The sequence below is a fragment of the Nuphar pumila genome, chromosome 5 (assembly GCF_984573655.1).
Source record: "Nuphar pumila chromosome 5, dmNupPumi1.hap1.1, whole genome shotgun sequence".
NCBI classification, from domain to species: domain Eukaryota; kingdom Viridiplantae; phylum Streptophyta; class Magnoliopsida; order Nymphaeales; family Nymphaeaceae; genus Nuphar; species Nuphar pumila.
Genome location: NC_143253.1, coordinates 118,133,968 through 118,192,087, shown reverse-complemented (window position 1 = coordinate 118,192,087; position 58,120 = coordinate 118,133,968). Strand labels below are relative to the sequence as shown.

Sequence of the window (58,120 nt, the reverse complement as noted above, 5' to 3'; positions counted from 1 at the left end):
ATGTGTCGTGGTGTATGTTGTTTGCTGATGATATTGTTTTGATTGATGAGTCTAGAGCTGAGGTTAATGCTAAGTTAGAATTATGGAGACAGACATTGGAAGCAAGAGGTTTTAAGTTGAGTAAGAGTAAGATAGAATATATGGAATGTCGGTTTAGTAAGCAACGAAGTAGTGATGGGAGTGTAGTAAAGCTTGGTGAGAAAGAAATACCGGTGGATGACTGTTTCAAATATTTGGGATCTATCATTCAAAAGTATGAAGAAATTGATGAAGATGTAAATCATAGGATAAAGGTTGGGTGGATGAAATGGAAAAGTGCAACTGGAGTATTGTGCGATCGTAGAATGTCATTGCGGTTGAAGAGAAAGTTTTATAGGATGACAATTAGGCCCGCTTTACTATATGATACGGAATGTTGGGCTACCAAGAGACATTATATTCAAAAAATGAGTGTAGCTGAGATGCATATGCTTAGATGGATGTGTGAAAATACAATAAAAGATAAGATTCGAAATAAAGAGATACGTAAGAAGGTAGACATTGCATCAATTGAAAATAAGATGAGAGAGAATCATTTACGGTGGTTTGGACATATTCGGCGAAGGCCTAATGATGCATGCTCCAGTTAGAAGGATGGAGAAATGGGAAAATATATTAGTTAAAAGAGGTCAGGGTAGGCTTAAGAAGACTTGGATGGAGATGATAGGAAAGGATATATGAATGCTTTGAACCTCACCGAGGACATGTCATTGGATAGAAATGATTGGAGGAGAAGGATTCATGTGGAAGATCCAGAATGATTTTCTTTTTTGGTTCATATCGCCGACCCCAATTGTTTTGGGATGAAGGCGTAGTTGTTGTTGGTGGTTATTACAAGGAGGCAACAGTTTGAATGTTTATCGCACTAGTGTTCTAAATTGAAGTTATAGGCCTTCATTTCTTTCCTTGACAATCCCTTCTTTCCCAAATGCAGATGTCTTTGATCCTCTAGACCCAACTGGGAACATCACAATAAAATGGGATATTATGCAATGGACTGTAGATGGATATATATGCAGCAAGTATATGATGAAATGCTACGCAGTAGTTTGCTATATTGGCTACAATTCATGTGTCAAACATCATTCATTTCCTTAAGTTGGCAAAGTTTTTTAGTATTGTATTGTTGTGCATTCTTCATATCCATGAATTACTGTGGATTGTAAAATCCGATCAGATCTTGAGCTCAAGTAGTTTTGGTATAAGATTTCCACTGATTTCTGATGAATGGAGGTGTGTGCCGGCAGTTATTTATGTAAAGAATTTCCAGCTTTATCGCCATATTCAGGCCCCAAGTTGGTCACTTGGGTGGACATGGGCAAAGGAGGAGGTGATATGCTCTATGTTTGGAGCTCAGGTATTCAAGGGGACTGTTCAATATTGAAGGGGAACATCCCATATTCCTGTAAAAAATAACTGATTATCGTTGATTTACCTCCAGAATTTCCTTATAACATGCAAGTTGCAAGCCGAGGAGTAATTGGTTCAGTGGTTCAGGATCAAGTAATAGTCTTAGTGTATTTCAGTTGGCTGTTGGTTCATCCTGGACAACAAATGGACCTGTTAAATTGCCACTGAGTTTTATGCTTAAAGCTCCAGGACCTGGTTATACGTGTGGAAATGCAAAGGTGGTGAGGCCTACTAGATTTATAACTCCAGACGGAAGGTGAGTTTTATAACTCCAGGCCTAATAGAATTAAGTCGATCATTTCAATATCAAACTTGTTTTGCTTCTCATGTCATATATTTCTTTGATATTTAGCATGTAACCATGAATTTGGAGAGTCATTAGTCATGAGTTGCAACTATCTACCCTCATATTCCAAATGAATAATGCATTTGTGTGCACTGTATCTGTAGGTGTGATATGTTGCAGCTACATGGCTGCATCTATAGGTGGATTTAGAGAATCACGACGTAGAGCAATTTCAATCGAGGTTATCTGAGAGCCTGTTTCTTATGATTTATCTCACAGGGACACTCTAACTTACCTCAGTGTGTTGTCCCTTTATATATTGCTTATCAGCAAAAAATTACACAAGAATGCCATGTCCCATGTCCTTTTTGCCATATCCATGTGATGTAGCTCAGGATATAGCGTTGTAAATTTTTAAAAAAAAAAAAAAAAGAAGTGTGTAAAGAGGTGCCAAAATTTGAAGAGACAAAGCATGATCTACGAAGACTACCAAAGTAAAATTTTGTGACTATAAAGAAAAAGGTAGTTTTTTTATCACTTGTATTGTGTAAGAAATGTGAGAATATCCTAGCTAGTCTATTCCATTATTGACTATGCTAACTTTAGCTTAAACATTTGAGGGTGCATTGCATAAGGTTTTCCTCCCTAACATTGAGCGATATGATAATTTTCTCTGGATCGGCTCCGCCACCAGTTGAGCATGAGCATAGTGACAAGTATCACAGTATTTTTGAAAGATAACATGAAACTATCACACTATTTTGTACCCCATTTTTAATTGTACCCCATTTTTAAATGCTTGTCATGAAATTTTCAAAAACTTGTAATATTTTTCGGTTAAATGAATATGTTGTGTTTCTATTGTGATATTTATATTTTCATCATAAAAACTGAAAAAAAGTGGTGGCAAGCCTACTCTCTCTCTGTATATACATATATATATATACATATATATATATACATATATATATATATATATATGTAAATAGACACTCACACACATTAATTACTGTATATTAATGCTTATAGGAAAATACGTACATCAGCCCCCATGCTTTACTTCAAATGATTTTCGAAACGATGTTGAATGATATTTTGTTATGTTCTTGTTATTGGCATTTAGGGAAAATCTTAAATTTATTTATTCTTGCTGAAATTTCCTTGATGAACACGATGTTTAGGCATAGTAAACTATAAATCGAGTTAACTTCAACGATACATTATAACCACATTCATTTACAAAATATATGAGTGCTGCACATTCTTTGTTTCTCATGCAAATATCCTCAGTTGAACATTATTTGCTTTCAGAGTGTTGCACATTCTTTATTTTCAAAGATCCTCCAATGTTATCACTCCTGGCACGGAGTTCATATTCCAGCTAGCAAGAGCTCTAGAGAGATATATATGCGATTGACACATAGAATCGCTTTGCAGCAAGAAATGAGCGCACTCTTGAAAATATGCTTCACAAACATCAGCACTATGATGGTAAGCACGTTGACTTTATCTCATTTCTTCAGTTAAATGAAATTAAAAAAACTTTAAGATCATATTCGTAAATCAAAAAAAAGAAAAGAGAAGTCCTCATTTCTGCCCTTAACTATGCTTTCTGTCATGAGGCCTACTGCATAACCTGAAATTGATTCACATTGGGATCAAATTTATGGCTACCAACTAATAAAAGAACTCAACCAAAAAAAGAAATATGAAAATGATCTCATTTTGGGTATTCTTCGTAGCATGTACATATGGGAAAATATAGCTGCTTGCTGATAACTTGATGCCTATTTAAGTTATCCAAAGTGATACAGTGGGCAAGGAAACACATGGGGCTTTTTGCCCGGTTCATCTTAAGGAAATGATGATATCTGGTTCTCTTACCCAAGGATAGCCTATAATTTGCAGCAGTCATAATTCTAACCCATGAGTTGTTAGCAAGAAGCCAATACTGGAAGTTCTTCATGCTAGATTCTTAACCTGTTTGGTAAAGCTAAAGCTATGCACTCCCTCTTTAATGATGTACGCAGTCAAGAGACAAGAGTCTATGGGAAGATGTGATCTTGATCCCACAAATCCCTTTGGTGTGTAATTTTCATCTTTTGCTATGGCCAAAGCATGAATAGAGAAAAGGAAGAGGAGAAGAGAGAAATATGTGCATCCAACACCCATCACAATCAAGAGATTAAGGATGAACGTCCTTTGATTATGTATTAAGAGCTTTATAATTGACACTACGTGAGCAGACCTATCTTAATCTAAAAAGACTCCAATGAATGACATAAATGACAGCCATGCGATCAAGAACGCAATTAAAATGCATGGTCTAACAGCCCCTCTAAGCTATACATGGGTAAGAACCATTGTTAGCATAACGTCTAGTTCTAATTGTCTTTCTTTGGCCAAGGGTTTAGTGAATAAATTTACAAAATCCTTTCCGTATATAAAATGAGTTTTTGACTATTCTTCTTCCATCTGTACTTGAACAAGATGCTTATTTGGTTTAATATGCTCATCTTATTCTGCTGAACTAAATTTAAGTTGTTAGCCGTCACACTTGTGCTATCTAAATATAATTTTGATCTTAAAATCTGCAAACAGTAGTAGTAAGTAAATTTCTTATTCACACATTTTTCTGAAGTAATTGCTGCTGTAGCCTTGTATTTGGTTCAGAATTTTTCTCAAATTGTCTTTTTGTTAAATGGAGTTTAGTGGACTTAAAATTTTCAAGTGGTTAACCTAAAAATCTTGATGCTTGCTGCTTCATGCAACTTCTATCAAGAAACTGATTTATTCTTGATGTAACTTCGTTTTCTCCTTCTATTTGTTGAATTTATAAATTATTATGTAAATGATAGTATTATTTATTTTTATTTTTTTGAATCTTATTTATGCTGCTAGTGTTATATATGTTAACAATTTGGATGTGCCTCACTATCTTCAGTTAATCAATTGTTTCATGGTTGAATTGACCAATGAGATTTTATTATGCAGGTTGGGATGCAGAATTCATCCCTTGGTGTTCTTGCAACCTCCCATTTTGAGTCCAAGCTTGTTGTCTTACCTCCCGCTCTCTCTGCTGTCATTATGAACATCATGGGCAGCAGTTTGGGTCTCATTTGGAGATACATCCATCTAGATGATGCAACAAAAGGATTTGCTATTGATTCAGATTAGCTTGTTTCTTTCTAGTCACGAATCCTTCATAAATCTTTGCAGTTTTTTCATTGATTGTGCTAATTATGGTTCCATTTGGCAGATTTTTAGCATTGACATGCCCCAAGACTGCTCGTTTCCTGTTGGCAGAGCGTTGCACTGACTAAATTAACTTGCAAAGTAGAATTCCTGAGATCCATGCTGGTTGCAGGTTTTATCATGCAACAATATTGTCATACCATTAGTATGTTTAGTTCTATGGCATCCCCCGTGGCTGGTCATTTCATGTGGACTAAATGCATTAGTATTGTTGGACAAACCCAAATTCACTGCCCAAATCATAGTCGGAGACCCTGTAAACAGTGTCCCTGGCGAATAATTATGGTCACACTTAGATGATTAGGTGGTAAACTTGATCTAATACTGGGGGAGAATCAAATATATTAAGAAGTTGGGGGACTCCTATCCGTGTTGCCATCTATAGCAAAGCTTGTGTTTTGAGAAATGGATGAAAGGATAGCCTTTTTTTGGAATTGGAACTCTACTTGTAGCTATGCTTCAATATTCAATGGAAAGAATTGATTTAAAACAGCAGAATGTGGTCATGAAATAGTTCTTCATACAAATGATGTGGCCACATTGCTGGCTTATGGTTACAGTGTGTAACGCCCTACTCAGGGTGGGCTCGTGCCCACCCAAATTAAATGAAAGGGTGAGAGGAGTCCCTCCGGTTGGACATAACGGATCTGGGTCCAACCCATTGGGTGACCCGGTTTTGACACCATTAGTGGGCCTCTTAGTGGGTCATATAATGGAGAGTTAGTGGGTGGGAGTTCCGTGAATGTGGAGAGACCACATTCAGGTAATTGCATCTTTTCCCATTATATAAGGAGGTAGGCTTCCATGAAGATGATGAGAGATTCATAGATATTAGTCTACCACAAATTTCACATAAGGTTTGTGGTATAGGGTCCTGCTCACCGTCGACCTAAAGCCTGGGCTCATCGTGGGCATCGACCGGTTGAGGAGAACGTCGAGCACCTGTACTTGCAAACCATGGTGTTTTCAGGTATGCTTTCTGTGTTTGATTCTGCAGATACGCCAACATTGGGTTATGGGCCCACGCCACGCATTTTCGCTGCACGTGCATCAAAAGTTTTTCGGCGTATCATGCAGGCTTGGGCCTGCTGGCGATTTTTTGTGCTGCGAGTCAACTGTAACTGTTGTCATGGGGCAACGTGGATCGCAGATCAAAGCAGGTTATATGTTCCCCCCCCCCCCCGATGATTCACTGAATCCCATGTCTGTGTTCGGGGCTTTGAATGAGCACCACGTATACAAGCACATGGGGCTCGTATTCCCGTGTATGTTGACATAACTTTGCATCGGACTCTGGTGTTGTTGCAAAGACTTAAGTACCCTTTATTGCTATTCTTCTCATAAAGTGATGGTTTGAGAAAATGACAAAAATGCCTTTCATTCAAAAAAGAAAAAACAAATAGTTCAAAAAAAGGACAAACATGTCCTCCATCCAGAAAGTCGAGGATGATGTTGACTCTTCAAAGTCTTCTTCTTTTTCTGTTCAAAAAAAGGACAAACATGTTTTCTTCTTCTTTCTCCGTAAAACACTGTAAAACCCTTTCTCTCTCTAGAGAAGAAATCAAGGGAAACAAAGAGTTCTTCCTGAAGAAGGCCATGAACATCAACCCTCTCACTCTCTCTCCCTTCTCTCTCTACTTCTGTGCACATCTAACAGACGATCCTACATTGCTGCATCGTCATCTTCTTCTTCTTCCTTCTTCGTAAAACACTGTAAAACCCTCTCTCTCTGTAGAGAAGAAATCAAGAGAGGTAAAGGGTTCCTCCTGGAGAAGGCCATGAACACCAACCCTCTCACTCTCTCTCCCTTCTCTCTCTACTTGTGTGTCTGATTTAGAGTTTTTGCCTTTACAGGAGGGGGGTCCGGGGGCTCCCCCCCGGCGCGGGGGTCCAGGGGAGGCCGCCCCTGGCGGGGGGCTCGGGGGGCAGCGCCCTCCGGACCAAAAATTTTTTGGGCCTTCCAACAATGATTTGTAGTATTATCGGGCTTTCCTACAACAATTTGTAGCAGTTGTAGTGTCTTCCGTAAATCGCGAAACGCTATAGCGATTTGTAGTGTCTTCCGCAAATCGCTATAGCGATTTGTAGTGTCTTCCGCAAATTAGGATCAACTTGTCAGAGTCATATCTCCCTAACCGGAGGTCATATTCCAAATCCGCGATTTGTAGTGTCTTCCGCAAATTAGGACCAACTTGTCAGAGTCATATCTCCCTAACTGGAGGTCATATTCCAAATCCGTAAAAAGTGGTGTCTTCGTTATTGAGTCTAGTTTATTTCTGTAAATTTTCAGCAATTTCTATTGTCATTTCATTCCCATTTTAACTTCAACGATACATTACAACCACAATCATCAAAAGAAAGATTGCCCAAGCTAAGAGTCACCGTTCTCGCCCTCCTCCTCGACAGCAACCCAGTCGGTGCAGTCGCGCTGAGGATGACCAGCAAAAGCTCCACCACGTCGTCTTCTTCTCCCTAGCGAGGAGGTCTCAGCGGAGCCGTCGTTCCGGTGACGGGTGTTCATCTCGTTCCCTGGAGTTGAAGAGTTGTGGAGTCTGATTTAGAGTTTTTACCCTTACAGAAAGGGGGGTCTGAGAGCTCCTCCCAGTGTGGGTAGCATCATTCAACTTGAAGAGTTATGGAGTCTGATTCAGAGCTTTTACCTTTACAGAAGGGGGGGTCTGAGGGCTCCTCCCAACGTGTTCATGGCCTTTTGCCCTTACAGTAGGGAGGATTTACATTTCGTAGAACACCCGTCACCGGAACGAGATGAACATGTTTCTTCTCTAGAGAGAGAAAGGGTTTTACAGTGTTTTACGGAGAAAGAAGAAGAAAACATGTTTGTCCTTTTTTTGAACAGAAAAAGAAGAAGACTTTGAAGAGTCAACATCATCCTCGACTTTCTGGATGGAGGACATGTTTGTCCTTTTTTTGAACTATTTGTTTTTTCTTTTTTGAATGAAAGGCATTTTTGTCATTTTCTCAAACCATCACTTTATGAGAAAAATAGCAATAAAGGGTACTTAAGTCTTTGCAACAACACCAGAGTCCGATGCAAAGTTATGTCAACATACACGAGAATACGAGCCCCATGTGCTTGTATACGTGGCGCTCATTCAAAGCCCCAAACACAGACGTGGGATTCAGTGAATCATCGGGGGCGAACATACACAACCCTCTCATCGAAGATCGATGACGACAGTCACCGTGAGGCGACTGCTACAGATTGAAATTGTCACTGTGGGCCAACAATGTCATTCCTGATAGACTATCATTGTGGGGCGACAGAAAAAACAGAGGATTGCTCTTTTTCCTGTGGTTGGCGGGTTGCAGGGGGGTTTGCCGGTGTCGGGGTCACTGCAAATCGTTGCCAGGGAGGGAAGGGCATTTTTTTTACGTATGTTCCCTTTATCCAGCCGACCGTCGGTGACAGACGTCGTTGGGGAAACTAAAGCCCTTGTCGGATCATTCGCCAAAGGCCAAAACCCCGAAAATGGGTTTTCTTTTAGAGGGGTTCCCGCCATGGGTTGTCCCCAGCTGCCATCGTCGGTCCACTCTGATGCTGTCGTTGCCGGGCTGCTGATGGTTTCATCGTCGGAGGTCGTCCGACGATGTATGCATCCAAGGAGTCAAAGCCCCTTTTTCCATTCTTTGTTTCATCTGTCGTCGGGCAGTGGGGTTTTTTCGTTGCTGATGACTACAGAACGTCGTCGGTGCATAACCGGGAAGAGGCAGCCTTCGGCGGCCGTTTCACCGGTGCCGTCAGCGTCATGCGACATCCAGGGCGATGAGCCTCTTTTCTTATTCCCCTCTACCATGGGGCGGGGTGGGAGTAGTCATTGTCAGAGACCGTCGGGAGCGGTGAGGGCTAATGCTGCTAGCACCTTTTCGGCCAGCCATCGGCATCTGTCGTCGAAAGGCGACGTGGGTTGCCGTCGCGTGAAAGCTCTGTCGTTCAGTTTCTGAGAAACCGAATGCGCATCTTTTGGTTTTCTTAAGTGGAAACCTAGGTTGGACCGGGTTGCAGATCTGATCCAAACCCAGATCCTGGGTGGATCGGATCTGCTCTGATCCATTTTTTTATGGCGAGTCCCAAGATCGAACCCAGACCCATTCGGTATTCAAGTCTGGGTTTGATCTGTATTTGGGATCGGATCCTCCTATAAAATCCAGATCCACTTGGGACTAGGTCTAGATATGGGCCTGGATCTAATTCAGTCGATCCAGATCCAATTTTGGATCGGGTCAGATTCAGTTCCTATTTGGATCAGGTCTGATCCAGATCATATTTTGATTGGGTCAGATTTGAATCATGTTTGGATCGGGTCAGATTCAGATACAGTTATGGATCAGATTTGGATCCGAATTGAATTAGATTGGATCTGTAATAGGGTTCAGATACTGTTTACTCCTGAACCAAACTAAGGACTGATACGACCCTTTTCGAGACCGGTTAAGAGCCATATTTTACTGGTTCCTTTCGGTTTTTCATTGGTTCTGAAAGGTAGAGACCCTATTTTTCATAATTTCATGAAGATACAATAATTTTCTCATTTGGTTATAGGGTTGTATGAACTTTTGTTCATACTTGGTACCAGTTCATAAGGTTCAGAACCGGTTTGGATCCTGTGATGACCGTTTTGGGCTCATTTCAGACCAGTTTGGGGTGTTTTTAAACTGGTTCCCACTTGAGGACCCCGAGTTTTACCCTTATGAGCTTGCTTTTGTTATTTTTCATGCCTTATAAGTGTTCATTCTACAGAATGCATGACTTATGCATGTTAATTCATGTATTTTATGTTGGTTAAGTCATGCATAATGTTTTAGGCATGAATTGACTAAATTCATGATATTTTATTATCAAAATTAGTTTATATATATAAGTTGAAGCATGAACTGGTATTTTGATGATATAAAGTATATTTTGTCATAAATATACATGCATTAAAATATGTGTATGGGCATACTCCATAATACGAATATATTTTCGGTAAAAGATCTTGATTGACCGATTCATGCAATCACCAAAGTGATATGAGTTATGTTGATTGAGGATTTTTTTGGACCGTATTAAGATTCATTATTATGATTGTGTGCGACTTTATGAAACAACGATTCTATCCAAAGGTAGGTTGTTGTGTTTCAAATTTACACATTGTGTAATAGTAGATATGTTTTTTAACCCATGAAGCATGTTTGTACCCAAAGGTACAGTGCTGAATTACCTCATGGTTACATGATCTGCTAGTTTCACCAACTAAAGTCAATTCCTTATTAATTGAAGAGACAGAACAACTGTGAGTATTGTTGTTTCTAGCAAAGTGGAATGATAATGGCTCAATTGTGCTTGTCTTAAAAAAGGTAAAAATAAAGGGTCTCACTTTTACCTTTTCAACATGAGTCTCGTCTAAGCAATAATAGTAATATCTTTTTATTTTTGTTTCTTGTTGTATCATGTTCCTTCCTTATTGATTGTTCTAGTAATATCCCCATTTTAAACGAATCAAATTTTTTTGATTGGAAAGAAATTGTGTTATTCACTTTGAGCTATATGGATTTAGATCTGACCCTTAGAATTGACGAATCTCATGCTCTTACATAGCAGAGTACAGCCGATCAGAAGGCTGCATCTGAGAAGTGAAAGTGCTCGAACAGACTTAGCATGTTGCATTTGTAATTTCAAGTGGCTAAGAATATTCAATATGTTATTCCTCATTGCAGGACAATAAAGGAATTTCTGGGATCCGTTGAGGCTCACTTTGTTAGTTCTAATAAGGCAAGGGCCAGTACGCTCATCTGACAGCACATTTTGGTAGTTCTAATATACTGGTGGCAGTCACATCTGACAACACATTTTGAAAATAAGGAATATTGCATCTCAACTGAATGACATGAAGTTCGCCATCTCTGACTCCTTAGTCCAACTGATCTTAACCTCGTTACCTACTGAGTATGAACCCTTCAAAATCTTCTACAATACACATAATGATAAGAGGTCTTTTAATGACCTCTTGGTCAAGTATGTTGAAGAAGATGAGAGATTAAAGGGTGAGAGGGTGTCAAGTGTACATATGACCTCTCATAAGAATAAACAGAGGTCGAGGCCAAAGAAAAGCTCATTCAAGATGAAGAATCAAAAGAGAGTCGTTGGAGAGAGTTCAAACTCTTAGGCGAAAGCTAAATCCCAGTCAGAAAGCTCTTCCATAAAGTGTTTCTTCTGCAAGAAAAAGGAACATAAGAAGATAAACTGTTTGAAGTATAAGAAGTGACTCAAAAATAAAGGTAATGAGTCATTTGTTTCTCATGAGTGTAATTTAATTTCTATTCTATTGCATAGTTGATGGATTGATTCTAGCACCACGGTACACATTACCAACTCTTTGCAGGCATTTCTGAACAAGAGGGAACCAAAAGAGCATGAAAGAAGCATCTTCTTAGGAAATAGAATGTGTTCCCACGTACTTGGTGGAGAAAGAAGGAGAAAACTCTCTATTATTTTGCATTAAGGGAGAAGCCTTTCCCTTTCCCCCATGATTTCAATGGTGGGGAGATGGAGAGGCCTCCATTAATGAGGAAGGGGGGTGGGGTTATAGGTGGGCCTCTATATAAGAGGCTCACAAGCCCATCACCCCTCCAGATATCCGTGTGAAAGAGAGAGGGTGTTAGGAAGAAGGAAAGAGAAGGAGAGAGGGTGATCGAGCACCATCCAACCTAGGTGGTATCGCCAAGACGTAAGCCTCCCTTCCTCTCACGTTATTCTTTTTTTTTTCTTCTTTCATTTGGTTTTCATGAGTTGAGATTCATGGCACCGACAACCATGGTGGTTATCGACGTCGGTGATGTCTTTGATAAGGCCAGCAACCATGTTGCGAAATCGAGCCTAACTCGGTCTGGGCATGCCCAGATCAGGCCAAACCAAAACTGAAGCAGCCTTGTCTCAGTGTGCATTTGCGACCGACTCGATTTGGGTTTCCCAAATGGAGCCTGATTGTTGTCGGGCTATGTCTCAACCCTAGGATGGATTGACTCGGTGCCCAGACCAAGCCAGATCACCTTTGCAAGGACAAGATAAAGAGCACGACCTGAGGCATACAAACGAGGCGGGTCCGTTATGGCAAAGCAGAGAGCACTTGCTCTTTGTCTTTACATTTTAATTTCTTAGTCCGACTCAGTTTGGGCATATGCTCAGACTCTGTCAGGCATAAGGGAAACGAGACAGAGAGCGCGATTTGTTTGAAGGACCAACTAGGTTCAAGATCACCCAAACCGAGTCAGATTAAGAAAGAGGTTGTATAGTGAGCTTAGGGATAAATGTCTTGGCCTGAGGCAGACTCACTCAGAGTTCACCCAGACCGAGTCGGATCACAAGAGAGATGACTCTATCTCGGGTAGTGGGACAGACCGAGTTTGGTCAACAGAATGGACATTACAAAGTTTGGCTTTGTCTCGGTTTTTGGGCTTTTGGATCAACTCGGTCTCTGTTTGATCAGGCCAAGTCAGCATGGACCCTGGCCTAAGAGCAATCCAGACTGGATTAGATGAGTTCACACCCAGACCAACTCTATCTAGGTGAGTTTTTGGACCATTCAAAGTATAAGCATAATATATATAGTTAGTTAGTTAGTTAGTTAGTTTTGGAGGAAACATAGACAATGATTGTCTCCATTTTCTACCATAAACTAGATCCAGACTAAGTTTGGATCCTATTAAACTAAATTGAGACTGGGTCGGGTTTGGATCTAATTATCAGATTTTTGATCCAATTATCATATTTTGGATCCAATAGGACCAAACAAGAATAAAGCAGGTTTGGATTTAGTTTGGACCCAAACTCAATTCAGATTGGTCGTATCAGATCTAGATTCAGTATATGAAATAGAGAGTTGATCCTTTCCAGTTTGAGATCCGCAGTAGAGTGGATTTGGATATGGATCTAAGTTGAGAAATCTGAAACTGAATTAAAAAAGGTTCAGTTTTGATTAAACTTAGATCAGACTAGTGTTGGGTTAGGTTAGTGAGAAGTTTATATTTAGAGGATACAAACTCTTTCAAGAGGCAAAATGACCATTTTGCCTTTGTTCTACCTACTTTGGTAAAATGGGGATAAACTTTCACTCAAAGCTTAGAATCAAATGAATTTTGGTGTGATGGATTTAGGACATAGAGAGGAATCTGATTGTCCAGTTTTCATAGTCAAACATATACCACATAATGACAAGTATTGGTAGACTATTCTTGGGAAGGGTAGTTCGGTAATTTTATAAAGTATAAGAAATGTCAATTTAGCAATTAAGTTTTATATATTGAACAAAACCTTATACCACAATGAGTGACTTGACTGCATGTTAGAAATTCAGTACTTGCATACGTGGTAATGGATATTATTAACATGTTTAGTTATTGCATGTTAAAGAGCTATGGTATTTTAGACAAAAATACATAAAGATTGTAGAACTACATGCATGAGAATAGAATTGAGTACTTAAGTAAAGTCCTTTGAGTTGCTTCTTTTAGTTTGTTTATTGAAAGTTTAAGTGAACTTAGCACGCTAGACTTAATCCCATAAATCCTGAAAGAGGCGACGGATGGAAAGGGATACCTGATGGTCGTCAGAGTGAGAGTCATTATAAGAGTGGGCCACTACATCTTCTGCATGCTTAGACATTTTGGTAAATATCAGAACCTTAAAAAGAACTTGAAAAACTTAGCTAAGTTATAAAGAAAATAGTGAACTTGAGGTAGTTCGTGTGAAAAAACAATGATTTGTTTAATACATCCTAGGGATTATGTTTCACACAACAATTGAGACTCTTGGTAGATCAGGATATAGCATGAACCACGAACCTTGGAGAGCGGATATAACTCTCTAGTTTGACTCTCTGGCTAGCTACCTATTTGTCCTCTTTCACTGCAGTGTCTCGTGACTCCCGTGAAATCATAAAGAGTAGTTCATAGTTTGACCAACGTCGTAGAATTTTGAAAATTCTACAAGGTTTGCTACATCCAAGGTAGGTTATTATTTGTATATCCAATTTAGTACAATGGTTAGCATCAAGTGGGTGCTAGCTTATGAGTTTTGAGAAGATTAATGAAAGAATTTAAAAGAAACAAACATGTGTGTTATGTGGTGTAAAAACTAAATTACAATTCGGAGCTTAGAGTCTACTAAAGTTATAAGTCAAATTCTTCAATTGTTTATAAATATTTCTTACAAAGTTGTAGATTCATCTCTCATTTTACTAATTACAATTGTAGGTTTTAAGTAATTGACTAGAGACTGATCGAAGTTGCCACTGTTCCAGCAGGTGTCCTCAGGCAGTTAGATCGATATGAGACTTTTATTTATGTTTTCATTTTATTGAACTATTGATATGTATGAATGGTGTAGCTTGAGACGGCTTGTGATTATGAAACTTTAATGTGATTTTGAAAAAAAAGGATTTTATGCCATAGTTTTCTCACTTAATACCTATGAACCCGAACTTGAGAGGTCTCGAATTGAGATATTACATAATGGTGCTCACTATACACTAATTGAATATCAAGAGTAGGAAGTTGTATTAAAATCTGTGTGTTGATGACCAAAAACATGTCAGGTTGACTGCTTGTAGATGGTTATCTCAACAGTTCATGCCACAACTTGATAATTTGTCTTTTGCTTGTTCCATCTATTCTAAAGGATGTATGGGTTGGAATCCATGAGATTTCAGAAGATGGTTCTTCTTTCTTTATGCATTACTCTTCATTGTGAGTTGAAATCTGTCTCATGGATAATGAATAAGGATACGGGTGGGCGATATGGATTGGATTTGGAGGTACGAATATGTGATTTTTTTGAAATTTCTCCCTCATGTTCATTGTGAGTGGATCACAACCAGATTATAATTAGCATTGGATAGTTTGTTTATAAAATATATATGTCTATCTAAACATGAAACACACATAAAATATGTAATTAGCATTTGACAGTTTATTTGCGAAAATGTAAATCTGAACATGAAACACAAAATCTGGCAAGTTAAAGTTATAATGATTCATGTTAAGATCAGCTAAATCTTATGTAGCCACATGAAGAGCAACCATAGTATCATGGAGAAATCTTTTGTGAAGGCGAAAAATTAGAACAGGAGGACGTGTTTTTTTAATATTCAAATATAAATTTATATATTTGATATTCTAGTGTAAGGCTATATTATTATTACTAATAGAGTAGAAAACTTGATTGAAAATTTATAACTGCTGTCAAGCACATATTATGGACGGGGTGGGGTCCTAGCCTTGAAGTTTTATGTTGCCAGCATGACAACTGTAGGTATGGCAGGTTTTCGTGCCATGTGCGGTTTCTTTGAGTTATAAAAACAAACACACACACATATTATAGCACGTCGTAGTGTGTCCACGTGTTATGTCATCTTCCATTAGCCCCAACTAGTGTGTCCGTGTGACAACTTTTCATTTGTATCACGTTCATGTAGGAGATTCACTGATTTTTTTTTTTTTTAGTTCTCTCATATTTATTTATTGGAAAATTTTCTTGTAGATGTTATAAGCCTTGCACTTGCAAAGCTTTTTGGCAATTCCATGAGTGTCATTGCTGATTCATCGCAGCTAGGGATGGCAGTGGACTAGGGCGAAATGGGGACCCACCCTGCCTCGCCCTGTTTGAACCGGGGATTGAGGACATGAAATAGGGATGGATGCGAGGATGGAGGTTAAAATCAAAACCTATGCGGGGATGGAGGCGGGAATGGACTTACGCTTTCCCATGCCCCGCCCCGCTCCATCCTCGATTCTTCTTTAGGGATGGCAATGAACCAAGGGGAAACAAGGCCCCACCCCGCCTCACCCTATTTGGACTCGAGATGGAGGACATGAAATGGGGCTGTAGGTTAAAATCAAAACTTGTACGGGGATGGAAGTGGGGATAGAGGGCAGGATTTTGAGACGGGATGGGGGTGGAGACCTTGTCCCCCACCCCCACCACCACCTTGGTCCATGAATTGCCATCCCTAATAGCAGCTTAGAAGATGTTTTTCTTTCAGTGAAGTGGGTGGTTTGATCGTAATCTGATCTTATGATCACCACTTTGTTTTGAAGATCAACACAAAAACCCTTCTATTTCATCTTCTCACTTTTTCTCAACTTTCATGTAGGATTTGTCAAAGTCGATGTCATGAATCACATTATCTGGAGAAGTGTTGCGATATTTTTGAAATTTTTGTTTTTTGCATAAATATTGAGAAAATATTGGCATATATGAAAATATAAAAGGTAAATATAAGATACATAAAAGTAAATGAAAATATAAAAAATACCATGTTTTTGGTATTATATCGGCCCTTGATATGACATTTTAAGAATATCAGTGATATCCTTGCAATACTCAAAGTCTCCTCTCAATATGTTGTTTGCAGTCTATGAGAATTTGAGTGCAGGTCGAGTCAAGTCTCTCACATCTCAAAATTGCAAGTGTATCCAGTAAAAGTGTAGTGAGAATAGAGACAACCTGCAAAAAGTTTTATAGAATTAGGGTTAGGTTTTGTTTTAGGATATTTTGGCCAATTATGCCTATTATTCAAGGGAGAACCTAAGTCATAATATTTGGCTGAGATACATGAACCAACCCCAAGAGTTTGTCAACAACCAATATCCACATCATGTGTGTCACCTTCAAAAAGCATTACATGGGTTAAAACAAGCTTCTTGGGCTTGGTTTCATTGGCTAAGTGCATTTTTGGAGCATCTTGGAATTTTTGGGTCTCGTACTGAACCAACATTATTCATCCATAAACATGGATCCCTGTCAACCTGTTTTTTGATATATGTAGATGACATCATTATTACCAGCAGCTCCTCCTCTCAAATTACAAATCTAATCACAATCATGGGTAGAGAATTTGCACTTAAGAATCTTGGGCCTTTATATATTTTTTTTTTGGAATAGAGGTCATCTACACACCAACATGGATTATCCTAAGTCAAAGGAAATATATCTTGGATCTCTTACACAAGGCCGACATGGATGGAGCTAAACCAGTTTCTTCCCCTATCTCAATGTCAACCAAGTTATTTGTGTTGGATGGTGATCATCTACCAGATCCAACTAAGTATAGACAGATTGTGGGCTCTCTGACTAGCCAGAACTGGCCTTCTCCGTCAACAAAATTTGTCAGTTCATGCACTGCTCAACCACTAGTCATTGGGACACCGTTAAGTGTATCCTACGCGATAGACCTAAGGCTCTATATATCCAGATCTAAGGACTTTGGTATCTCCACCTATTCGGATTTTGACTGGGCAGGTGTGTGGATGATTGAAAATTCATAAGTGGTTTTATAGTCTTCATTGGATCAAATTTAGTTTCTTGGAGTGCTCGCAAGCAACACTGTATCCAGATCCAACACATAGGCAGAGTATTAAGCCCTTGCAAATGCTACTATCGAAACTACATGTCTTCGATTTTTTGTTATTTAAACTTAAAATTCAGCTCCCTCAACCACCAGTCTTATGGTGTGATAACATCAGAGCAACATATATATATATGTCTGCCAATCCCATAGTTCACAACTGAAATAAGCACATATATAGAGATTGATTTTCATTTCGATCATGATTGTGTTCGCAGGAACTTCAAGTTCACCATATCAACACTTACGATATCAGATAGCATACATTATGATTAAAGCTGTTGGGACAACATGATTTATTCTTCTTCGCAACAAGCTCAAGCTTCGTAACCGACCCTTAAGTTTGAGGGAGCATATTGAGGATCAAGATAGGCTTAAGGATCACATCAATTTCAAGGATAAAGATGACCACAAAGATAGTCCATATCAAGGATCAAGATGACCTCAAAATCAAGGAAACCAAAATACGTGATTCTTGTAAATTTATTGATAAGGCAAATGATAGGATTGCCATCTATGTTGGAATATTGGAGCCTCCTACATTTTCTCATGTGAATTATAAATAATATTTAAATAAGTTGAATGAAAAAGGGAGAGCCTGATCGAGTGTGTAAGGTCTCCCTACATTCGTGAATGTAGATTCCTATTGGAATCAAACCACGTTAATTTTGATGTGATAATCTTTCTTTCCTCTCTCCTATCTTCGTTGTTAACTTAATTATGGTTAAGAAACCATTGCTCTAACACGTAAGATGAGACAAAAAGAATAATATATTAGTAGATACCCATAGTTGATTAAGACATGCCACATCAAATTCCTTAATAATCTTAAAAATATAATATTTCTTCAAAGTTTTCTCAACTTCAAGTATCTTAGAAACTTTTTTTTATTGGATTGTTGAAGAGAAAACCAATGATTATTTTTTTCTTCATTGAAAATTACAATAGGTTGAGCAATGATTTTTATGGTGTCTGTGGAGGGAGTATCAGGTGCAATGTAATTGCACACATTTATATATCAAAATGACCGATTGAATTTTATGAAAATAATTAAAGCCCATTTACTTTCATCCCTATGCTAATCTTTTTCTTAAAAAAAAACAAATAAAAACTTTGTTTTGCTCTAGTAATATTTGACACAACAATGGTAAGAAACTATGTCTTTGATCATGGGGGTGGGGGTGGTTTCTCATTGTAAACATCAAAAAATGAAAAGATAAAAAAATAAAAATATTATGACTTAAACGTTAAAAATATGAACACATTGAATATAAATGAAAACTTTGTTTCCATTGCGATATACTAATTTTAATTTTACAATCAACACTGACTGAATATTGAATTAAGTGTTCACATAAAATGCAGTGCAGCTGCATCATTTCATGGCCCACACAGCCACCCATCTTGGCATTTCTTGAGATGGGTGTGATCCCCAACTTTAAGAAATGTTGAGAAAGGTCGCTATCAGTGGTGCGCATATGTAGAGTCGCTGCATTAATAATGCCTTCTTGAATTAAAGATCATAGACAAAGAGAAAATATTGTCTGCACTCATGTCTTTCAAAACCACAAGCTAAAAACCACATCTTTTGTTTTATTGGTCTATCCTTGACACCAACCCTTGTGGATATGCAAGTCTTGGTGTTTTTTTTTTTTTGAAAAAATCAACAGCCTACAATGTATTAAAATTTTACCCTTCAAAAGATTTTTGTTTTTACATCAAATAGAATACAATCCCTACTTAATTGATTATGCTGAACACACCACAGCTGCGGGGTCAGACATGGCCTGCGGTTATGACTTCCAATTAGGGGTTTGAAATCTCTCAGTGTAGATAATAAATACTCCCATAAATAAATGGGGGTATTTGCTTAATTGTGGCAAAACTGTGGTCTTTATTTGAAATATATGAAAACTTTGGTGGTTATACTAGTTTTTGATAAAAAAAAAATTGTGGGGTATCTGAAATTACTCCAAAAATAAGGACTAAAATGAAATAGTTTTTGCATGAATTCAATTGCAGGAGATTGGCCTTCCCAAACTTTTATCTGTTTTTTAGATGACCTGATGTTGTTACCTCTTCTTTTAACCCTTCAAAGTATGATTTGAGCAAAACAAAGAGATAAATGCTGAAATAAAATAAAATATCATCAAACATACTAAAAGAATTGCCAAAGAAGAATGTTGCAAAATCAAAGAAAAACACATCACAATACAAACTGGTTGACGATCTTACTTGAATAAGTTGCCGCTGCTTGCTGCCTCTGGTAGTTAAAGAAAGGATGGTATTGCAAACTCCCGCTACTTATTACAGTACAGGATGGATCACAACAGAATTTATGTCTATACTAGCACCATAATATCAGATTAGGGAGGAAAGATCAGAATTAGAGATTGATAGAAAAGAAAAAATATGGTCCGTGTAAGTAAGAAACAAAAAAAAATTCTATTCTACAAAGAGAAACTCTAGACAAGGTTTGCTACCTGAAATTTTCTTGTCTTTTTCAAAAGAAAAGGAAAAAAAAATGGTTCAAAGAAAAGTGCCATTTTAGAGTTTTATCAAAAATTTGTTTGTGTAGGGGGAGATCATGGTAGAAGGCCATTTCCATCTTCATGTGGATAGTAGTAAAAATTGCTATAAAAATGCAGCAACTGTCAATTAAAAAAATTTGTGAAATTGTCAATAAAAAAGATAAGCCCAACCAAAAATGCCATTTTAAACCTCATGCTGAAAAATTGAAAATGCATTCAATTATGTCTTTCCTCCCCCCTTTTTTTTGGCAAATAGATGAAAATTTGTGCGGCTTTTGGCAAATTACTCAGGAAAAAAAAAAAGAACAGAAACAAAAAAGGGGGCATGAAGTTTCTGAGCAGCTTCCCTGGGAAGGAAAGAATGTGTCAGAGAGCCATGAAACGCCAAAAGGTCCACTGCTTGACTCGACTCTCCACGGTCCTCTTTTTCTGTATACGCGCAGAGATGAGAAAAACCCCAAAACTAGACAACCAAACCAATCCCATCCATGATAGAGAGAGAGACTCCAGAGGCCCAAAAAATGACGAAGAAATCCACCGCCGCAGGTGTCAGCAGCTCCGCCGGCGGTGGTGGCGCTACGACCACCACAAGCGTACCACCACCACAAACAACAACAACAACAACAACAGCTCCTCTGGTCCGCGGCCGCGTCCTTCTCCGGGCGACGGAGAACGTGAGGGACGTGTACACGATAGGGAAGAAGCTAGGGCAAGGGCAGTTCGGGACGACGTACCTGTGCGTTGAGAAGTCGACGGGCGCCGAGTACGCCTGCAAGTCCATCCCCAAGCGCAAGCTCATCTGCGCGGAGGACTACGAGGACGTGAGGCGTGAGATCCAGATAATGCACCACCTCTGCGGCCACCCCAACGTCGTGCAGATCAAGGGCGCCTACGAGGACGCGCTTTTCGTCCACCTCGTCATGGAGCTCTGCGCCGGCGGCGAGCTCTTCGACCGCATCATACAGAAGGGCCACTACAGCGAGAGGAAGGCCGCGGGGCTCATCCGAACCATCGTTGGCGTCGTCGACGCCTGCCACTCCTCCGGCGTCATGCACCGCGATCTCAAGCCGGAGAACTTCCTCTTCGCCGACGCCCGCGAGGAGGCGCCGCTCAAGGCCACCGATTTCGGCCTCTCTGTCTTCTACAGGTCCGGCGACGTCTTCTGCGACGTCGTCGGCAGCCCGTACTACGTCGCGCCGGAGGTCCTGAGGAAGCATTACGGGCCGGAGTCCGATGTGTGGAGCGCGGGCGTCATCCTTTACATCCTGCTCTCTGGAGTCCCGCCTTTCTGGGCAGGTACTTACACAGCATTTTGTGTTTCTTCTTCTAACAAGCAAACAGAAAGAGAGAAGAAAAAATGGGAGTTTTGGTTAGGATTTTCCCTTTGTCCTGTTTTGTTTGGTGATTTTTTAATTGATCAACTTCTAGTCATCTGTTGCTATCGTTTTTTTTACTTGTGTTTGTGTTGTTGTTGGTATCTTAAGATACTGAACAGGGGATATTCAGACAGATTCTGCAAGACCAATTAGATTTCAAGTCCGAGCCATGGCCCGGCATTTCTGAAAGTGCGAAGGATCTAATTCGGAATATGCTTAATAGGAACCCGAGGAAGAGATTCACTGCTCGTCAAGTGCTATGTGAGTAGATTTCCTTTGTTTTTTGGCAGTGCGATGCAACCACCTTAATCCATTTTGGATGACTGCAATTGATGGTTTATAGGATTCTTCTTCTTCTTGTTATGTTGCCTTGTTCTTGTAATAGGCCACCCATGGATCGTTGATGATAATGTTGCTCTGGATAAGCCTCTTGATTCGACAGTGATTTCACGACTCAAGCAATTCTCCGCCATGAACAAACTTAAGAAGATGGCTTTAAGGGTAAGCTTTCCCATCAGCCCCATTCTCCTGCCAAACAGAATATTTGCCTGAATTATTGATAAATGAGCTCTTTTGTGCTTGTGAAATTGAAAAAAACTTGGTATTTGGCCAAATGAGCCAAAACTGAACAAGAACTGTTCGTCTTTGGCTGAGCTCCTGTGGCCTCGGGTAGTCTTATATGGGTAATAAGATATTTTATATTTATCATATATAAAATGTAAATGAATTGGCGCTAGGCATGACTTCAGATACAAGAGGTTGGGAGAATATTTCTTCACCTTATCATTCTTTGCAAAACAAAATATTTTGAAACAAGTCTCGAAGTACATTTCCCTCTTCAAAGAAAGGATTTGTGCTTTTCAAATGAGACAGCTTGAACTCAGCTCGCTCATAGTGAATCAGCTCAAACTCAGCTTGGGCTCGTGGCAGGGTGAGCTAGGGTCCGGGTTCAAGCCTATATTGAAGAAGGAAAAGCCAAGCTTGAACAAGCAAGCTCAGCTTGTTCAACTCCTTTGCCAGCGTGGTTTCACCCTCTAGTAACTAAAGTGAAGAATTAAAGGATTGGAAGCATTAGAACTGTCAAACTGATTTATAATGTTGACTCTTTTGGGACATCTACAATTGTTCATCATGGACCTTGCTGTGAAACATTTCATACTATTGTATATGACAAATTTCTAGAATGGGAGGGGAAGAATTTGAAAGAAGGAATTTGTTATTTATGTTGAGTCGTTAGGATGATTTTCTTTAACATCAATTGAAATAAGATTACCTGAACTGGGTTGTGTTCACAATGAGGCCAAAACCTGTCCTTCCCTAGTAGTTATGAAGATGAAACATATCCAAGGTGTCCATCTTGTATCAGATGACTAATGTCCAAGGATGAATTATGATAATGAGACATACAACCATAAAAATTCAAGTTCTAGATTTATGGGGCAGGGGGACTTGAACAAGGAATTTGTTGAATCAAGTAGTTAATCACCTTACTCTCATTATGTTAGGAGAAACAAATAGAATTCCAATCTCCATGCATGCTCTCTTCCAAGTCTTCTTCTCAACTTGGCATTAATTATCCTATTCTCTGTGCTGCAATCTATAATAAGCAATTCAATTTTCTGGCAGAGATCATGGAAGGTCTATGTATTTAATTTTCAAGTATGCATCATCTGCCAAAAGATGGTATGATAGTTCAATTTTTTTGGGGAATAATTCCTTTTTGAGTTTAATGGTTGGCCTATTGATCAAGCCACAAAGTATGTCTTTGAGTTCCAACTAGCTCATGTCTCAGAGATCCAAATAATTCTCTTCGTTCCCATTTTGGTATGGTGTGAAGGTACTCAATATGACAGAGATGGCACCAACTATAATGATTGCTTGGAGCACAAATTTTGAAAGTTGCGTCATGCGGAACAATATTGTAATTTCTTATTTTAGAAGAGAAACAGTGAAACTTGTAGAAAATTGATGTATTCTATACCCTAGTAAATTTCAAGTTTGCTGCTTTACCTTTTCTTTTCAAGCAGCGAACCAAATTAAAACAAAGCTGGCTAAATTAATGAACTTGGCACCAACAGGCTTTTTCAACTTTTAGTAATTAGGGCTCACGTTTGTTTTCGATTTGGTTTTGAGGCCTACTATTTATTTCATTTATGGAAAAGAATTGAAGAATAAGATGCGATTCACTAATCCAAATTGAAAGGTCCATTATTATTCATGCAGTCTGAGCTTAAGTAAGCTTTGCATTGTTGCAGTTGAGCTTGGTGACAAAAGCAAAACATGTTTGAGCAAACTAATTCTTGGTTTGGTTCATAATAGTTGCCGGAAGTGCTACTATAAGGCGGGAATCGCGATTCCCAGGAAGCAGTAACCAAAAGCGGTGTGGAATTGCGCTTCCTATGCATGAGAATCCTGTTTCTCACCTATGGGAATCCTGATATTACCATGGATGAGTTTTTATTTTCATTGGAGTTATAATTCCCAAGTTGAGAAATTTAATTCCTCACCATTTGTAGTGTGATTTTGTCTAGTGCAGCCACAAGCCTCTCTTTTTCTCTTGTTCATCTCAAATAAATGAACAGATTTACATAATATATAGAATATAAATGCACATGACTTTTGACTTTAGTCTTAGTGTTTTGATTGCAAAAAAAAAAGTTCCTTTTATTTTTTTGAATTACTGTATCTAGTTTGATATGTTTTCTATATGCATGTTGGACTGTTGTGCTCTATCTTAATTGTAGTTGTTTGTTCTTTGTTTCATAATATGACTACATCTGTTTGAAACTTCAAATTGCTAAATTTTTGAACTGAGGATAAATAGCTTATCAGCCTAATTTGTATTACTTTTTGCACAACTCATTAGCTTTTATGTATCTTATATGCATCTTTATTATATTACAATTACTATATTCATACCTACATTAATATGAAATCATTAACAATACATAATTAGTTATATGCTATGGCACATAGGTGTGAGTACGGATACGGGTGCGGTTGCGGTGATGCGGCACTTTAAAAAAACTTGGGTGCGGGGAGGATATATATACTTTAACAGTTTTAAGTTAGCATTACTAATGAAATAAAAATAATTATCATAGCATAAAACAATTATCATATCATCAATTCATCATGCATAAATTCATGCAATAAATCAAATTAAAAATAATTATCATATCATAAATTCATGCAAGCCTGGGTTCATTTCTTCTGAACCCAGGCATGGAAGCTGAACCCAGCAACTCTGGATTTGGTTATGCTGAACTCAGGAGCCCAACCTAGCATGTCTGAGTTCAGCAGAACAGAACCAAGGCCTGGGTTTAGGTTCTTCTGAACCCAGGAGCCAAACTCAACCTTGGGTTCGGCCCTTGCGGCAATGAGAGAGAGAGAGAGAGGCGGTGGAGGGAAGAAGAAGAAAGAGAGGAGAAAGAAGAAGAAGAGAGGAGAGAGAAGCTTACCGGTGTTGTCGCCGCTGCCGTAAGAAAAGGAGGAGGAGTGGGGACGGGAGGTGGAGGAGGGGTCGAGAAAGGGGAGGGGGGTTTACGCAATTGTACCCTAACCCCTCTAAAAAACATGATTTTTTTTAACTTGAACTGAAATGAACTCAGTCATAGCTGACCGAGTCCATTTCTGGACATTTATGCGGTTGACTGCACCCGATGCTGCTGATTCTTATGGTAGCCGCACCGGGTGCCGCACCCGCACCCACGTCGCGTCGCATCGACGCAGGTGCGGCGACCCTTATGAAGACTCCATGTGACATAGGTTATATGTTTGTTTTGTTAAGACACACACACACACACACACACACACATATATATATATATATATATATATATATATATATATATATATATATATATATAACATTGTCCACTCTTGTACATTTCTTGTTGTTTAAAGGTATCATATAACAATTGATTATATTGTTAGGCTTAGTTGAAGTTTCTTAGAATTATAACATGTGTGATGAATTACGCATCAATATCTGCACAATTTTTTTATTATATCAATGTTTTGTATCCAAACTCCGAAATAAACTTATGAACTTGTAGTTTTTAAAGGTTTTGCATTTTTGTTGATTGTATGTGTTATTTAGTTATCCTATTAAATGATCTTATGTAGTTTTTCTAATAAGTATAATTGTCAATTGGAGACTTCATTTCTTAATTATTGGTTTTTGTCACTTCTTCTTTCTTCAAAGAACTTCATTCTTTAAAAGTTGTTTTCTTACATCCAGCATTTTATCATTATTTCTCATAATTTCTTATACCGCTTCATGAATGATTCCCCCCTACGGCTTCCTATTCGCTTCCCGCTTCCCAAATCCTCATTTGGATTGATCGCTTCCTGATTCCGATTCCCATACCGCTTCCCTTTTTCGATTCCTGTTCTGGCAACTATGGTTCATATACACCTGCAGTTGGAGGTGCAAATTAGAGATGATGATGCTAGAAGAGCATATACCTAGCAATTCTGGTTTTCATCATTTACGTTGCTGCAATTGTGTACATGGAATAGCTGGAAGGTTTATGCTTGGTAGTTGTTGATTTGGTTGACTTCCATCTTCCGGTAGTGACAGCCAGTGATTATTGATACCTTGAAAAAGGTGTTAATCCCATCTTTATGGTGGAGTTCAACTTAATGAGTGAACACCTTTCACCAGACATCCCAGCCCATGTATGATCATTGTTTTTGCAGCAAGGGAATAGTAAGTGTATCTCTTTGTGCCTGCAACCATAAGCCAAAGAATCAACCCTAAAAGTTGGCTTCAACCTTTTGCTGACATACACATATGGTTACAACTAAAACTTCTCATTTTCTGTTAGTGTTTTGGCTAGCCGTAAAGTATTTGTTAGGGGAAGCCATTCCAAACTTTGGGAGTTAACTGGTTCATGGTGAGAATGGTGGTTCTATTTGTAATCATTTAGAACTGTTGCTTGCATTGTCTTGCATATAGACATTTTGGGAATGGCCAGCACCTACATGTATCCACACAATTTAATTCCAGTGTGTGAAAGCAACTATCATCAACACTTCAACACTTACCGATACCTCATTTTGTGTATGGAAGCAGCTAACATTGCTTTGAAGAGTAAAGATGGGGCAGTGACTAAGAATTAGAAACTTCAAAAGTTATATTAAACATTGCAATACTTTTATGAAATTAATCTATATGAAATGATACTATAATGATGTATCTAGAGAATGACCTTGGTTCAGTTGGTGGAGAAGTGGAGAATGCCAATATATAGCATGTATAATCTCAAGACCGAGTAGTATACACTTGCTCTCATGTCATATCTGCTTCTACTCAATTTAAAATGTTAGAATCACAGGATTTGCCTATCTCAATAGCATATTGTTGAGTGCCTAACCAATACGCCAAAAAGCCTTAGGGTGATTAAAGTGCATAAAGTCCAGCAAGATCCTAACAATCCGCCATGCTCCACATGCAACATCCTTCGCGGCCCACTCTAAGATGGCTCTCACTCTGGTCTAGGTAGCCCTTTTCCTAGGTTACCTTCCAGGTAGGGATGCAAACAGACCAGATCCAGTATGCCACTTTTATGATTTTTGGCTGTTCTGACCCGATCGGTATCTGACTTTCCTATGTATTTAGCTGATTCGTATCCGATCCGTTTGCATCCCTACTTCCAAGAATCTAACTTGAGACATGGTGGTTACTCTGATATCAAATATTAGGTGCCTAACCAATACACCAAAAAGCCTTAGAGCGATTATGGTATATAAAGTCAAGCCCTTAAGCCAGCAGGTTCTTAACACATTTGACAATATTTACTAACTTGATTCTTAGATACAGATTAGGTTGTGACTTTCACTACCTAGAACTGTTTGTGCATTTCTAAAATTGTTGGATCATGTAGTAAAGAACACTAAGGAGTAAGGACATAAGTCCATGAGGAAGTTGGAGGATGCTTCCATGTAATTGAGAGAGCAACCCATGTCTTTTCAAAATACTTTTTTGGGATTAAACTTTGTACTTGAATAATAAAATTATTTTAGTACATGTTTAATGAACAATATAATATTCTAGTGGCTCTGCCATTTATAGAAGAAAATGGGCAAGAACACCCCCACCTTGCCTAACGATTAGATAAATGAGTTGTGCACTGTTTTTGTTCCTTGATTGAAAAATGGAGATTCCATTGTTTACTATTTTCACAAACACCTCAGTATCATTATCTTTATAAATTGGAAATTGTTGTAGTAGCCTTTGCCTGTTAGAATGTACCTCTTCCCATCTCCATGGCTTACCTCCCTACGAAACATCTGAGTGTGTTCCCCAATGACTTGTTCACAACTTCCATTTGGACATCGAAGGATGATATGCGCTGCTAAAGTGAAACCTCCACTTTTTACAAGTCCTCTTCCTATTTTGGGGATATCTATCTTTTTTTCCTATATTGTGGAAGGTTTGTGAAGAAATTCTTTGTTGATGTGGCTATCAAGTAAACTCCACACTCATTTCTTCTTGTGAGGTCTTAACCTAGATAGCCACTAAAGCAGCTCAATGTTAGCAGCTGTTAAAAGCAGTGCAATTGTGACACTGTGCATCACAAAGTCCAAAATCAGCATTCATGCTTTTGGAAACAATCTTCTAACTGATGTTCATTTTATAATGTGAAGTTAACCATGTTAGTTTAACGCCCTTCAAATGAACACATAAATGCATGTATACATACATATGTTTGTATATATTATGCATGTGTTCTTTGAATTTGCTCTTCCTAGATCTCATGGTTGAATGTTCCACATCCCAACCCTGCTCTTGGTGACTAAAAAAATGCACAATTCTTTGGCATGGGAAATTGCAGGGTATAACACTGGAGTTGTCATTATTAAGGAAACAATTTTGTAGAAAGAAAAGTAAGATAGCCTATTCATTGATGTACAATTTTGGTGATGGACTACAAAATAATGCACAATTAATTCTTTGGCATTACAGGGTACAATGTGGACTTGTTATTGCTATGAAACACTTTTATAGAAAAAAAAACACTAGGGTAACCTAATCATTGATGCACAATTTGGTGATGGCATTATTGAAAAAGTGATCCATGACATTCTTGGATGAGGGTTTGGGATAGCCCATACTTGCCTTGGACTCGTCTTCCAAACAGTCTAGCTAACTATGGTGGTTCCCAATTGCAAATGTCCCATGGCAATCCTTTAAGAAAATATAGGACCGTGTATGTACAATAGGCAGTATTGAAGATCAGGGAATGAAAGCTAGTGATGCGGGATGAATGGAAGAGAAAAAAGTGCCAAGTGGGATTCAGATTGGTGAAGCTTCAACATGACAGAGGGGAGCTATTTTCATATGAATCCAAATGATTCCTTTTCACTAAGGTGCAGAACTAGCTCAATTGCTGTTGTTTCCTGCTACATGACAACACCTATTTTATTGAAAGCATGAGTGTGCAATAATGGTGATCTGAAATTGATGTAGCATCAGGTGGTGGCTGAGGGCTTTGACATCAATATGCAAGATGAACATGGTAGAGGCAATGCAATGCAAATGCTCTTCATGAAACTGGAAAACACAGACACAGTTTGCAGTGGATAAATGTAGAAATCTTGGCTGTTGATAATACAACCATGACAGGAGCCACAATGAGCATGCACAGCTCAAACAATGGCTATAGATTGTTAGATGCTTCATAAGGTTTTGAGGTTCCATGTTCTAGAAGGAACTCAAAAGTCAGGACTTAGGACTAAGGATGGACACAAGTCACACAACTAACATATTAGGTTCAAGTTTGGATCTCTCTCTCTCTGCATTCCAGCAACTTAGCCGGTCTTTTATAATAGACTGACTGCTTCTTGCATTTTTGGATTTATCTCATGATGCATCAGACTTGGAAATAAGGCTTACTGAGTTATTATCTGTAGCTCATAAGTTGTGAATCTGAAATTTATTGGACCTCAGTGTGTAAGGTTTAAGTCATGTGGTTATTATATGTTCACCTTGGGTTATGTATATCAGAACTCTGTCTCTCTCTCTTTTCTAGATATGGATGCAACCTGATGCATGACACTAGTTCGAGGTGCAAGTTCATGAATTTTTTGAAAAATAAGACGAGAGAAAATGTATTCTAATAATTTTTTTATATCTTAATATATATAAATGCATTTCATTGAAATATAGTAAAAATATTAAAAACCTAATAAAAGTATTAAAATAAAGTTCGTCTATGTCACATGGGTGCGGGTGCGGGTGCCACGCAATTTCAAAATTTTTGGACACGGGGACTCGGCTATATATATATATTAAAAATATATATATATAAGACTCGGTCAAAGTTGTGCCCATTAGGGGACAGGTGATTGTGAAGGCATTCTGTACACTTTCTTCATACAGGAATAATTCACTTTTGGGCACTTTCTTCATACACTGTAATAATTCACTTTCTTCATACAGGAAAAAACCACAAAAACTTGAGTTGTGCCCATTCTGTACTTAAAACTTGAAAGTGTACAGGTTTTTTAGTTGTGATGGGTTTTTTTCCTTACAGCTGTAGCCCAGAAAATTTCAAAAAAAAAATTCAAAAAAAAATTCAAAAAATGGACCAAAATGCCCCTGGGTGCGTTGACCACACCCAGGGTCGGGTTGACCGAGTCCGAGCCGCACCCGTGTCCGCACCCATGTCGGTGCGTGTCGACGCGGGTGCGGCGACCTTGGAGCTGAGTTCGTGTGACATAGGTTCGTACATGTCTGGGTTGTGTCAGCATGTCCAAGTCTTGTCCCTGGGCACGAAGCCCAAGTGATGTATCTCTGTGGCATAGTTTAACACTTGCCACAGTAGACATTTGATTGGAAGAGAACCAATGGGGAATCAGAGAAGGATAAACAAGTAGTTCCATGTGATGCCAAATTGCGATTTTTCCCCCCCACGCTAGTTAATTTGTAGATGACTCTCTTTCTTTACGTAATGTCAACATCGATTTCCATTCTACTGTAAAGATCTTCAGTCAGGTTTTTGAAATGCTTTTGAGTATTAGAAACTATTATAGATTCTTTCAATATTTACTTAATGTCACAGTGCTGTTAGTGGTTTGTAACCTCCGGTGGCTTGTGGCTGGTGGCTGGTGGCTTCTGTTCTTATGTAGAGTAGCTTGTTTCTTTTCTTCCCAACTTATTTATGAGCTGCTATATGCCAGGTTATAGCTGAAAGCCTTTCAGAAGAAGAAATTGGTGAATTAAAAGACGTCTTTGAAATGATAGATACTGATCATAGTGGCAGCATCACGTTTGATGAATTGAAGGTGGGCCTTAAAAATGTAGGTTCTGAACTTATGGAATCAGAGATAAAGTCTCTAATGGAAGCGGTGAGCAAAACTGTGAAATGGCAAAATTGCAGCTGTGATATAATTGCCATCAAGCCATATTAACTCTTTTTTGTTGAGTGGCAGGCTGATATTGACAATAATGGTACCATTGATTATGGAGAATTTCTTGCGGCCACTGTGCATTTGAACAAGATGGAGAGAGAAGAAACTTTATTCGCAGCTTTTTCATTCTTCGACAAGGATGGAAGTGGTTACATCACCATCGATGAGCTTCAACAAGCATGTTGTCAATTTGGTTTGACTGATGTTCACCTTGATGAAATGATTAAAGAAATTGACCAAGATAATGTACTCTCTCCCCAAATTATAATTTATGTTTTCTGTCATAATTTTTGTGTCATCATTGCTTTCAGAGTAGTGCTTGATCCATTTTTTTTTTCTGGCATCAACCATTATTTTATCCCTTTAGCGATGTAGAAAATTCGAGTAAAGAATTATGATTCTCGTTGTCTTTTACTTTGGTATGTATGCAGTGAAGTTGCAAGGTTAGGCATCACAGTTCTGCCTTTGTCACTATTCTGTCTATTGTGCACAGATTTGTTCAATCAGTCTTTCAATATCTGCACATAAACAGTTTCCAAAGCCGATGTAAATTGATGATGATTGAAAACCTCATGAATGTGGAATTCTGGGGCACCGAAAGAAAAATTTCTACATTGATTTAAATGTTCCTTTATGATTTTTATGGATGATTTCCAAGTCATGAATTCTACTGGTTTCCAAGTATTTTTCCTTGAATTTGATTTTTTCCTTATTGTTGGCACTTGCAGGATGGTCGTATAGATTATGATGAATTTTCTGCAATGATGAGAAAGGGCAGTGGGGTTGTTGGGAGGAAAACTATGAGAAACAGTTTGCATGTTAGCTTTCGGGATGCACTGAAAATTGCAGAGAAGTGAAAACCCAGCACAACTAAAACGTTTACATTAAAATTGAACTTTAGCCATGGATTGATGACAAGGTAAAACAACAGTTTTCATGAAAACATCCATCTTCATTATTTGAAAGGAGGTAGAATCTTGATTGCAGAATGTATTATATTTCTTGCAGACTTTCTGGTACTAGAGCTCTTTCTTTTCCTATTCTCATTTCTTATTTAACGTTTCTTCCCTTCTGACAAACCTTTTATCTTCACTATTGAAAAGGAGATAAGATCTTAATGGCAGAATGTATTATATGGCTTACAAACAGCTCCGGTACTAAAGCTCTTTCTTTTCCTTTTCTCATTTCTTATTTAATGTGTCTCCCCTTTCTGAACCATTGTGGTGTTAACTATGATTGTTTTAATGGAGAAACGAATTGATCACTGAACCACAACATACTGGTCAAGCCAAGAAAGTTATAAACCGTCCAAACCACCTTCAAAATCAATTCTAGATGTGCTTTTCAGCAAATCTATTCATACAAATATTATCTGTGTTTAAAAACCTGAGACTAGGTACTTAGATCAGATTTTTTTGTCACATAACAAGATTTTTATAATCTAGTAAATTTGAAAATTTTCCAACTGTTTATACTTAAGCACATTATAAAATCCTATTTATGCATAAAAAATTTTTGATCTAAGAGCCTATTTTTATGTTTTTAACCATGGTCACGTCTGTATGGTAAAAAAACTAGAGCAAATTTTTTTCATCTAGGTACTTGGATAAAAAAAAAATTAATAGTTACTTGGATCAAAATTTCGATGCATAATCTTTTTTTTATATATATTTACAGGGAGAAACCACCCACTGGATCAGAGACCTAGCCGCTCTGGCTTTGCCTGCTGTACTTACGATTACTGTCCTGGCAGCATAAAACTTCATGGGCTTCAGCTTGTGCAAGGATTTGAACCTAGACTGCCTGCCTAGGCCCCATCCCACTAGGCCAAACCCCTTTCGGGCTGCATAATAAGCTTTTTATAAACTAGAAAATTTCAAACTGCTGTTTTTAGCATATTATAAAATCCTTTTTTGTTTTTTTTTTGAAAGGCATGGGGTTAGAGAACAACAGCCGCTCCATGTGGTAGAGGTATTGGAACCTGGGCCTTTAGCTTGACACAGGCCGCTGCTTACCACATGTGAAACCATCTGGGTGGTATAAAATCCTATTTATGTATCTAAATGCTTATTCTTAGGTTTTTAACCATGGAGTTCACAAGCCCCAAGGGGTTTGATGCAGTGGGAGGGGGCCTTGGCCGCTAGGTGGGGCGGTCAAGGTTCCATTCCCATGGGCGTCACCCCTTGCATTGCTTTGAACGACTCTTTGGGGGCTAGGGGTGGGTATCTATTTCAGGGAATGGTTTCCCTGTTTCTCTTGAAAAAAAAAACGTGGAGTTCACATCTGAATGGTCAGATTTGTCAGAAAAGACTTCTAAAAATGTTTGACATGGATGGTCCCTCTCTCTCTCTCTCTCTCTCTCTCTCTCTCCCTATCACTATAGACTGTCGAGCAAGATTTGTTTACTAGGAATCGTGCTTTTTTCGTAATAAAATCATGATCTTTTGAGTTGTGAAGTTTTGATACATTGTAGGCAGGCGATTCATTTGGGGCCTGAAAATTCTTATTGCATATAAATGTGAATCCAAAACCATGTAGAATAAAATCTGTTGGGATTTTTGACAATCTAATCATTTGAGTGGATGATTTAGGACGAGTTCCCCATGGGTGGCAAATTTAGAACTCAGTCTTTGATCGGCCGCATGATTCGCACGAGTCACGGTTTTTCATTTAATTTGCCATATGTTAGGTACCTATATGTACCATATTATTTTATATATTTATGATTGTGTTAGACTATTCAATTTTAATACCATATATTAGGTAGCTATATGTATATTGCCCTTTTAATCATTAAAGAATGAGGCATCCGAGAAGCTATGAGATTCTGGGTGGTCTTTGTGGTTGAAATGAGCGAGACCGGTTGATTGTGGTCTTCCCTTTTTGTGAGTTCATGCTCGTTCAGGATTTTAACTTCTCAACACCAACACCTACGTAAATCATTCCACCAAAGCAAACAAAAATGTTTATGGACTTTTGGCGTTTTTCATGTTTGCGTTTGCTTGAGGTACGAAGGGGAAAAAGTGCAAGGTCCAAAGGCCAGAGAGAGAGAGAGAGAGGGGTGGTTGATCCTCTTCCTCTCCAACCACTTAAGCAAGGGCATGACGTTTTGTAGCTCTTTACTAGTAACCTCGCAAAACCTAGTATGATAAAATCTTGTGGGTATGGGTATCTGATCTGGGGCCTATTTAGTTTCGGTTTATAAATTTTTTTGGCAATTTTTTTCCGATACTGAAGGAGACTCGAAAGTAGCCTTTGGTGAAGATGGGAGTATACCTACGATAAGGTCTTAATCAAACCAGAAAGCTACATTTTAGACTTTTTTTGGATAATACAAGGAACAACCCTGCCTTCCCTCCAACCGCACATTGGCTGACCTCCGGTTGGTAAACCCTTGAGGTCCCCTTGCCTATTGGGGTGTGGGTTTCAAATTTGTGACATCTCATCAACTTGGAGACATTTACAAGTCAGGCCCTTTCCATATGAGTGGAGCCCTTGTGGCCTACATCTTAGACTTGGGAAGTTTTTGCAGAGGCTTCTTCAGCTAAAACAGAATTGGACCTGCCTTCCCTAACAGGAAAGCTTTTTTTTGAAATGGGAGGGGGACCGCGAAAAGAGAGGGCCCACGGAAATGAATTCCCACGAAAACCCCCATGTTTCCGTGGCACACAAACGTGCCCTTGGTGGCTGAAGACGAGGGAGGGTGCTTCTGTTAACTGGGGAAAGGTCAGTCGTGGATTCCCGCCACCAAAGCTGATGCACATCGGTAGCTAAGATCTATCTATTTAGATAGCTAAGAGCTGTATAGTGTAGAGCTTGTAACTGATATCAAGCACACAAGATTTTTGACAGATACCATATAGCTCGGGTATGCAAGAATTTTGCCGTTGTTTTTAATAGGCAGATTTTTTAAGCAGACATAGCACACAATGCAAACAAAATTTACAATTGAAAACATCAACTTCCTGAGAAACGTCAAACACACCTGTCGGGTAAGATCGACGATGTAAAGCTTGGATTGGAAACCCACTAAGAATGGGTCCTGTAAGACTTTTCTTATTATTCTTTTATTGAGAACATACGGAAGACAAGACTTTTAAAAAGTAAACAAATGCATCAATCAATATGTATATTTATCTCTGACGGAAAACTATAATCAAATGCAATTCATATCTTATATACAAACAAAGACACGTGACAAGAAAAAGCACAAGGCCACGGGACTTCTATACATGCTGTTAGTCTTGGCGTAGAAGTAAAACGTTCACAGGTCGAATGCAGGCATTGCAAACTGCACTGCAAAATTCTCCACACGCATTCTAAGGTCAAGGGCATCCTTGTTGTGGAGGCCCTTCAAGAAATCCTTCTGTAACTTCCCATGCTCCCTTTGTATTGCGCTTGCAATCTGAGCTGCCTTCAGAAGAAACTCAGCAATCGTCTCAAAATCATTCTCCAAACAACCTCTCGACGTCATTGCAGGGGTTCCTGATCACAGGTGAAGGGAATAAAAATTAAGAAACAGCCAATACTTGGGATGACATAACAAGCATGCAGAGCACATTCATCGTCACAGGACGATAATCTTACCAATCCTCACAGCTGCAGAGGATACAGCACCATTATCACCAAATATAGCGCTTTTGTTTAGGCTAATATGGCAGCTTTCACAAACCTTCTCATAGTTCTTACCTGAAACAGGGTTAAAAAGCAGAAAGGTCAGAACCCGCAACACAGATACAAACCTCCAACAGACAATCAACGTCACAGCTATGGAATAAATTTGATCAAGTACACCATCCACAGTGATACATGCATCTCACAATTGCACAAATAATTAAAGCAAGCAGTGCAACTTCTGTAAACTGAAGACCACAAGAATATTGTTATCTCATTGAGTTGCCACCACATTGGTCACCCAGTAAGCCGAGGACCAAAAGAAGGTGAAGCTTCCTTATGAGGCAAAGCAGAAACTACTTAAAGGGACACCTCAAGGAGAAAATGTGGACACTCCTTAGCGTGAGGGCAATCTTTCAAATACACAAAGTAGAAGTGCATGAAGAAGTTCTAGTTTGTGCGGCCATGCACATACCACTTGGAGAGCTTGTTTGGAAGTTCATATATATATATATATCAAAGAACGCCCCTTGCTAATGTTGGTCAAAAAATAACAATTTATGTTTCAACATCACATGGCATTATGCAGTCTCTGGCACCCTGTATGACATCTTAAGAAGGGGAAATCATTACCTAGCAGCGAAATCCAACAATGATTGGCATCAAAACCGAATTTACTGCAACAGTTCAACATGCACCAAGAAGCACCACAACATTCAAGAAGATAGATGCTAACTAGCAACACAAAAAGAGATGCAAGATTGACTGGAGTTTAACCTTTTTGCACACACACACTGCAACAAAGTAGTCATATAAAAAAAATGTTTAAACCACAGCGGTGCTCGCCCGCATGGCCAGAGAGGTGGTTTTGAAGGTGTTGAGTTGAAGACCCCAGATCAAACCCCGCTGGCACAGGGGTGTGTCCGTAGCTTTCAGAGGTGGCCACGTAAGGCAGGGTGGTCGTGGGGGCCCACCTGGGGTTTTCCCTCGCTTCAGCGAGGGTTCCTCATCATAAAAAAACTGTTTACATGTCTAACTAGCAACCTGCAACTAAGCAATTCAAATATGATCCCTTGAACATCTATCAACCAATTCAATTGAACCTACAAAGCTGAAAAGAACAGAAACAAGAGGAAGCATGCAGTAAAGCAAATAGTATTAGCATAACACAAAGGATTAGATTATCAGGCTGAGTTCAAAACCACTCAATGGAGAGTGGAAACAGAAGAAAATTGATTTATGTTGGTGGTTTTGAATACCTGTTAAACCCAAAGGCCTTAAATCCCATAATATCAAGTGATTGTCTGTGCCTCCAGTAACTAGTCTGCATTTTCTTCTAAGCAAAGCAGCTGCAAAAACCTGAGCATTTTTCTTCACTTGTTGCATGTATGCCTTGTACTCGGGGCTGGCAACTTGCTTCAAGGCTACTGCAAGAGCAGCAATGTGGTTATTATGAGGTCCACCTTGTAAAGATGGGAATACAGCAAAATTTATCCTCTCCTCAAAATCATACTGCTCATTTTCATCCACTTGAAAAGGAGACAACCCTCTTCTCTTTGGTTTCATGCCCTTCCGGTAAAAAATTATTCCTCCTCGTGGACCACGGAGGCTTTTGTGAGTTGTTGAAGTAACAATGTCACAGTAATCAAACGGACTTGAGCATTCCTGCAAGCAATGGAAAACAGGATAAATCAGAAACTATTGAAGCAACTTGCAGGTTGCCAACGCCAATGACAAAAAAAATTGGGCAAAAGAAGTCATCTATAATGTAACATACAAAATCAGATTCTTCAAGTTGTCAACACAGGAGCATACAGTATTATTAAGGGACACAGATAAAGCATACGTGCATATAAACAATAGTCTAGCTTTATATACATTTGAGGTCAATCAATCTGAAAATGCTTGCAAGTAGAACACCAATAAACAAAAACAAGGATGATGCAAAGGTCAAAGCAGGTGAGATAAGATCATTATGACTGGGTTCATCCATTCCATAATTATCACTTTATCACAAACTATTAAAGAACAAGATGTTCAGTTCTAACAAAGCTCGATAGAAAACTCTCAAGCATTTTCAGTGTGCCCTAGCTAACTTCAGCTTCAATAAAATCCTAAATAACCGGTGAAGTACATCGCCAACAGAAGGCCAAAAAAACAAATGGAACAGAGTGGACACTTCCTCAATTTTCCTTCCATTACATAATAAAAGTTCTGCCTCAAGAGGATGATACCGTCCATGCAATTTGACTGGAAAAGCACATTAAAAAACCACATTGACAACTGGTTGCCTGGTTTTCCCAATACCTTTCAGCCATGAAGTAGCTAGATGAGTTCTAGAAAAGCCAAGCTTCAGAACTTTTGGTTTCTTTTTTTCTGTTCTTTTTGTTGATTATGGTGAATCTCACATGTGACCAAGCATGTGGGAGAGCATGCTTGTGCACATGAAAATTTGACATCCTGGACTACGCCTCTGCAGTCAGTGTCATTTAATGGGAAATAACAAGATGACCAATGCCAAGTCACATGCAAACCACTAGAATTATGGTTCGCTAGTGCACATGCAAAGCACTAGCAAAACAATGCCAAAGTTGCCAGTTAATACAAAAAAGTGTCAGGAAAAAGTTGTAACATGCAAATTTGACATATCGGATGACTGATCTGCAGCAAAGCGTCTTTCTGTACAACCGAAATAGAATGACTTTCCTAGATACAGGAAATCAAAGAAAAGAGTTACATATGCTCGGTAGTGATAGAATGCTTGCAGATTATAAAAAAAGTAAGCGTTCATGGAGTTGTTCACATGAGAATTACATATATTACAAAAAACATAATAAAGGGACAAATAAACCTAATGAGAATCAAGAGCTGATCTCTTTGCAGTCGCAATTGCAACCAAAGTTCATAGCCGTTTGGCTTCAAATGACAGATTCATCTAATAAACAATAATCATCAAACAGAAAATATGATCACATTGTTCCTGAATCCCATATCATAGATTGCATAGCTAGAGAAATTGTCAACACATCAAAGAAATGAACCCATGAACAACAGAATGAAAATATGATGGCAGAGATGAATATTCTAACATTTAATTTCATGCAACAAACGCTCGGACTGATACAGTGAGCTAGTCTCAGAAACAGAACAAAGCCAACAGCTTGCATAAGCATTGCAGTTTCTGTTCATACCTTGGCAGCCACAAGACCACTAATATGGGCCATGTCGCACATCAATACAGCTCCGCATTTATCGGCGATTTGCCGGAAACGAGCGTAATCCCATTCTCGTGGGTATGAGCTTCCACCACATATCAGTATCTTGGGACGATAATCGAGCGCCTTCTCTTCCAATTTCTCGTGGTCGATGTATCCTGTATGGGGGTTCACCTTATATGGAAGGCTCTCAAAGAAGATCGATGCTCCCGAGACCTTCTTCCCGCTCGGCGTATAGTAACCGTGACTCAAATGTCCACCAGATGGGGAATCCAAGCCCATGATCCGATCCTTGGGAAGAAGAAGGCCTGTGTAAACCGCGAAATTCGCCGAGGTGCATGAGTACGGCTGGACGTTTACCCCCCACTTCTCAGGATCGAGATGAAACGCCGCCAATGCCCGCTCGTAGCAGAGCAATTCAATCTGGTCGATGAATCGGTTGCCCACGTAGTACCTCGCACCAGGCAAACCTTCCGAATACTTATTCGTCAGGTGGCTCCCGAGTGCCTCCAGCACGCCCCTGCACACGAAGTTCTCCGATGCAATGAGTTCGATCCCCTTGAACTGCCGCTGCTTCTCCTTCTCCATGATTTCCCAGACATCCGGGTCCGCAACCTCCAGCGGCTGGTTCGCCCACGCTCTCACCGCCGCCCGCCTCGCCTCCATCCCGTGCACGCCCGTGGGCGCGGAGTTCGAGCACCCAGAATCCGGCCGCCTCAAGGCCGGAGAGGGCGTGGAAAGGGGCGAGGGCTCGGCCTCCCTGCGGCGCTTCAGGCACATCGGGTACCCAAGGATGCTGAATTCCTCCCCGTCCCGGTCCCGAACGGAATCGGCGTCGCTCCTTGTGTGCTCCGGTTGGTCGAGCAACTGGAGCGGAATCCGGCGAGAGCTGCCGGAATCCAAGACGCTCGAATCGATCTGCAGCGACATCGAGTCGTCGGTGCCCGGCGTCTGCGGCGGCGGGTTCAGCTGCTGGAACCCTAGCGAATGATTCGACTGAGAATCCGAGAGATCCATCGGAAACCCCAACGGAACGGAAGAAAATTTCTCGATCGCGACTGTTGTTTTCTACCCCTCTCCTCCTTCCTCCTACTTCTGAGTCAAGGAGACGGAACGGCGACAACAGCGGGCGAGGCGGCAGTAGGATCGTCGGAGCGTGACGGTGGCGGTGGCTGTGGCGGTGGCGGGGGTGGCTTCCATGAAATTCTAGAAGGTTCTTTAGAACCCTGAGCGAGCGAGCGCGCGCGCGAGAGAGAGAGAGAGAGAGAGAGGTACGTTTGCGGTGGCCTCCACTCCTTTTTAAAGGGGGTGAATCTGATACGAAAAACTTTCAGGATGAACCTGGACGCGATCCAGAACAGGTGACAGGTGCCAGGAGGTCACCAGCCCCTCAGCAAAAATGTTGCATGAGCTCGGACCTACACATCACTCCATGCGACACCATCATCACCGTGCGATGGGGAAAACCCCCAAATGGATGATAAATCTGAACCGTCGGATTTCAAATGTCCAGCAGTCTTTTTGTTTATATTATTTTTGATAATTTCTTGACAAAACCCATCCTTTACCTGATATTCCATGTCGTGCACCATAGTTTCTAAAATTCCGGATGCACTCCAAAATCCAAAGTTTTGGTGAAAACGTATAAACAGGTGATTGCTTTTTAAAGGACAAGTCTCTGGTGTGGATGAGCCAGGTGGCATCACATGGCACAATTTGAGTGTGCCTCTGCACCTGGCTGACAGTCTGTCAGTTGTAGGGCCCAAAAGCAGATGGAGGGCAGCCGCGCCATGATCCTAGCTCGGTGTGAATGTGCATACAGTACGAATTAGTTGAAAGTTGTAAATATGCGATTGTTTTTTTAAGGATAAGTCTCTCGTGTGGATGTGCATATGTAACCCTGTAGTAGGGATGGCAGTGGGGCGGGGCGGGGGACAAGGTCTCCACCCCCGCCCCGCCTCAAGATTTTATCCTCCACCCCCGCCTCCATCCCCGGCCGGGATGGATTTTATCCTCCACCCCCGCCTTCATCTCCGTTTCATGTCCTCCATCCCCAGTTCAGACAAGGATGAGGCAGGGCGGGGCGGGGATATTGCAGGGAAAAGTGGTTGAGGCGGGGATGAGGCGGGGATCGTGGCGGGGATGGGGCGGGGCAGGGAAAAGTGCATGTCCATCCCCACCTCCACCCCCGGACGGGGATGGATTTTAACCTTCGTCTCTGCCTCCATCCCCATTTCATACCCTTCATCCCCGGTCCAAACTGGGCGAGGCTGGGTGGGGCCCCGCTTTCCCCCGGTCCACTGCCATCCCTATCCTGCAGATGTATTCGACATAGTCAATTTGTTAAGGAACACTGCTATCTAAATAGATTATTTTCTAATAATTATAAAAAAATACTTTTTTAATATTATTTTAAATTTATTTTAATGGTTTAACACGTTACACGTTGTGATTGACAAGTTATAAATTTTTATTATTTTTAGAGTTGAGTATCGGTATCGGCCGATACAGCTGAATTGGCGGGCCAACGAATTCAGGGCGGATACCGATACTGACAACATTGGTTAGGGATGAACCCTTGAATCATGTCTTTTCAATATAAAAATGTCTTTTTTAAAGTTATGAAAAAATTCAATGCAATTTAAAAGTTGTTCTAAATCGTGTCCATAACGTTAGATTCGCTTTAAAAAAAAATATGAGCAATATTCAACTCATTGACATATCATATGCACATCCACACCATAGACTTACCTCTTTTTATATATATATAAATAACCAAACTAATCCTACGGCCCTCTCTTTGAGGATGAGCTTATTAACAGATCATAGTTCTCTCTCAGGTTCCAGACAGATCCGACTCATATCCGATTTTAGAATAACGTTGCATTATGATATTGGAACCCGATCCAAAATTTCTGAGTTGCACTATAAGCCTTTATGATATTGAATATGCTTAAAATGAGTTAAAACCATTGATTTTTAATAAAAAATAATGAGTCCAGTTAGAACCGATTTTGACCCAAATCCGACTATAAGGGAAGTTTGTTTCCAACGTAAATCCAGATAAACACAAATATATTTCTTATGGATTTGACCCAAGTTTGTATAGGCATCTAATATGAAGATACGGGTGAGATATAGTTTTGGACCGGGTTTTTGAGGATTGGTTCTTCTTTTAGTTATGGATCCGGCTTAGATCTTAAAATAAAGCTCGGAATCTGGTAAAAAAAAATGAGACCTTGTGAAGTAAAACAAGTTCAACGTATTAATTTTTATGTAAAAATGGGTTGGATCAGTCCCCTTCTAAACCATATTCTAATTTTTATGTAAAAATGACCCATATTGATTTTTATGCAAGAATGTGTTGGTATCCGGTAATGTTTATTCAGTTCCCATCTGGGTCTAAGTAAACCTTGATATATTCGTTCCAAATTTGACCTAAATCCGGATGTAAGCCATTGAGAATCGGAATATGGGTAAGATCCATTTGGGACTCAAGTTGTAACTATGATCCATTCCTAAGATCATCACCAAAGGTTGGGTCAATAGGAGATATGTTTTTCTGCGTTTCAAAAGATGGGTGTTTTTTAGTGAAAAAAGAGAAAAATAGTAAATTTTTATACCGTTAAAGTTTGAACTGCATCAGAAATCTAAAAAAAAGTAGCACTTGACATGGAATATCAGGTAAAATAGGGATCTGAATCAGAAAATAACCCTATTATTTTTCCATCTTGGGTTTAGGGGTTTACCGGTTCAACATTCATTCATTTTTTTATTTTCAGGCTGGCATACGTAAAGGTTATTGTGGCGAGAATTTTCTTTGAGTTTATTTGCAAAATAACACCAAATATTTTTGATAATTCAAATTCTGGCTAACAATTGTTGTAATTCAAAAATACCTGTTTTATTAAGTTTATTCAAGCTATCTGAGTCAATCAGACATTTACCCATCTGAAAAGGAAATACCCTTTATATCTTCATGATCATTTTCTCACAAAAAATTTTTTTTTTTTCATAATAGAGCTTCCTCTTTTTTACAAACAGCATTTACCAGGCAGTTATTCAACCACCCATATACCAGTAGGGTTTGAACTTGCAACATCCCATCACATGGTGACTTGCACAAACTGCTCCTACCAGATAGTCAGAGCTCCCTGTTGGTTCTCTTGCAAAACCTTTCATTCTAACATTCTCATCTCCCTCTGAACATAAATAAAGCAAAATCAATTTTACAAAAAGGCTTATTCGGTTTAATATTTTTAGGGGGTTCTAATTTTTTTAATATTTTTATTTTTTATGCTATTTCAATCTTTTTGCGATTTTTGTACTCCATTGATTTGAAATCTTTCACGTTAATAATCTATACCTTCTTAAAGGGGAAAATAATAAAAATATGAACTGTGAAAGTGAAAATGTTGGTTAAAAAAAATAAAAAAATAAACAGCTTACTAACTGACAAAAGATTGAATTTAGAAGGAATGCATAAGACGTTATCCAAAACAATCTTGTTAGAGATTTTAACAGATCCCTGATGCAAAGCTTGGATTTGGACACTACCCGTATCATAACCCACCTAATTAAACCAACCCAATGTAACCCAAACCCTTATTCAAACCAACCGGATCCTATTTCAACCTGTCCTCCTACTTATCCAAGCCTTGACCCAATGCAAGATCCAAAATTTAGCTCAGACCCAATTCCGAACCCAACAACCTAGTTATCCAAACCCAAACTTGACCCATGATCCAAAACCTAACCCAACCTCAAACCCACATGCCCCATCTAAGCAAAGAGTGGATCCAATGAGACTTGATCCACATGAAGTCGAAGAAGCCTACATGCAATACTGTTTAATTTATCAAGGTACTAAATTTGTTGTTGAGTATACTGAAGAGTTGTATCATCTTATATCACAAGCTCAGATTGAAGAAACCGAAGAAAAGTTTATTGTCATGTATATTTTTAGACTACAGTTTCTCATAAGCATTAGATTGGATCGATCTAAAATCACCTCACTAGTACAAGCAATTCAAATGGCGTTAGATGTCCAAGAGAAGCAGAAGTGGGAAAAAGAAGCCCAAGTAGGTGAAACCCAATTAAAACCAAATCCAAAACTTAGTTCAAAAAAACCTCTCTCGAAGCCTTTCCTAGAACCTACTCCATGCTCAAATCCAGTTCAAGAAGATTTGGATGTAAAACCTATCCTGGACCCTCATGTCCCAATGTCTGACAAGCCTAGCTTAGTCTTAAACCCAATCCCATAATTGGATCTAATTAATTCAAAAGGAACCTGTCCCAAAGTCCAAACCAGTTGAGCCTCTAGCTACCCAACCTTATTTCAAACTCAATATCACATCAAAACCTAGTCAAAAGACATCTAGAGCATTTCCAAATGGACCTTGGCCCAAATCTTATATGTAGATCCATTTGCCACACTCCAGGATCAACAACTAATAGGTTAGATCATTATACTCCACATGATTGAGACTTCTATGGATCGGATCCTACCAGTACCAGATATTATTGATCGATGCTTAATTAGCGAGTTTGCATGTACGTGAAGTTGCATTAGATCTATAGTTCATAGCAGTGTCACGAAACTGGAAGTGAAAGTGAGCCAGACTCAAGGCCAGTCTTTTACAACCCAAGGAGAATAACGAAGAACAGATTCATAATGTATTCGGGTCTAAGTTCCATTTATGGATCCACTTTGTATTTTTTGGATTTTAGATCCATATTAGATTAGGGTTTTGTTCTTTTTGCCTATAAATATTCTTTGTAATAGCTTTTATTTTCAGAGAGAGATGAAATGAATTTATGAGTAATTTTCTTAAATTTCTGTATATTTATTATTAGACCTATAGTTTCTCCTAGCATAGTGTAGGAGTAGTTTAGTGGATCGTAGATTTTCTTGCGAATAGGACAAGTGATTTGCATAAAAAACTAAGGGCACATCTAGAAGCAGGAAAATGCCAGTAAAAATCCAAGTGGCAACTTTCTATCTGTTGCAAACAATAAAAAAAAAATTGAATTAAAGGAAAATTTTTCTAGTTTGCCCTGATTTTGAAAGCAAAAATATCTGCATCTTAGAAATGTAGAATTTTTTCTATAAAAAAACTTTTTGTTTTGTGGGCAGCCCTCACCCTAATCAAAACTCTCTAATACTTTTCCAACCCAATTTTCTCATATCATACAAACAAGAGAATTTTTTTCTTAAAGAAAAGTTTTTACATTAAACATCTAGTGTGCAAAATTTATTTTCTTATGAGATTTTTTTCTGATACCAAACATGCCCTAAACGTATTTGAAAGGGTAAATATGTAGTACAATATCAAATCTGTTTAGGTTGAACTCGATAATTTTAATATTGGAATATTTTGAGATCGACTGTAGCAAGAGATGTTCGACCTCTCTCAACTGTTGTTCTTGATATCTGCAGCAGGAGCAGGTTCGTGCTCAGTTGACTGTGTTTGTTATCGTCTCTTGTTAGTGACAGAGGTAAGTAGCCATGGCCAACCAAAATCAGACCCTTGATTATCTATTGGATGTCTCTAGTCCATTCTACAACCCGAGTGTTGACAGTGGTGATAATGATGCAACTTGGAGTCGCGCCATGATAATAGATTTAAGCGCCAAAAACAAACTTGGATTCGTCGATGAGACTATATCTGCCCTTGAACTTATTGTAGCTGAATATCCGAAGTGGCTACGCTCTAACAACATGATTTTATCATGGTTACTCAACTCATTTTCATGAGAATTTGCGAATAGTGTTATATATGCTATTACTGCCCATGAGGTTTGGTTGGACCTTCACTCTGAGCTATACTTCGAGAATATTCCAAATTCAAAGTGCCATAGCTCGATTGCAAAAAGAGAGAGGGTGGTGTATGTTTCCCCTGGAACACGGGGCCGCTTGTTCAGGGGTCCGAATGAGTGCCACGTGGCACTCATTCGGCTGGTTATGTACGGAGGAAGATCTTGGGTTTTGCAATATTCCTTCCTCCATACACAACCAGCCGAATGAGTGCCACGTGGCACTCATTCGGACCCCTGAACACGCGGCCCCTTGTTCAGGGGGTAACATACAACCTGCTCGGGCAAAAAGAATCATTGTCCATTGTTGGTTACTTCGCCTAAAGTGGTATTGGGATGAGTTGACTTCATATTCGCCTAGTCTCATTTGCGCTTGTGGAGCCATGAAAGTCATTGCTGAATAACAGCATAGGTAAAGAGTCATTCAGTTTCTCATGGGACTAAATGATTCATATAGTTCTTTTATAAGAAAGAATCTCCCCCATGAACCGTTTTGAAAAATGTGTATTCTTTGGTTACAAAGGAAGAGAAACATTGAGAGGCTCATATGAATTCTTATTTGTCATCACATTGAGTGGCTCTTGCAAGTATGCTATTGCTCTCTCAAGACAAATGTGGTTCCAAACCCTACACACTCTCATGTTTCTTCTAAGTTATGTTCTCATTTGTCCCAAAAATAGTTGGGCTAATTCTGTGAAACTTCCTAATGATTATTCAATTGGAGTTAGATGGGTATGATGAATTGAGACTAGAAAATTAATATTGGGTTGGACTTGAAGAGTTCAAATAAGAGTTGGGATAGACTTGGAGTAGATATAGTGGGTTTTGGGTTCAATTGGAATCTAAACTGGTATAAGACACAAGTTCTAGAACTCTTAACCAGTTGTAGATGTTGGCCTACATTATGCAAAAGAATTGTGATAGGATTGAACCTGTTCAGAACTGGACCAGCTCGGTTCCCTCCACTCATCTTTGCGATGGAGAGAAGGGAGGATGGTGGTGGGGTTAGGGTTTTGGTGCCCACCCGCCACCTCCATCCATGAGGAGCCATCGGCAGGCGGCCGAAGGCTCCTCCAGTCTTGGGTGGCCGACAGCTACCCGCCAGTGGGATCTCTGCTGGTCGGATTCTTATCGTTGGCAATCGGATAAGAGGAAAGGTAAGAAGAAGAAAGGACAAGTTGAGAGGAATCTAATGGGCTAGGTGCAACCGGTTAGGCTTGTCGCTAGTCATGGTTTGTCGACAACCATGATCTGACTTCCAGCACACCAAAGGAGGGTAACTAGTGGTGGTTGGTGAAAGAGAAAGAAAGAGATTGAAAAGAAGGCAGATGGTGAATGGGAAGATAGTAGTGGTGTTGGTACTTGGGTGTTGCTAAAGGATTTGTTGATCAACGACTTTGAGTGTTGTTGAACTGAAAAAATCATCGGGGAGCTATAATTAAGCCACCTCATGTGGAGATCGATCATACATTACATGTGAATGTCATATTCTTGAAATTTATCCAATGCCAATCTATGTGATAATCTCTTGCTTTGATACCAAATGGTGTAAAATCAATTGTCTACTTCGCAAGAAAATTTACGATCAATAAAACTACTACACTAGGAGAAAATATAGATTTAATGAAAAATGTATAAAAATTTAAGAAAAATACTCATAAATTCACTCTCTTAAAATAAAAGCCATTGCAAAGAACTTTTATAGACAAAAAGAGTAAAACCCTAATCTAATTTGGATTTAAAATAAATCTAAATCCTAACTAAAATCCAAAAAATAAAGAATGGATCCATAACTGGATCTTTGACCCCAACCCCAATACATTATGGCTTTGTCTTGTGTCAGTTTTGTACATGATATAGTGGTTTTTTATCTTACACTATGACTAAAATATTGTATTATATTTTTAAAACATATTAAAAAATTATATTTTTATCTAATTAAAATCAAATCCAATTTAAAAATGCTCGAATTTTTAACTTATTATGGCATAAAAAATAACAAACTAGAACAAAACAAACATAAGCAACTAATTCAGAGGATTCTAAGTAGTATTGTTCAATTTTTATGTAGGATTCACTTTCATATGTAAAAATAATTTTCTTTTTTCCAAAACATGCCCTAAACACATGTCAAGAGATTGACAATTAAGAAAGTATGGTCAAAGGTTGATAACAATTGAGACTCTTTTTCTTAACGAACAAAAGGTCTCACTCAAGAGAAGAGCAATAGATAAATCTTTTTAATTAATTTTTATTATAAAATAAAAAAAGTAATAGATACTAAGTATCTCAAGAGAAAGCCGTAGTTAAAAATAATTATTAACTATGATTCAATAAAGAGCCTTCACTAATAATAAGTTATGAGACTTTTAATTACGATTCTTAAACTTTTAACTACGGCTTCAAGTGAGTAGTTCGCCAAGCAAGTAATACGATTTAATAAAAATTCCTTTTAACTGTGTTAATAATCCGTTCTGCAAAACAAAATATTGTTTCCTCACTCGCTTTTTTTTTTTCTTTCGTTCCCCCCTCGTTCCCTCGCTTCTCGTCCCTCTCCCCTCGCCTCTCGTTCTCGCCTTGCCTTCTCTTTCCTCACCACACAGTCTCACCTTCGTGGCTTCGTCCCCTTATCGGCTTCTCCTTCCTCGTGGCCTCTCCAGTCGCCCCTCGGACCCGTAGTTTACTGTCGCCCCTGGCGGCCTCGTCCCCTTCTCCGTCCTCTCAGTCACGGCATCACCACCTTCCTTCCTTGTCTCTCCCACATCCACACTGTTGCTTTCCACCTCTCTGACTGACGAAAGCACTCAGGCGGTAACACCGGACGCATCTGTGAGTGTGTTTAAAAGGGGCATATTGAGGTAGATCCACGTTTCGACGTGGTTTTCATTGTTCTAGTTTTCTTTGTTATATAACTTAGATTTTTAACATAGAGTAAAGATTTATCCATGAAGAACATATTTTGGGTTTTTTTTGTGTTTTTTAGGGTTTCTGTTTTTTTTTTATTTGGCTTGAGGATTTCTTATTTGGGCAAGGGTGAGGGGCTTTGTAACTAGCAGATTATTTGTTTTGTTTTGTTTTTTGTGTTTTTTAGGGTTTCAAATTTTTTTATTTGGCTTGAGGATTTCTGATATGGGCATGGTTAATGGGGCTTTGTAACTAGCAGATTATTTACAGTGAATAATTATGTTTTATTGGTTTATATACATTGATTTTGTTTCTTATATGATGTCTATGCAAAATGTAAGGGAGGTGCATTAGGTTTTTCTTTCTGGATCACTGGCAAACCAAGTGATCAATCGTTGGATTTTGTGTTCTTTTATTTATTAGATTTGTGAATATGAATGCTTGGGATACTCGAGAATAGTAGAGTGCAAGTTGTCTAATGCAGTTTTCCTGTGTAATGCAAGCGGGGTCAAATTTTTGGGTGATTAGGGGGTCTTTTTCTGTTGGACACGGCCTACTTAGGCCCTGTTCAATTGCAGGTAAAAGTTTTGGGAGAAGGAAAACCTTCTTCCAGATCAGGCCCTGTTCAATTGCAGGTAATTTTTGTGCATCTGGCAGAATTGGTGAAGCTATTCTCAATACCAGTTTTTTCTGTTTGTCTTTGGGAGGGTCGCAATTCTGCAAAATGGGAGAAATATATAAAGCAGTATAGACGATTGTTGCCTTTCCATTGAGGTGGGGAAAGGCTGGGAAAGGCTGAGAAAGGCTGAGAAAAGCCATTGCCGTGTCTTTCCTCCTGCTTACTTCTGATTTTTTAGGGCACTGCGTTAGTGTTGAATAGGAAATCTAAGTGTATGTGACAAGTTCCCTTGTTTCCTTTTGGTAATTATTAGACGATTCACTCTATGTTGACGGTGACTGATTACTTGCTGTCTCTTCTTGCTTCTTTTATTCTAGTACTTCACTTTTAGACATTCTCTCATCCTCTTCTCTTGAACTGTTTAGTGTCTGAGTGATGTTGGTATAGTAATTCTCTCTCCTTCAAAGGAAAACAGCTTTTCACTTATCCTGTTTTTTCTAACAAATTTACCTTCTAGTTAAAAAAGAACTGAAGTAGGCAAATGCCAACATCTTCTAATTTGATGTGTAAAGTCTACTTGCTAATTAGAAGGCTGCAACGGCTGCCAGAATCTTAATCTTAGTGTCAACTGTAGTTTTAATAGACAATAGTTCTCTCGTGGACGGGGTCTAGAAGCCAAAATAATGAATTGTTGATCTCGCAATGTTAGAAACATGATTAGTCAGTTGATACGTACAAAAAAAAAAGCAAATCAAGATTGATATATCTGTAGCTGGTAATCCCCCTCAAGTTTATATCATTGACTGAAAATGTACAGTTTCAATTAAAGAAGTTGGAAATTTGTGATATGGTGACTGCAAAATGCAACTCCAGCTGCTGGTGTGAATGATAGGATCATAACACGGGCGACATCTGTATGGTTCTAAATCTGTTTGAACTTCAGTTTTACTTGTTATATGTGGCTTTTATATGGTGTAAAGTAGTTTAAACATAAGGAGAGAATGTACTATTGAAGTATCGTAGTCTTATCTGCACAAACTAATTTATGTTCCTCGCAGAGCACAATGGAATTTCTGTCCCTCTGAGTTAACTCTTTTTATCAGTGGCTTACAGAAGAATTACAAATAAATTACTGTTATATTATATTGTATTTATCAATGTGATTTGCTCTTGTCTGAAAATATCATACTTATTGACTTATCTATCCTATGAAGAAATGCTGGTTTTAATCAACCTCTCATTGTAATTGAAGCACAGGCTGTGTTGCTTGTGCGCTAATTGGTCTTCTCTCATTTCATGAGTTTTTAATGTTTTCTTGGTTAACTTAAATTCCGTTTTTGCTCATTCTTTTTGTCTTAGGATATATTTTTATAATGATTTGTCCCATTTCCACCTAGAGTTGTCTCAAATTTGATGTGCATTCATATGCATATTTGCAATCCAGTTTTAACCATTGAGTGTCACCAATCCAGATAAGTATTGAAGTTTCTGTATCTAGTTTTTTAAGCAAAATGCTATTGTAGCCTCACTCAATATATATGGTGTAACAATGAGGCTAGAAAATTTCTTTCTTTAACATAAATGACAGGCTTTCCCTATATGACACGACTCTGTTGTGCTGTATGTATTGTATTATTATATTTGAGAAAGGGCATTATTGTCAAATAAATCTTGTAATAAGTATTGTATTAGTGATGAATGAAAGAAGAGTAAGGCGTCAAGCAAGTCCCTTTCGTGGAGCATCTGAATTCTCATATATGCTGGGGCAGTGAGAGAAATGAAGTAAACGAGGAAGAGAAACATGCAAGAAAATGCATTAACTGCCCATGTACATGAGACCTGGTACATATCATCGGTATATTAGCATAACATGTAAACTTGTTTTATTGCTTGCTCTTATTTTCAAGTGTTTTCCATGTCTCCATCTTAAAGAAGAAAAAAAAAGTTTTAAGTGGTTTTAGTCTTTAGTTCAAACATGTGTGATCGGGTCCAAATGTTCACATTTCACATGATTCCAAGTTTTTTCTTTTGCATTATCAAGCTGGGAAACCAATTTTCAAAACATCAAGTTTTATGGACTATAATATTGCAAAGAAAACATTTTTGGACTGAAATTTTGCTACTTAAGATTTATATATATATATATTATTTTTCTTATTTTTTTGTATCTTCCTTTAATTTATTTTATGTTAATTGCTTTAGTGTTTCAGCTTTGAGGAGTTTATTGATTTTGCAACTTTGTTTCGTGTATACCCATGTAAATGCACGTAACACAGAGGTCATCTCTTAGTTGAAATGTTTTGATAGGTTGGTTTGATTGAAGGAAGGGTCGGCGTTCACCAACTGGATGACGAACTACAGTATCATCCTTGTCACCGACTTCCCCATCTATAGATTCAAAAGGTGAGTTCCATACAAACAATATATATATATATATATATATATATATATATATATATATATTGTTTATTTTTCACTTTGATTTTTTTTTTGTAGATATGATCATTTAATAGCCCATGCATATATTTTTTTGTTATAGCTATGAATGTTTTTTATATGTTTTCCTGTCTTGTCATCAACTTTCCTATTCATTGGATTTACCGTTAAGGGTTTACTATGTTTAGATTTTTTTCATATATATATATTTGTTTTTGTTGTAGATGATTTATGATTGTTTGTTTGTCCTTTAGTTAATATTTGTTGTCATTGAAGATCTATAGTGGTTGTTGTAGGCAGTCAATGATGACATCTAAAAGAGTTAAAGTATACTAGTGCAGGTTTGATTACTGTAATTGGAGATCTATAGTGGTCTCCAAATATAGTAGCTTTAAGGAATTTACGGTTTTGATATTTCGTAAAACCGAATATGCGAAAAACTTATTGAGCCTCCGGTATAGTTATTCTCCAAACGTAAACAACCAACAAATATGGATAGATATTTTGAATGATAATGATGTAGAATCGATGCTATTTAGTGGTGTTGTTTACTTGGATGTATGTAAAGTTAATCAAGGAGTAGTTGATGAATGAAATGATGTGAATCCTATGGATAATGTGCTTCTATCTCAGGCATCATCCATCGAGCTCAGTCTTTTGCCGATTATTTAACTGTCTTAAATAGTGAATGATAATGATGTTGTACATGATCAAAGGATTACTGTAAAGAACGTGGAACCACGTGGGCAAACTACTTTCAGTGATTTTCATTGTAATGATCTTCATCGTAGTAATTTGAATGACATGCAACCTTTCTTAGCATACAACAAAGCTAAGTATAACTTATAATTTTGATGTAATTTATAGTTGAGATATAGGTGTGATCATGAATGTGATATTTTGATGATTAATCTTGAATGTTGAAAATGCAAGAATGTTGCATGCATGGAAGCAAATGAAACAATAGATACAATGAATTTTGATTTATTTTACGCAACCAAATAGTCAATTAGCTGTAGCATCGATCATGTTACTGTGAAGAATCGGATGATATCGATAATGATGAGTATACCATGTCGATAGGGGAGGATAAAGACACTAATGACATGAGACAAATAATGACGGGTGAAAGCAATGCACCAATGACATTAGAGAAGTTAAACCCTTGGTATGTTGTATAGTTATATGAACATTTGTTAGGCAGTATAACCATTTTATGTTTTTATACTAATGAGACGTGGTTAAATAGGTTCTCGTTTAATGGATTCTTATACAATGAATAGCAATTGAAAATCATTGAGGTAGAGACATTTTATTTGTATGACCAATTGCGTAACGAAAAGCTTAATGATTGTGAACAATTTCAGTGGCTAACAACAGTCTCAAACGATCGAGAAATTGCTTTCGACAAATGGTTTAATATCTCAAGTATTGTCGCATGTTTTTAAAAGATCATGTAATCATGAACAAATATAAAACAAATTTCTTAAAGAGATGCAATAATAGTCATTGTCATATGCATGAGGAAAAACTTGCATATGATGATTGATTGCCCCAGAAAGATCAATTGCACAAAGGTACGCAGAGCAAAGTTCTTTCAAGTGAAGAAGTATCAAAACGAGCATACATATGGTGAATCACTAGGCAACCTTATAGTGGAGAAAGTGTCTTTCAAATGGATTTCAGGTGTTATTGACAAACACATGCACGATAACTTGAAGATAACTCCAAGAGAAATCATGAATGACATCAGTCGTAAGGAAGGTGTGGAGGTTACTTACAAACAAGCATGGCGTGGACAAGAACGAATTAAGGAAGCACTATATGGTTTATTTGAAGAGTCTTTTAGGATACTTTCCACCTATTTGGATCATCTAATGAAGGCTAACTGAGAATCGCTAGGGTACACTCACATCAATCGAAAAGATCAATTTTAATATTTGTTCTATCATTTCGTCCAAGAATTGTTGGGTTTTTTAATGGATGCCCTCCAGTTCTTATGGTATATGACATGTTCCTAAAAGGAAGATACACGAGTATATTGTTGTCGGTTCATAGTATTAATCTTTGTGGTGAGATATTTTTTTTAGCATTTGCAATTGATGATAAGGAGTCCAATAAGTCATGGGCATGTCTTTTGCGTATAAAGCACAAATTCATACACTTCGATGAGTTTAAAGAGATGAGTATTGATAGTTATCTCATATAGGTATCAAGGTTTAAACTATTTTGTTTCCCATACATGGCCTATATGTTATGTTGGATATTGCATGAAGCATTTGACAAAGAACTTTTCAAAAAAATTTGGTTCACCACTTGGTGCACTTTGATGGAGTGCAACTCGAGCAGCCACGAGAGAACAATGCACTTATTTTCTTCAAAAAATTTGGGAGCAAAACATATTCGCATACAATTATGTTGTCAGTGGCGTGAAACCAAAACATTGGGCTAACAATAATTTTTTAGCAAAAAGACATGGGTGATTAACGTCTAATATAACAGAGAGCTTCAATTTGTAGATTCTCGTTATACTGATCTCAATAGCATATGGAGGGTGATCATGCTGATGAAACTTTTTGAGAAAAGAAAGAATGACGAGCAACATATGACTAGGTGCTAAAAGTAAAAGAAAAGCTAGAGGAACTAAAGAAAAATGCACAACAAATACGTGTGCAAGTAGTGTATTTCCTCCAACGTCAGTACAAAGTCCACGACCAATCTCACTGTTACAGTGTTGATCTTGTTACAGTGTTGATCTTCAGAAGCACTGGTGCTCTTATGAATAGTTGCAGGTTAGCGGGATTCCTTACGAACATGCAATCACATGCATTTTATATAAGGCAACCTATCAGAGGATTACTGTGATAAGTTCTTCACAGTTGAATCGTATTCAACTGCATATAATTAATATCCATTTATTCTGATGGCGGATAATATCTCACACATCGCTCAATCTACTCTTATAGGTGTCTATCCACCAAAAATAGTTTGTAAAGTAGGGTGTGCTAAGGTTAACATACGGAGAACAAAAACAAGAATGTTGTGCTATACAAGTGCAGTGTATGTGGTGAGGTTGGTCACAACAGGCGGAAGCACGAATAACAATATGTTAGAGTGCGTATGTTTTGCAAAATGTAGGATTTGTTGATCATTGTTTAGTGAATTGCTTATTTGTTTGTATATTTAGTATTTTTTAATGAATTACTTCAATGTCTTATGTCTTCTATGGATATCTTAGGTAGTTTGCGATGTATAGTCGTAGAAGTTGCTGCAGTAGAAAGGAAACCAAACTACCTCGAGTTTTTTCAAACAATGTACAAATTATGATGCATCAAATATAATCAATATCCTGAGTCATATGTGTATATTTGTCATATTGTACATGTAGGTTAAAGAGGAAAAAAAGTTGTGCAACAGAACATAGAAGAGCTGAAAGAGTATGAATTTGGCAAAGAAACTTTGTTGGCAAGTGACGTAAGTGTTAGGTTTGTACATTCATTTGTTTGTTCTTTTATTACGTTTGCATGCATTGTAACGCCCCAAAATTTCTAACCCCAAATTTCTAGTGAAAAATTTGAAAATTTTCTCTTTTAGTTTTAAGTAGCAAAAATGTATATTTTTCGTGTGGGGGTTAAACAACTTTGGGCGGGTTACAGTTACCAACGTAATATGAGGGTATTCTCTTCCAAACATTTGTGAACCAAAAACAAAGCCTTTTATATATATCATTCACAAAATATGGTGAATCAAAGTTTTCAATACAATAGGTACTTAGGATTTAAATAAAATAGACAAAAATCCTAAGTACAACCCTTGATCCCATAAATCTGGTCATTGATGCCTCTCTAATGGGTGAAAAAGAGTCTCATTGCTCTCCTGGATTTAAACTCAATGGCTCCAACTATAATGTTTGGGCCGGAAACATGGAGGCTCACATAAAAGGGAAAGGTCTTTGGGGTTATGTGCAAGGCACAATCCCAGAACTGAAATAAAAAATCACCTTGATGGAGAAAGGTGAAATTAAGATCCTTAAAGGGGAGGAGAACCAAAGCTCTTGAAGATTATTTGAAGAAGCATGATGAATGGGAAATGAAAATTTTCAAAATTTTGTCTTGGATTTTTTCTTTCGTTCAGACAAAAATCAACGCAAATATTATCAAATTAAAAAAGGTTTCTCAAGCATGGGAGTATCTTGAGAAAATGTATACCTCAAGGGACTTGTCCCATAAATATTACCTTCAAAAGAAGGCTCTAACTCTTCTTCAAGGTGAAATGACCATTAGGAAATATTTTGCCGAACTTTCTTTCATTTGGGACGAGCTTGCTGTGCTTGAACCAAAATGGAGTGGAGAGGCGATTTAACTTCGCCACAAACAATTAGAAGAAGATCGATTCTTCAATTTTTTTGAATGGGCTAGGCTCTTTTGTCATCTTTCACTCCTTCTCTTGAGGATGTTCTCACCAAATTAAGTGGGGAAGAAACCCGTATGGATATAAGTAAGCAAGGGTCAAATGTACTTGTGGTTCCATCCAATTTTGAAGAGAATGTTGGGGTCAATACGGTGTCTAGGCCCAAAAACAATTTAAGAGCCTATTGTCTCCCTCATTTTAAAAATCAAAATCAAAGAGGAAATGGTGGACAAAGTGGAAAAAAGGATTATAGCAAAATTGTTTGCCATTTTTGTAAAGAACCGAGGCATATCAAACCCGTTTGTCCCAAGTGAAAGAAGTTGTTAGCCATGACCACCATTTCTCAGCCGCAAAAGAAGGAGACTTCTTCAAGTGGATCTCTTTCACTAAATCAAATTGTGGAGGTACTTCAACTCCTTCTCAAGGGAGCCATCTCGGGAGTCGTCGTATCTACTTTCTCTCCTCAAGGTAAAACTTCTTGGCTTTTGGATTCGGGTGCGTCTTTCCATATGTCCCCAAACATGTATTCTCTTTCTGAATATTCAAAAAGTATTTCCCCATCTTTTGTTTCTACTACGAATGGGACTTCTCTTGAACTTAAAGGTGTTGGAAATTTTGAAACTCAAAACTTTTTCATCCTCCAAATTAGATTTATACCAAAATTAAACTTGAACCTTCTCTCCGTTTCTCAACTCTCAGACCATGGACATGATATCAATTTTTTCTCTGATAAATGTTTAATACAGGATCACCGGTCTGGGAAATTGATTGGGGAAGACTCTAGGAAGGGAGACTTATATTATATGGACTCTCTTCAAGTTCCTAATTTTTTTTTTGTAATGTTGTCCAACATAAGGATATAAATGTTTGGCATAAAAGACTTGGTCATCCCAATATCACCAAGTTGTCTTATTTGCATTTTGCTAAATTTTTTTGTAAAGATACTTTCTCTTGTAATGATTGTATTCTTGGAAAAATGAGAAGTATGTCTTTTGGATAAAGATTCATATTTACTTTTAAACATTTCAAAATTGTTCATTCGGATGTTTGGGAACCGACACTTGTTGTTTCAAAATGAGGGTTTGCCTATTATGTGATTTTTGTGGATGATTTTTCTAGGTATTCTTGGATATATTTTCTTAAACATAAGCATGAAGTTTTTTCATGCTTTAAATCATATCATGTGATGATTAAAAATCAATTTAATAGTGACTTAAAGATATTTAGAACTGATTCCGGAGGAGAGTATCTCTCAAATGAATTCAAAAAGTATCTTGAAGATAGTGATATTGTTCATCAGAGGTCATGCCCTAAAACTCCTCAACAGAATAGGTTGGCCGAAAGGAAACATAGGCATATCATTGAAACTACTCGAACTCTTCTCATAACTCAAAATATTCCAAAAAATTTTTGGGCCGAAGCGGCTCTTGCATCGGTTTACCTTATCAATCGTTTACCATCTAGAAATTTGGGTAAAATCTCTCCTTTTGAAACACTATATAAAAGGGAACCCGATTATAACAGATTGCGAATCTTTGGTTGCAATTGTTTTGTTCTTACAGATAAGAATGACAAACTTTCACCTAAAGCTATTCCATATGTCATTCTTGGATATTCCGAGACTCAAAAAGGATTTCGATGTTATGATTCTAAAAATGATAAGTTATATGTATCAAGAAATGTGATGTTTTTGAAAAATGAGTCTTTGAAAAAAATTATTCTCACCACGAAAATGTTGACTATTCTTTCTTATTTGACCTATTATCTAGTAATGATGATATGTCTAGTGATGATGAAATATCATCAGACCATGATAGTGATAATGAAGTAGACACTAATGACTTCATCTCACCCAGTACTCAAGAAGATACAACATCAAATGACCCAATAACCGTTTCTCGTAGAGATAGAAATACTTTCAGAAGTGCAATTGAGCAATATAGTGATTCTATTCCCACACATAATCCCGGACGATCTAAAAGACATAAGAAGCTTTCAACAAGATTTGTCTATTTTGACTCATTTTCACCCAAGTATAGAGCTTGTCTTAGTGCCATTCATTCTTATTTTGAACCAAGAAATTTTGAGGAAGCCAAAAAATGTGTAGAATGACAAGAAGCTATAAAAAATGAACTCAAAGTTCTTAGGAAAGCTAACAGATGGAAATTTCAAACTCTACTTTTTAAAAAGAAACTATAGGTTGTTGTTGGGTGTTTAAAGTTAAGACTAAGAGCGATGGATCTTTGGAGAGGTCTAAAGCTCGCTTAGTCGCGAAAGGGTATGATTAAGAATATGAAATTGACTATGAAGAGACATTTGCACCCATAGCACGGATGGTTATAGTCAGATGCCTCATCACTATTGTGTCTATTAAAAAATGAAACA

General features: G+C 38.3%; 2 protein-coding genes across 2 annotated transcripts; one reads left to right on the top strand and one right to left on the bottom strand.

The window, feature by feature from the left end:
- The first annotated feature begins 20,216 nt into the window (after positions 1 to 20,216).
- Positions 20,217 to 31,912, top strand: LOC149838330 (calcium-dependent protein kinase SK5-like). Its single transcript, XM_090006521.1, has 6 exons — positions 20,217 to 21,221; positions 21,410 to 21,562; positions 21,687 to 21,802; positions 30,491 to 30,658; positions 30,743 to 30,967; positions 31,450 to 31,912. Exons 1-6 carry the CDS (start codon positions 20,414 to 20,416, stop codon positions 31,576 to 31,578), a joined length of 1,599 nt encoding a protein of 532 aa, XP_089862647.1. The 5' UTR covers positions 20,217 to 20,413; the 3' UTR covers positions 31,579 to 31,912.
- A 2,921-nt stretch (positions 31,913 to 34,833) lies between these two features.
- LOC149838329 (serine hydroxymethyltransferase 7-like) lies at positions 34,834 to 39,769 on the bottom strand. Its single transcript, XM_090006520.1, has 4 exons — positions 38,527 to 39,769; positions 36,595 to 37,000; positions 35,309 to 35,410; positions 34,834 to 35,206 (listed from the first exon to the last, which is right to left on the bottom strand). Exons 1-4 carry the CDS (start codon positions 39,565 to 39,567, stop codon positions 34,986 to 34,988), a joined length of 1,770 nt encoding a protein of 589 aa, XP_089862646.1. The 5' UTR covers positions 39,568 to 39,769; the 3' UTR covers positions 34,834 to 34,985.
- Between the last annotated feature and the right edge of the window lie 18,351 nt (positions 39,770 to 58,120).

Coding starts and splice junctions, on each gene's coding strand:
- LOC149838330 (XM_090006521.1), top strand. CDS start 20,414: ATGATAGAGAGAGAGACTCCAGAGGCCCAAAAAATGACGAAGAAATCC. Junction 21,563..21,686: donor CACTGCTCGTCAAGTGCTAT/GTGAGTAGATTT, acceptor TTCTTGTAATAG/GCCACCCATGGATCGTTGAT. Junction 21,803..30,490: donor TTAAGAAGATGGCTTTAAGG/GTAAGCTTTCCC, acceptor GCTATATGCCAG/GTTATAGCTGAAAGCCTTTC.
- LOC149838329 (XM_090006520.1), bottom strand. CDS start 39,567: ATGGATCTCTCGGATTCTCAGTCGAATCATTCGCTAGGGTTCCAGCAG. Junction 37,001..38,526: donor GTGGTCTTGTGGCTGCCAAG/GTATGAACAGAA, acceptor CATTGCTTGCAG/GAATGCTCAAGTCCGTTTGA. Junction 35,207..35,308: donor CTCTGCAGCTGTGAGGATTG/GTAAGATTATCG, acceptor ACCTGTGATCAG/GAACCCCTGCAATGACGTCG.